Consider the following 72,089-nt stretch of genomic DNA (forward strand, 5'->3'; position numbering starts at 1 on the left):
GGGCCAATTTGTTATTGTAAACTGCGGTGTCTGTTCACATGGCATGCATTTTGATAGCGCTGGGCAGCCCGCCTGAGCTAATAGAAGAGTGTCACTACTAGGCTGGCCTGGATGCTGTGCATGGCCATAGTGTGAACAGCACCGCATACAAGTTTTTTATTGTGCATTAACATACCAGGCAACCGCCCCCTCTATGTATTGGTAGGTTGTGAGCGGTTGTTTTATCAGTATTCTTGCACCTGTGTTGCCATCATAATTATATGGGTCCACTGCATCCTGATAGTGCATTTGTCTGGAGGCCTGGACGGGTAAACCTTTTTGCTCTTTTGCTGTTTTCTATTATTGGAGGATTTTTTAGTCCTCTTTCTGTGCTATTTCACTCTCAGAAGAGATGCAAAAATAATTATTTTTTCTATAAAATAGTTTTTATTGGGTAAAAGCGCTAAAACATAAAAAATATAAATGAGGTATCGCTGTAATCATACTGACCCGAAGAATAAAGCTGTATTACAAATTTTATCACATGCGGAACAGTATAAAAAAAAGCAATTCCTGAATTGCTGGTTTTTGTTCATTTTGTCTCCCAAAAATAGGAATAGATAGCGATCAAAAAATGACATGTGCCCAAAAATGGTACCAATAAAAATGGCAGCTCGTCCTGCAAAAAACAAGCCTTCACATGACTCTGTCGGCAGGAATATGAAAAAATTATTGCTTTCAAAATGTGGTGACACAAAAACTAGTTTTCACAATGAAAAGTGTCTTTTAGTGTGTGACAGCAGTCAAACATGAAAACCCGACATAAATCTGGTATCACTGTAATTCCACCGACCCGAAGAGCAAAGTCGCCTAATCACTTATACTGCAAAAGGAATGGCATAAAAAATAAACCAATTCTGCACATGCTGTTGATTTTTTCATTCTGCCTCCCAAAAATCGCAGTAAGGCTCGGCGTACATGTATCCTGTGCTGAGCGTGTACACCGGATTTTTTATGTAAATATCTGAAATACTCGATTCAGACAGAATCTCTGGCTGAAGATAATGAGGCAGATGGAGGCACTGTGGACGCCATCTGACCTGTGATCCGTCTTTTTAGGATACATAACAGTGCCATCGGCCACAGTTTTGTGCTCTTCTGAAAAGAAGGACACCACTGAACAGAGGCCAGATGGAGTCCAGAGTAACTGTTGCCTCACTATTGTGAGTGGATCCATTGGGGTTTCATCTGAATCACCTCACTCAGAGATTTTGGTGGAAGCCCCAAAGTAAGTGCTCAGCGTAGAGCGCCAGATAACTATGATCCCAAACGTTATGTAAAATGTTCCCAATAAAAGCTTCCACTCGATCCACAAAAAATGCAAGTCTCCACTCGGATCTGTCATCTGTTAATGGAAATACAGGGGCTTCCATGTTACTGGTAGCACAAAGGCTCTGGAAAATTGAAATGGCTCCTCACCCACCAAAAGAAATTCAGCAAATACTCAGCTCCCAAATCCAAATGACTCCCTCCCTTCTGAGTCCCAGTGTGCCGAAACCAGATATAGTGACCACGTTTGGCATTTCTGTAGTGATGAGAGCCCGCCTACATTACAGGTGCGTGTCTCTAGAAGCATGAGCTGGGCATAATGTATTGGTCACTACAACGGCAGTTTGCAATTTTCATTCAGCAACATCCACTGTTGCCTGTTTCTGGAAAACACCCATCGAGTCAAAATCATCACCTCATCTGTAGATAAATTGCCAAAGGGTTTGAACTTCCAAAATGGGGTCACTTGAGGGGGGATTCTGCTTTTCTAGTACTTAGGGGCTCTTTATATGGAAACCTCAAACTAGTCTAGGAAAATCTGCGCTCCAGGGGGAAAATAGCGCTCTGTCCCTCCTGAGTCACTCCATATGGAAAAGTAGTACTGTATATCCACATATGGGGTATTTCTACATTCAGCAGAAATTGTGGGACAAATTCTGGTGCCATTTTTACCCATTTTCCAGTGTGAAAATATAAATCTTGGGGCTAACACACAATCTTGGTGGTAAAAATGTAAATTATTTTTTCTTCAATGCCCAATGGTATAAAAGTTTGTCACACTTGTGGTGTCAATATAATCACTGCACTCATAGACGAATTCATTGAGAAGTTTAATTGGCAAAATAGGGTCACTGCTGTTCTGGCACCTCAAGGGCTCTCTCTATGTAACACGGCTCCCTGAAACAAGTGCAGCAAAATCTGCACTGTAATATGGCGCTACTTCCCTTCTGAGCTTTGCACTGTGCCTCAAAAGTAGTTTTCGACCACATATGGGAGGTCAGTGAACTCAGGAGAAATTGCACAACAAACTTTGGGGTCCATTTTCTCCTTTTTTCCTTGTCAAATACAAAATTTGTAGATAAAAAGATTTTTGTGGGAATAATGTAATTTTTTTTTTTTCACAGCTTAACATTATAAACTTCTGTGAAACACCTGTCGGTTCAAGGTGCTCAATACACATCTAGATAAGGCCCCAAAGGGGTCTAATTTCCAAAATTTGTCACTTGTGGGGGGTTTCCACTGTTTAGGCACATCAGTGGCTCTCCAAACGTGACATGGTGTCTGCTAATTATTCCATCAAATTTTGCATTCAAAAAGTCAAATGGCGCTCCTTCCCTTCCAAACCCTGCCGTGCGCCTAAACAGTAGTATTTCCCCACATATGGGATATCAGCGTACTCATGAGAAATTGCACAACAAATTGCATGGAGCAATTTCTCCTGTTACCCTTATAAAAATGCAAAATATGGAGCTAAAAAAAGATTTATTTGGGAAAAATTTGTTTTTTTAGAATTCCATGGCTCTATGCTATAAACATTTGTGAAACACCTGTGGGTTCAAGGTGCTCAATACACATCTAGATAAGGCCCCAAAGGGGTCTAATTTCCAAAATTTGTCACTTGTGGGGGGTTTCCACTGTTTAGGCACATCAGTGGCTCTCCAAACGTGACATGGTGTCTGCTAATTATTCCATCAAATTTTGCATTCAAAAAGTCAAATGGCGCTCCTTCCCTTCCAAACCCTGCCGTGCGCCTAAACAGTAGTATTTCCCCACATATGGGATATCAGCGTACTCACGAGAAATTGCACAACAAATTGCATGGAGCAATTTCTCCTGTTACCCTTATAAAAAATGCAAAATATGGAGCTAAAAAAAGATTTATTTGGGAAAAATTTGTTTTTTTAAAATTCCACGGCTCTACGCTATAAACATTTGTGAAACACCTGTGGGTTCAAGGTGCTCAATACACATCTAGACAAGTTCCATAAGGGATCTAATTTCCAAAATGGTGTCACTTGTTGGGGGTTTCCACTGTTTAGGCACATCAGGGGCTCTCCAAACGCGACATGGCAACCGCTAATTATTCAAGCATAGTTTACATTCAAAAAGTCAAATGGCACTCATTCCCTTCCGAACCCTGCCGTGTGCCCAAACAGTAGATTTCCTCCACATATAGGGTATCAGCACGCTCAGCAGAAATTGCACAACAAAATGTATGGTCCATTTTCTCCTGTTATCCTTGTGAAAGTAAAAATAACTAGGTCTAAAGGAATATTTTTGTGAAAGAAAAGAAAATGTTTATTTTTTCCTTCTACATTCCAAAAATTCCTGTGAAGCACCTGAAGGGTTAATAAACTTCTTAAATGTAGTTTTGAGTACCTTGAGGGGTGCAGTTTTTAGAATGGTGTCATTTTTGGATATTTTCTGTCACATAGGCCCCTCAAAGTCACTTCAAGTATGAGGTGGACCCTAAAAAAAATGGTTTTGCAAATTTTGTTGTAAAAATGAGAAATCACTGGTCATCTTTTAACCCTTACAACTTCCTAACAAAAAATATTATGTTTCCAAAATTGTGCTGATGTAAAGTAGACATGTGGGAAATGTTATTTATTAACTATTTTGTACGATACGACTCTCTGATTTAAGAGCATAAAAGTTAAATGCATGAAAATTGCAAAATTTTCACAATTTCTCAAGTCATATCAAATAAATTTTCCCACTATCATAAAGTACATTATGTCATGAGAAAAACTCAGAATCACCAGGATCGGTTGAAGCATTCCAGAGTTTTTACCTCATAAAGTGACAGTGGTCAGAATTTTAAAAATTGGCCTGGTCATTAAGGTGAAAACAGGCTTCGGGGTGAAGGGGTTAATAAAGAAGTGAAGACTGATATTTTGGCCAAACTATAGTTAAAAATAACAAAATCTGCTATACAACCCATCTTTGCTGTGATAACTCTTCACTGATGTCATCAGTCCTTTTTGACCAGCAATAGAGTTCACATCCAAACTACACAGCACATGGCAGTTGTACTAAGGGTTCATGCTCGCATGTGAGAAATTTAGATGAGTCTCGCCTGTCAATTTCCGGCACTGCCACCAGCACTCGGATCGGAGCGTTCAGCTGCATAGAAATACATGCAGCTGAACTCTCCGATCTGAGTGCCGGCGGCAGTGCCGGGTATTGACGTGCGAGACTTGTCCGAGTTTCTCACATGCGAGTATGAGCCCTAATCCATAGACTCAGCGATGGGCCGCACTAGTCCCCTGCAATGTACTCATCACATCCCAGCTGCAACCATTCAACACAGTGGCCACATCAGTGAAGAGGCATCTCCGGTGCAGCAATAATGGCTGAGTTTGACAATTTTTTTATTGTCCCCAAGCGCATAGAATAGAAAATGTTACCATGTAAAACGCCTCTAATATCTTTTGCTGCAGTATTTTTTTGTAACTTGCTCTGAAAAACAATGAACTAAACCATGTTTCATTTACCATATTGCCTTTGTGATCATTAGCGCTTTAATGTTACAAGTCACAATAGATAGTGGAAAGACACGCAGAGAAGTAGAATGTGGCGGAGAATAGGTATTAGGCAAAGATTAATATGAAACGAGTCAATTTAATTATTCATAAAGCATCAGCTGAATGCTTTTCAAGGTAAATGTTTGGAATCTAATCCCTCTTTCAAAAGGAAGATAGAACATAGGAGGGAGTTATATGAATCATTACTAATTGCATTTTTATTCATGAGGCCCCTGAAGAACAGGTGACCTGTTGGAGATGCTGGAAAGAAGCAAGCTGACACAGATATACGATAGTGCCAATAAATAATACATTTACGATCCTGTGGACAATATCAAATCATACAATAAAATAGTATGTATATATGTAATGTTTGCATGTTAGTATCCCATGTATTTGCTTATGTGTAAACATTATCCATTTTTTGTAGATATCTGCCTTGTTTGATTTTTTTATATTGAAGCAGTTTGATAATCACCAGTTTTCCCAGTGCTTAGAACCACATGACGAGGTCAGTGATATCTAGAGATCCTGTTCCTGGGGGTTCTCTATGAAACCGAGACCCTGTGCAACAGATCAATTTCTCCTCATCCAAAACTACTATCTTTTTTTGTTTTGGTGTAGTTTTTTTTGTACTTTATACAAACAGGAATGGCTCCCCTTTCTTTGTTCATTTTGTTTATATAGCTTTCAACGGGAGGGTGTCTGAACAGTTGGGACCCAGGTCCTGCTCTGCCCTTATGTATTTTTACGTCCGCTGACACATAAAGAGAGGTGAACTACAAGAGTTAGGTCCCGTCGTGATTGGGGTACACCTTAGAGAAACTGGGTCTGAGCAGAAAAAGTAAATTAATGTGCATGCAAAATGTAATTGCATATGAACACATGACCTTTACACAGAGAAAACCAAAAGCAAAACACAAAACAAATATCCTGGAATAAAAAAGTAAAAAAATATATTGCAAAAATTGCATGAAGGTAGTAATAATAGTAATAATAAGGGTATTTAGTTAACATAATTTTGATCAAAATGATGTAGAAGCCATCCCGCCACGTCACGGCAACCCTTGTGGGACAGTCCTAACTCTTGTATTTAAAACCTTTCCACTTGTCAAGTGACGTAAATGTGAACAAGGACAGAGGGACTGAACCACCAGTAATAGTATAGGCCAGACAGGATGGATTTTCCAACTCAGAAACAGGGCGGTCACACCCTTATATGCACAGAATGCACAATGAAACAAATGAGAAACTGGGTCTGAGCAGAAAAAGTAAATTAATGTGCATGCAAAATGTAATTGCATATGAACACATGACCTTTACACAGAGAAAACCAAAAGCAAAACACAAAACAAATATCCTGGAATAAAAAAGTAAAAAAATATATTGCAAAAATTGCATGAAGGTAGTAATAATAGTAATAATAAGGGTATTTAGTTAACATAATTTTGATCAAAATGATGTAGAAGCCATCCCGCCACTGTCCCACAAGGGTTGCCGTGACGTGGCGGGATGGCTTCTACATCATTTTGATCAAAATTATGTTAACTAAATACCCTTACTATTACCATTATTACTACCTTCATGCAATTTTTGCAATATATTTTTTTACTTTTTTATTCCAGGATATTTGTTTTGTGTTTTGCTTTTGGTTTTCTCTTGGGGTACACCTTGCAGTGGTGGGTTGGCTTTTTTTTTATCAAAACAATGTTAGCCAAGTACCCGATGTTATTTTCATGTACTATTACTATTTACTTACTTACTACAGGGTATTTGCTTGTTTTGCTTTTATCTTAGGTTCCGCTTGATAAATGGCCACAGTGTGAATGCATACCTACAGTGAGGAAGATAAGTATTTGATACACTACCGATTTTGCAAGTTTTACCATCTACAAAGAATGGAGAGGTCTGTAATTTTTATCGTATGGACACTTCAACTGTCAGAGACAGAATCTAAAAAATATCCAGAAAAATCACATTATATAATTTTTACATAATTAATTTGCATTTCCTTCAAAACGCGGCAAATGGAGTTAATACCAAAAAATTCTCTTTTGATCTTATCTGACCATATGATCTTCTCCCATGCCTCCTCTGGATAAAATGCAAATTATGTAAAAATCCTACAATGTGATTTTCTGGTTTTTCTTTTTACATTCTGTCTCTCACAGTTGAAGTGTACATAAGATAAAAATTACAAATCTTTCCATTATTTGTAGGTGGGAAAACTTGCAAAATCGGCAGTGTATCAAATAATTAGTTTCCCCACTATATGCATTGTACTTATATTAACATATGCTCTGGCTCAATTTTGGGGATTGTGTTCAAAACTACAAGTTGTTGTTACTCAGCAAGCTAAAGGAGGACCAGTGGTGCTTGGAATGTTATGATAGTAGTTTTAGGCTATGTTTACATGCAGCAGTCACAATGTTTTTTTCTTACATTGCAGCAAAACAGCAGTTTTACTGTGATGGTGGCAAAAAAAAAACACATTGTGATTGCAATGTGTCTACTCAGTGATTTCAAATACTTATTTAGCCATCATATAATATATGAGATGACCAAGATTCTCCAAATCTATTCTGCAGAAGGAAAATGAAGCCCCAAATACAGCAAATGCCATTAACCTGTTTCCGACATCAGGCATAATAGTACGCCGATGTCGGACACCCTCCCTTTCATGTGGGCTCTTGCGGTGAGCCCACATCTTTCCTGGCACATGTCAGCTGTTTTGAACAGCCGCTGGTGGAATCGCGATCCACCCGTGGCTATTAACCTGTTAAATGTCAGAGTTTGACAGCGGCATTTAACATGCAATTCCGGCAATCGCGACGGAAATCCGCCTATCGGTGATCCTCGTCACGTCATCGCGGGTCACCGATGGGTCGGCATGACAACCAGGTGTCTCCTGGAGACCTCTATGGTTGTCACTGCCAGATTGCTATGAGAGCCGCCCGGTGGTCAGCGCTCATAGCAAGTGAGGTATTCTGCTACATACAGGTGATCTGATCATCGCCTGTATGTAGCAGAGTCGATCGGGTTATGTCAGCTTCTAGTCTCACATGGGGACTATTTATTGAAGCACGCCAAAAGTAAAAAAAAGTTTTAAAAAAATAAAATATATAAAAAGTTCAAATCACCCCCCTTTCGCCCCATTCAAAATAAAACAATAAAACAAATCAAACATACACATATTTGGTATCGCTGTGTTCAAAATGGCCCGATCTGTCAAAAAAAAGGATTAATCTGATTGCTAAACGGCATAGCAAGAAAAAGATCAAAACTTTTTTTGGTCGCCGCGATATTGGATTAAAATGGGCGACCAAAAGATCATATCTGCACCAAAATGGTATCATTAAAAATATCAGCTCGGCACGCAAGAGATAAGACCTCACCCAACCTGAGATCACGAAAAATGGAGATGCTACAGGTATCGGAAAATGGTGCAATTTTTTTTTTTTTTAACAAAGTTTGGAATTTTTTTTCACCACTTAGATAAAAAAAGAACCTATACATGTTTGGTGGTGTCTATGAACTTGTAATGATCTAGAACTTAGTGAACTTAGTAAAAAAAAGCCAAACAAAAAACAACTGTGGGATTGCACTTTTTTTGCAATTTCACTGCACTTGGAATTGTTTTCCCATTTTCCAGTACACAATATGTTAAAACCAATGGTGTAGTGCAAAAGTACAACTTTTCCCGCCAAAAACAAGCCCTCAGATGGCCATATTCATGGAAAAATAAAAAAAAAATGATGGCTCTGGAAAGAAGGGGAGCAAAAAATGAAAACACAAAACTAAAAATACCTCTGGGTGGCCCTCACAGCAATCTGGCACTGACAACCATAGAGGTCTCCAGGAGACCTTCGGTTGTCATGCCGACACATCGGTGACCCGCGATCATGTGACGTAGGACACCGGTGTGCGTATTTCCTGCGTAATTGCCGGAAGCGCTTACCAAATACTGCTGCTAGAGTTTGACAGTGTCATTTAACTAATTAACAGCCGCGGGTGGATCGCGATTCCACCCGCGGCTATTGCGGGCCCATGTCAGCTGTTCAAAGCAGCTGACATGTACCAGGAAAGATGTGGGCTCACTGCCAGAGCCCACATCAAAGGGAGGGAGTCCGACATTGGCATACTATTACACCCGATGTCAGAAAGGGGTTAAGAAACAGCCACAAAACAGATTTCATCAACCAAGGTATCATTTTATTCAGTATAACGGCACCGACCTGATACTCTGCGTAGGTTACTGTGCACAATCCTGCTGGCAGGTTCCCTTTAAGTCTAATTGGGATTACATGAGGGCACAAAAGCATTTTCACAAGCTGACATCTAAAGATCTGTGATAAGCTCTGGAGGTGCTAAGGGGAGTTGCACGGAAATTACAACCTTTACTATAAAAAGATGTCCGATTACAATCCATATTTCCAGACCCCCCACTGCTGTGTTTTAGGCAGCCCCATAATCTAAGAAGCATCATTGTCAGACGCTCCTTGTCTTCTCCAACAGCTGCATGAATTCCTTGAAACCAGATGAAATGTAAAACCTGTCCATCTACTGTATATAATGACCACGGACAAGATAAAGATCCCCAATTCACATCAGGACTACAAGATCCCAGGTACTTTCAGCCGCATCACATCTAATGTGTTGCACCTAGTTATTTGCACTAAATGTCCAACTGGGGGTCTGTATGTAGGGGAGATAGGGCAAAAACTGAGAACAAGGATGAATTCTCATCGCCACCCAATGAAATTAAGGAAAGGGAGCACACATAGGGCGATAAAAGTGATGTTTTGGGTGACAATACACGGTTGGTGCACTCACCTTTACAGGATGTGAACAGTCACAACTAGTGTTGAGCGATACCATCCGATACCGTGAAGTATCGGATCGGATTGGATCGGACCGATACCCAAAAAGTATCGGTATTGCCGATTCCGATACCGAAAGTCCCATTCAAGTCAATGGGACAGAAATATCGGAATTAAAAAAAACCCTTTCTGCACATCCTGTTCGGGAGGGGGGAAGAGTGTGGGCGGTGCGTGGGCGGACACTGTGCGTATCTGTGTATGTGGGCGGGGTCTGTGCGGGCCTGCCCGGGGGTCTGTGTGTCTGTGCGGGCGGGGTCTGTGCGGGCCTGCCGGGGGCCTGTACGGGCCTGCCGGGGGTCTGTGCGGGCCTGCCGGGGGTCTGTGCGGAATGCCGGGGGTCTGTGCCGGCTGCCGGGGGTCTGTGGATTTCTGCGGATCAGGGAGTATATTGCTTGTTTGTTTTTTTCATATTTTTTATAGATGACACTGGCTTCAGGGAGCAAAGTGACAAGTGATGGTGAGTATGTACTCTATGTTATATGTACTGTATGTCTATATGTATGTATTGTATGAATGTATGAATGTATTGTATGTACTATGTATTTTGTATGTCTGTAGCATATTGTATGTATGTTGTATGTATGTAGTATGTACTATGTATGTATGTATGTTGTATGAATGTAGTATATATGAAGTATGTATGTAGTATGTAGCATGTATGTATATTGCATGAATGTAGTATATATGAAGTATGTATGTAGTATGTAGTATGTATGTATGTTGTATGAATGTAGTATATATGTAATATGTACTATGTATGTATGCATGTTGTATGAATGTAGTATATTTGTAGTATGTATGTAGTATGTAGTATGCATGTATGTATGTTGTATAAATGTAGTATATATGTAGTATGTATGTAGTATGTATGTATGCTGTATGAATGTAGTATATATGTAGTATGTATGTTGTATGAATGTAGTATATATGAAGTATGTATGTAGTATGTATGTATGTTGTATATATGTAGTATGTTATGTATGTAGTATGTATATATATATATTTTTTTTTTTTACATTCAACACATTAGCCGGATGATGGGACTACTACTGTCCCATCATTGGCTAATGTGTCAATCACTGTCATTGTAGCAGGCATAGCCCGATGGGACTTGTACATCCTGTACACCTGCACAGACCCCCGGCAGCCGGCACAGACCCCCGGCAGGCCCATACAGACCCCCGGCAGTCCGCACAGACCCCCGGCAGGCCCATACAGACCCCCGGCAGGCCCGCACAGACCCCCGGCAGTCTGCACAGACCCCCGGCAGCTGGCACAGACCCCCGGCAGGCCCGTACAGACACCCGGCAGCCCCCCACAGACCCCCGGCGAGCCCGCACAGACCGCGCATCATCATGCGCACAGACTGCGCATCATGATGACATCATTTCAGCAGCCAATCACAGCCACAACAGTGGCTCATTGCATTATGGGAACTTCCGATTCCAGTATCCGATATTGTAAAAATATCGGTACTCGGTATCGGAATTCCGATACAGCGAATATCGGCCGATACCCGATATTTGCAGTTTCGGAATGCTCAACACTAGTCACATCCCCTTGCAGAATGTAAAAGGAACCAGTGGTCGCTGCAGACTCCCGTAGATACCAATGGCACAAAGGAGGAAGAAAAAGACCGGGTTTTTCAATATATCCGCGCTGACCACACAAAGACAGGATTATTCTTCAAAGCTTTATTGTGCCCAATTTGATTTAAAGTTATTGTGACTGGTGTATGACATTTTGACATTGGAGGGGGCGTTTCCACAGGAAGTAATGTCTGTTGTTTGCAATTGTGATGTCATGAAGGTTTTATATAAAACCACTGCTGTAAACAGATACTGTAATTCTTTGGCCCTGAGGAAGTGGCAGATTTGCCATGAAACGCGTCGGCGTAATAAAGCTTTGAAGAAAATAAATAAATAAATAATCCTGTCCTTGTGTGGTCAGCGTGGATACATTGAAAAACCCGGTCTTTTTCTTCCTCCTTTGTGACATCGCCACACAATAAGAGAAAAAAGAATAGATCTACCTGTGGCCAAACATTTTTGTAGCCATCATCACAGTACCAAGACAAGAAATTACTTGTATTAAAAGGTAACTTCAAATTTCAGAGATACAGAAGAGTCCTGGAGTATACAGTAAACTTATGACAACTTTTGACACACTCAGTGCAGGAATGAATGTGTCGCATGTATTTATGTCTTTTTAAATCAATTAAGGAATTTGCTCCTCAGACCTTGAGTGGGCATCACAAAACAAAACCAGACCCCAATCAGAGGATGATAAAACATTCACACTCCTTATCTATGAACTGTTCCAATATTTATGACCAAAACTGTCTATCACTCTCCCATAATGGTAGTACTGCTTCACGTCACTTGTCTTATCTATTGCATTATTTCTGTGCTATGTTGTGCATAAATATGTGATTCTTCAGATTTTGTATTAGTCAATGCCTGATGAAAAGACCTGAGTAGTCTTGAAAGCTTGCAATGTGTTACCATCTTTTCAGTTAGCCATTAAAAAGGTATCAACCACTGAGGACTCTCAATTCCAAATATTTTTCTATCTACTGGCTAACACGGTACAATGATGTATATCTTTCCTGTATCAAGCTCTCCATGAAAATTCTCATATAAATTGATTATCATTATTATACGCCTGACCATAAACCTACAAAATTCCTGACTCTGTGCTAGTCTTACCTAGAAGAAATAATGCTGTTTTGAATATTAAGATTCGTTACACCAAATATTGATTTGATTTAAAATTTTCTATTGTTCATTCATTTTACATTTGGTTAATTGATAATAATGTATTAACACTTCTGATTTTTAACGTATTCTTACTTTGCAGTGTTTTTTCCACACCTGCCTAAGGCTTTTGCACACAACTATACATTATGTAATGTTTTATTTTCCTTGTAGTGATGCTGCAGATGAAATATTAGACATAATAACCATCGAACAATAAAAAGCCTGGACTGTGTATTTGTATATTATAATTAATAAGAAATAGATCACATAAATACATAATAACATAAACCAATTTTGTCCAGTTATTTACAGAATATAAATGAGAAATTTTAAGGCCAGATTGTATTTCTGAATATAAGGGATGAGTTTAGTCTTTTTGCCCAGATTCTTGCCAGTCAGCTAAGCATAAAGTAAAAACTATAACTACTACCCTATTTCCAAAGTGGTAAGTTGTAACTTCTAAATCTGAAGAATTCCTGAGAAAGAGAAAGTTTTTCCACGTATACCCTGATAGTAAAATGATAAAAATCACTGGTCTACAAGAAGGACAGGCCAGATATGTGGAATCCTTACAGGCTGCTCTGTAATTCTTTTCTCACATATATAGCACCATTAATTCCACAGCACATTACATACATTATCATCACTGTCCCCATTGGGGCTCCCAATGTCCATTACCTATCAGTACGTATTTGTAGTGTGAGAGAAAACCAGAGAACCCAGACAAACAATGGAGGAAGATAAAAAAACAATTTGCAGCTGTTGTCCTTGGAACCCAGAATCCAAGTGTGTTAAGGCTGCAGTGCTAACCACTGAGCCACCGTGCTACCCACAGGTCTGTCTGTCAAAGCATAAGCACTTGGATATGGAGGGGGCTCATTGCATTCTTTGTGCCTGATTACTTATATTTAAGGGAACACTAAACACAAATATGAATGTTTAAATTAAGCTAAAAATATAATTGTTTATTAGTCTGCAGCATTTTCTGCACAACACTGAAACAATAAGTCTTATAGAAAGGTTAACCTCCTTTTGATCAATTCCATCTCCTTCTGGTTGTTGTCTCAAGGCACACTGGTTAGTCAAGTGGGTGGGGCTTGGTTACATTATGGTCACAGCAGAAAAACCTGCTGCTGGCAGTTGTCTAATGGCCAGTACACAGCACCACATGGGTGTGGGGATAGGCCATGGCTAAGCTACTTATACACACATATGATTACCCTTATTTTTCAGATTATAAGACACACACCAAATATGAGGAGAAAAATAGAAAAACTTTTTTTTAATAAAATGGTGGTGCTTCTTATAATCCATGCATCTTATTGATTACCAGGGGTGGTGGCTGCGGTGAAGCGGGGTCCCTGGGTTGCTGGTGGAGGAGGCAAGAGTGGAACGTTACTGCAGGCCACAGGCTGGGATGAGGGGGCATTCCAAAGTGCGGCACCCCGCTGCGGGTGTCCGGTGCTGCCACTGCACTGTGTCCCCGGTGCTGCTGCTGCGCTCTGTCCTCGGTATTGCCGCCACGCTCTGTCCCCAGTGCTGCGGGGGCTCTGCTGACATTTTGTGATACACCAGAGCCCCCGGTAGTTCTTCCATGGTTTCCTATGCAGTGAACTCTGGGAAGATGGCTGCCGGGAGGTGCACATGCGCAGATGGAGATCTCGGCACCAAGATCTGAGATCTAATCTCCCAAGATCTTGGTGCTGAGATCTCCATCTGCACATGCGACGCTTCCCGCCGGCCATTTTCCCGGAGTCCATCGCACAGGAAACCATGGAAGAACTACCGGGGGCTCTGGTCTTTCACAACCTGCTCCACATTCGCACAGTTTGAGTTGTTGGCAGGTTTTATTCTATGCTAATGTAACAGTGTGAGATGTGGAGCTATAAAATTCTAATTTTGCGAGCTAGCTGTCAAACATGGTATTCATGACATAAAATGTAACTATGGACTCAACATAGTAATGTGTATTGACTTCATTGTGAATTTTCATTATTATTGTTCTTTTATACCAATTTTCAAACCTAAATCTGTATGGTTCTATTTCATATAGAAGAAGCATGTTTGTCGCGTCACCTTCCCCTTTACTAAACATGAGCTGTCGGCTGACATGTAAGCCTTTTTTTCATCAATTACCTCTAACAGCCCATTGACTAATTAAATACATTGATAGTGACATAGTTATGGGCTTAGAGTCAATATATTTGAAAGGTTGGTTAATATTAGTACATCATGGACATTAATGTTATTGCTGAAGACCTTGGCTAGCTTATCATTAAAGGTAAAACATGACTCTAATTATTGCCTCTGGGGAATAATGACCTTGTAGCTGAAAAAACCCAGCTTATTCAGATTGTACTTTCATACAGTTTCTTACATCAGCACAGCTAAATGATAATCTACATTGAAAATTAGTTGCATCTGTTGTGTAGTCCAGGATGTGCCAATAGACTTAAAAATTAGATTACCGCATATACAGTACTCATGTATAAGTCGACCCGAGTATAAGCCAAGGCACCTAATTTTGCCACGAAAAACTGGGAAAACGTATTGACGCGAATATAAGCCGGGTATGCATTGTCCCTGCATCCCCATCCTGGTATGCACAGCCTCTTCATCCCTTTCCTTGTGTGCATGGCTCCTCATTCCTATCCTGGTATGCATGGCTCCTCATCCCTGTCCTGGTATGCATGACTCCTCATCCCTATCATTTTATGCATGTTCCCCCATGAGAAAAACATAAAATAACTCCTACTTACCTTCCCTGCGCACCCTCACAGCATCTTGTTTCTGTGCCAGCAACTCAAGCGGCCGGACGATCATGTGTTCCCACTCATTAAGGTAATGAATGTTCACCACTTTCCAATCAGTGGGATACGTGATCGCCCATCCGCAAGAGCTGCTGGAAGCCAGAACAGATGCTATGAGGGCGTGCAGGGAAGGTAAGTAGGAGGGGTTCTTTTTACAGCTGCTGGAAGACGGCGGCTGTGGCTGTAACTGAGTGAGCTATAAGAGAAATGAATATTCATTGCCAGTGCAGTAAATATTCATTTCTCTTTAGCAGCGGGCACAGTTACAGCTGCAGGTTCCTGCCTCCTCTGACCCGCTGCTCTGCCACTCCCCCTCCCCCGCTGGCTTCTGGGACAATGACTCACGTATAAGCAGAGGGGGAGCACTATCCGCACAAAAAAAGTGCAGAAAAACTCTGCTTATATACGAGTATACACGGCAGCAGGATTTTTCTGAGCTGTACATGTAGCACTTTTTTTTAAATTGTTTTAGAAAGAACATATACAGTTGTGTGAAAAAGTATTTGCCCCATTCCTGAATTAATGTTTCTCACATTTAAATGTTTCATATCCCCAAACAAATCTGAATATTAGACAAAAATAACACAAAACGCAGTTTTTAAATTAAGGTCTTTATTATTAAGGGAAAAAGAAACCCAAACCTACACGGCCCTGTTTTAAAAAGTGGTTTTACTCTAGCCCCAAATGTTTTCTTTTCATAGACATTTATAACATAGAACTGTGAAAAAAAATATCACATTTTTCCCACAAAAATTTTCTTTTAGCCCAAATTTTTTCATTTTCACAAGGGTGACAGGAGAAAATAGACCACAACACTTTCTGTGGGGGGGAATTATTGTTTGGGTGCATGGCAGGACTCGGAAGGGAAAGGGCACAGTTTGACTTTTTAAATGCAATAACATCTGGAATCGAGAGTGAACGCCATGGAAAACCCCCATAACTGATCCCATTTTGTAAACTAGACCCCTCAAGAAATGTATATAAATGTGTGGCAAGCATGTCGAAAACCCAGGTTCTTCACAGAAGTTCGTAACGTAAAGTTGTGAAAAAAAATCACATTTTTCCCACAAAAATATTTTCTTAGCCTCAATTTTTTTTATTTTCACAAGGGATGCAGGAGAAAATGTAACCCAAAACTTGTTGTGCAATTTTTCCTGAGTACGCCAATTCCCAATATGTGGCCAAAAACTGCGTTTGAGGCACAGTACAAAGCTCAAAAGGGAAAAAGTGCTCCAGATACTGTGTTTTAACGACTGACCTGAGTTGAAGTAGTAATATTACAACCACTAGGGGCATCACCGACATGTAGCATCGTCAGGATATAGCCAGAGGTTGGTACACGGAGCAGCAGTGTAGTTGAAAGGGTAAGTAGGAATTGTAAGCAGGAAATAGCCAGTAGGATTTTGAGCATAAGCGGGAATTGTAGTCAGGATATAGCCAGAGGTCAGTACACGGAGCAGTAGTAGGATCTTGAGGATAAGCAGCAGATGGGAAGAAGCTAGACTAAAGGCTGGGAGTTCAATAATCTCACAATGGAGGAAGTGCAGTGCTAGGTTTAAGTAGGGTGCTCATTCAGGAGATCACAGTTTGAGCCAATCAGGAACTTAGGGTGGAGACAACAGAAACTCAGGTTGGAGACATCAGGAACAACACAGGTACTAATATCTGTTTTATCAAGGAACTGTCCATTGAGCTAAATAGCTCAGAGGGAAGAGCTCCTGGGTTTAAATTCTGACATATTGTTGAAATAGTTTGAAGGTGCCATATCACTTTGGCAGAGCCCCTGAGGTGCCAGAACAGCAACCCGCACATACGGTAAATGACCTCATTTTACAAACTACACCCCCCATTTAATTCATTTAGGGGTGCAGTGAGAATGTTGACACCACGTGTGCCACACAAAATTTTATACCATTGAGAGGGGAAGAACGAATAATAGCATTTTTAATCACAAAAAATATTTTATTTTTTTAATTTTTTAAACAGCTAATAGGAAAAAATGGAACTCTCAATTAGTTGTGCAATTTCTCCTGAGTGCACCAATACCCTACATGTAATCAGGAAATACTTTTCAGGCACAGTGCAAAGCTCAGAAGAGAAGGAGTGCCATATTATAGTGAAGATTTTACTGTTATGGTTTGCAGGTGCCATGACCCACTGGGAGAGCGCCTGAGGTGTCAGAACAGCAGAACCCCCATAAGTGACTCCATTTTAGAAACTACACATCTCAATATAGTCATCTAGGGGTGCAGTGATCATGTTGACACGACAGGTGTGTCACAGAATTTTGGCTAGTGAAGAAAAAAATAATTACATTTGTTTTAGCCCCAGATTTCACAATTTCATAAGGGGAAATAGGTACAAATGGCACCAAAGTTTGTCACACAATTTCCGCTAAACCTGGAAATACCCCATATGTGGCTGTACAGTCCTACTTAGCCACATGGCGAGACTTGGCAGGAACAGAGCGCCATTTGCCTCCTGTTGCGCAGATTTTCCTAGAATAGTTTGCAGACTCCATATACAGAGCCCCTAAGTGCTAGATGAGCATATTGCCCCCTCAAGTCACCCAGCTTTGGAAATTATACCCGTTTGGGAATTTATCTACATGTGTAGTGTTGATTTGATTCCATGGGTGTTTTCCACAAACAGTAGTGAATGTTGCGGAGTGAAAACTGCGAATCTGATATTGTAGTGCCAGAACGTTGTGGTGCCCAGTACGTTGTAATGCCCAGCTCGAGCTTCTGGAGACATGCACTGGTAAATTAGGTGGGGTTTCAACACTACAGAAATGCCAAATATGTGGACGCTAATTGGTGTTTAGGCACACTGTGGGGTTCAGAAAGGGAGAAGGCATTTGGATTTGAGAGTGCAAAATTTGCTTAATTTTTTTTTGGAGGGCGAGGAGTCATAGTACTTTACAAGACAGCACTCTGTAGCACTGTAGCATGCAAACATGAAATATGAAAAATGAATTGCATTACTGCACTAGAAATATGAAAAATTGAGAATGCTTAGCGCATAAATTGGCCAATTCATGTGTACCTGGCAGCCACGGTAAGGCGATTCTTGATGCCAGGGACATAATGCCAATCCTCTCTTAGACAGTTTACATCTCTCTGTGAACCTAATGTGAATCCACTCTTAGACTAAAGTCTATATCTCTATGGAGGGGTAGTATCCTGTTGCAATTAAAAACGTTTGAGGCTAAGGGGCGGAGTACTCAGTCAGAAGGCTAATACAAATAACAAAAATCTGACCATCACATCCAAACACAAATCAGGTCTGAACAGGTGCTTACCTAGAGTAGCTAACTCAAATACAATCAAACAAATAAGGCAGCACTCTGCAGCCATATCGCATGCAAACATGAAATATGAAAATTGAATTGCATTACCGCACTAGAAATATAAAAATTGAGAATGCTTAGCGCATAAGTTGGCCAATTCATGTGTACCTGGCAGCCACGATAAAGCAATTCTCGATGCCAGGGACCTAATGACAATCCTCTCTTAGACAGTCTACATCTCTCTGGGAACCTAATATGAATCCACTCTTAGGCCGGGGTTACACTTGCGAGAAACTCGTACAAGTCTCGCATCTCAATACCTGGCACTGCCGCCGACACTCGGGACCGGAGCGCTCAGCTGCATAGAAATACATGCAGCCACACGCTTCGGTCCTGAGTGCTGGCACTAGTGCCGAGTATTGAGATGCGAGACTCGTGCAAGTTTTTCTCAAGTGTGACCTCGGCCTTAGAGTATAGTATATATCTCTGTAAAGGGGTAGTATCCTGTTGCAATGAAAAATGTCTGAGGTCAAGGGGCGGAGTGCTCAATCAGAAGGCTAATACAAAAAACTGACCGTCACATCCAAACACAAATCAGGTCTGAACAGGTGCTTACCTAAAGTAGCCAACTCAAATACAATCAAACAAATAAGGCAGCACTCTGTAGCGCTATAGCATGCAAATATGAAATATGAAAATTGAATTGCATTACTGCACTAGAAATATGAAAAATTGAGAATGCTTAGTGCATATATTAGCCAATTCATGTGTACCTGGCAGCCACGATAAGGAAATTCTCGATGCCAGGGACCTAATGACAATCCTCTCTTAGACAGTCTACATCTCTCTGGGAACCTAATGTGAATCCAATCCTGACTAAAGTCTATATCTCTCTATGGAGGGGTAAGATCCTGTTGCAATTAAAAACGCCTGAGGCTAAGGAGCGGAGTGCTCGGTCACAAGGCTAATACCAATAACAAAAAAACTGACCGTCACACCAAACATAAATTAGGTCTGAACAGATGCTTACATAGAGTAGTTAACTCCAATATGTTTTTAATTGTAACATGATCCGACCCCTCCAGGGGTGTTTCTACTCAATACTGAGAAAGGGCCTGAATACTTAAGACCATATGATATTTCAGTTTCTCTTTTTTAATAAATTTGCAAAAATTTCTACATTTCTGTTTTTTTCAGTCAAGATGAGGTGCAGAGTTTACATTAATGAGAAAAAATTAACTTTTTTGAATTTACCAAATGGCTGCAATAAAACAAAGAGTGAAAAATTTAAAAGGGTCTGAATACTTCCATACCCACTGTATTAAGAGCAGTGGGTTGAGACTCTAGTCGGCACATAACTGCAAGTATGCAAATTGCTTACTTGTGGTTCCCTGATAACAACTAGCATCAGCAAGCAAAGAAGAATACTAACAGTGGGTGCATTAAACACTGCTATGATTTGGCAAGCTGTAGCACTTGCCAAAACTTGTCTCAAGGGTGGACAACCCCTTTTATAACATGAAAGTACCACTAAGGCTTTCATCATATGTCTAGCATAGTGGAACTGAATATTCCTCTATTTTACAGCTGATAAATTTTGGATATGTCCTCTTTAGAACTTTAGAAAAAATAAGGTTTTCAATGAGGTCTCAGATTTCTTTATGAAATGCAACCCGAAAGGTTGCAAGAGATGGAGGACATGTTATATTTGCCAAGAAAGAAGCCCAGTGGATATTTCATTGTCAATTTGGAAAGGTTATAGCTTCTGCAATAAAATTGGATACATCTATTATTTGTATTGTCCAATTACGAGGACTGGCTTGAAGGTGAGATATGCTTAAAGCAGATGAATGCATTTCCTATGTTTAAACCATGCCTTGCATAATAAACATGCTTATAGCTGCAAAAATCAAGAAAAAAGGTCTGTTCTGATAACCATCAAGGGGGCTGAAAATAAAAGGGTGATAAAGTGGTACCTAGTGAATGAGATATGTGCTCTGTGATTTGAATTATACATTGGCATCCACCAGTAATCTGCCTAATGATGATTTTATAAGTGTGAACATTCTTCTAAATAGGGTCATCAAACAGGAACTTGCGCTAAGAGGACATTATATATTGTAGCAGAGCTCCTTTCACAACAGGGCCACTTTGTACAGAAAACGCTACAATCTTCTAAAGGAACAATTCTTTAAGCCCCTAGCTTCTGCTGAGACTAAGTGTTATTTAATAAAAATGGAACAAAAAATATTGGAGAGTATAAATGATGCAGGCAATTGTGCCATAATAATGTAACCCATAACAGATTCATTTGAGAATTGAAACTTTAAACTCAACATTTCTTTAAAAACACACAAAATATTATTCAAGACCAAGGATGAGTGAAACCGATCTGTAAAGTTCGAGGTCTGTAATGGACACCTAACACAGACCGAACATAGACTTTTCCCCAGAAGTCCATTTTACTGTTCGGGCTCGGAGGCAAACAAAGTTTGTTGAAAGGTTGCAGTGCAGTATTGGCATGGCTGTGATTGGCTGGCGCAATACGTGACCAGGTACGTATAAATGCTGGATCATGGTTGATGCCACCATTGTGCTCTGACTAGCATAGGGTAAGCGTAAAATAAACAATTTAAAAATATGCTGTGGGGTCCCCCTATTTTTAATAACCAGCCAAGGTAAAGCAGACAGCTGTGAGATGATCTAAATATGCTGAGAAAGGGCAAATATTTGTGAACCTTCCCAGCCTATTTATATAAGGCCCCAGCTGTCTGCTTTGCCTTTGCTGTTTATTAAATATGGGAGAACCCCCCCAAAAAATAACATGGGTCTCCCTTTTTAGTAACCAGCTAAGGCAAAGCAGACAGCTGTGGTCTGATATTAATATGCTGAGAAGGTCCATGGATATTGAGCCCTTCCCAGGTTAATAAGACCAGCCCTCAGGCACCTCAGAAATAGTGCATCCATTTGATGTGCTTAGCCTTGGATCTTTCCAATTGCCCTGTTGCGGTGGCAGATGGGGTAATACTTTTTGGGGTTTATGTCAGCTGGCATCAAGCCCAGGGTTTATAAATGGAGAGGCATCAATCAGACACCACCATTACTAACCCCATAGTTAAAAATAAACATACACACACATACAGGAAAAATAGTTCATTTGAATAAAGACTTGCCCACACATTCCCTAGTTAACCCATTTATTATTATTTACTATTATTATTTGAAAATGAAAATGGTGGAGGCCCACAATGCATGAGAAGGCTATAAGAAGATAGCAAAGCATTTTCAAGTTGCAATTTCTTCAGTTTGAAATGTAATTAAGAAATGGCAGTTAACAGTAACAATGGCGGTCAAGATAAGGTCTGGAAGAGCAACCTGAATTTCAGTGAGAGCTGCTCATAGGATTGCTAGAGAGGCAAATTAGAATCCTCTCTTCACTGCAAAAGACCTTAAGAAAGATCTAGCAGACTCTGGGGTTGTGGTACATTGTTCTACTGTTCAGACACACATGAACGAATATGGCAATCAAGGAAGAGTCATCAGAAGAAAATCTCTCCTGCATTTTCATCATAAAATTCAGTATGCAAAGAACATTTAATCAAGCCTGATGCATTTTGGAAACAGGTCTTGTGGACTGATGAGGTTAAAATAGAACTCTTTGGCCACAATGATCAAAGGTGAAGCTGAAGATGAAAAGAGGATGGCTTGTACAAATGAATAATAATAATAAACACAAGTCAAAATCCACAATACACTACCTCAAAAGGCACAAGCTGAAGATTTTACAATGGCCGTCATTGTCCCGTGATCTGAACCTCATTAAAAATCTGTGGCTAGACCTCAAAATAACAATGCATGCAAGACGACTCAGGAATCTCAGAACTGGAAGAATTTTCCAAGGAAGAATAAATGAAAAACAATAATTGAAAAAATGTTGTCTGGCTCTAAAAAGCGATTTCAAGCTGTGATACTCTCAAAAGAGGGTGCCTACTGGGTAATAACCATGCATTTTTTTTGCCTGCAATGCAAAGGAAATGTGTCATCCTAAACTTTAGGCCTTTTAGAGATCATTTCATCTTCAACTTGATTAACTGTTCACAATAACAGTTATTTTGACCAGAGGTGCCAAAACTTTTACATGCCACTGTACAAACACAAGGCACTCCTCCACTCCTATACTTGGACCTCCGCCTTCTGGTTCAAGATTATGATTTTGTTTTCTTTTTTATTCTATGTTTTTTTAAGTAATTTCCCTATCCACATTTGTTTGCAGGGCAATTGTCCTGCTCTTACCCCATTTTGCTTCCTTTGTCAGCCCCCTAACCCTTACTACAATCATTTTACAGCACCATAGGTCGGGTCCCCATTGACTTATATGAGGTTCGGGATCAAATTCGGGTCAAGTTCTGGTACCTGAACAAAACTTTGGATTAAAGATTGCCCCAAACCCGACGAAGCCTAACTTTCTCAGATCCGCTCATCCTTATTCAAGATGTCACAAAAGTATAATTTGACTAGAGCAGCTCACACTGCATGTTGCTGGTCACCGTAATTTAGACCCTTTGTGTCTTCTCGGACATGTCTTTTTTTCTGTCTCTTCATTGTAGTGCAAGTTCTCTGATGAACCATAATTAGGGAAATGTGTCAGGAAAATCTACTGCATCAGAATGTTAGGTCGCTAGGGTAGGGTCCTCTCTCCTCTGTACCTGTCTATCACTATTAGTTTGTTCATTGTAATTTCTATTTGTGTTTTGGTGTAACCCCTTCTCATGTACAGCCCATTGGAATCAATGTGCTATAAAAATAAACAATTTTAAATAAAGTATTGCAGCTCATACAAACTAAAATCTCTATAGAAAAAGATTTGGGTGAAGAGCAACCCTTTAATGTGCAATCTCAACTTTAACCCCTTAGTGACCAAGCAATTTTTTTTTTTCAGTTCTGACCAGTGTCACTTTATGACGTTACAATTCAGGAACACTTCGACGGATCCCACTGACTCTGAGAATGTTTTTTCATGACATATTGTACATATTGACAGTGGTAAAATTTCTCCGATATGACATGCATTTATTTGTGAAAAACAATGTAAATTTGGGGAAATTTACAAATTTCACAATTTTCAAACTTTCAATTCTTAGGCTAGCTTCAGTCTAGCGTTTTGGCCCGCAGCGCATTGCTGCCGCTAAGCCCCGCCCCCTGCTGCGCCCCCTCCGGTCATCTCCTAGTGTCGCACATCGCTGCATACCTAATCTTTAGCATAGGGTGCGCAGTCCGTGTGCTGGCCGTGCACTAGTAGGATTTTGGCTAGTAGGATTTTGAGTGCGCTGCGCCCTTTTGACGGTGCTCCAAACGCACCAAAATGCAACATGGTGCATTCAGCGCACGTCGGCGCACCGTCAAAAGGGAGCAGCACATGCAAAATCCTACTAGCGCACGGTCTGCGCACCCTATGCTAAAGATCGGGTGTGTAGATCGCATGCAGCGATGTGCGACACTAGGAGGAGATGACTGGAGGGGGCGTGGCAGGGGGCGGGGTTTAGCGGCGGCCATGCGCTGCGGGCCAAAACGCTAGTCTGAAGCTAGCCTTATATCCTTGAATCAGAGTCATGTCACAAAAAATGGTTAAAAATAAACATTTCCCATATGTCTACTTTACATAAGTAAGGCTGGTTTCACATTTGCGTTTTTTAGCGCTGGAAAAAAACGCTAACCTGCGCATGCGTTTTTTCCCCTATAGTTAACATGGGTGCGCATACCTGCGCGCTTGTAAGCGCATGTATGCGATTTTCATGCGCTGCGTTTTTTTGGGGTGTGCGATTGGATTTTCCAGACGCATCATGTTGCATTTTTTGGCCCTGCAAAAAAGCGCATGCGCACATATGCGCACGTTTTGCGCTAAAAATGGCCATTATAGCCTATGGATGCGCATATGTGCGCACTGGCATGCTCATGTAAGCTTTTTTTTGCATATGCGTTTTTTTTTTTTAACCATGGAATTTATGGGTTTGGATTAGAGTTAGGGTTAGTTAAGGGGGTTTAGGGTTAGGGTTAGGGTCAGGGTCAGGGTTAGGGTTGGGTTTTGGGTCAGGGTTAGGGTTAAGTATGGTTTGGTTAAGGGTTAGGGTCAGGGTTAGGGTCAGGATTAGGGTTAAGTATGGTTTTGTTAAGGGTTAGGGTCAGGGTTAGGGTTAGGGTTAGGGTTAGGGTCAGGGTTAGGGTTAGGGTTAGGGTCAGGGTTATGGTTAGGGTCAGGGTTAGGGTTAAGTATGGTTTTGTTAAGGATTAGGGTCAGGGTTAGGGTCAGGATTAGGGTTAAGTATGGTTTGGTTAAGGGTTAGGGTCAGGGTTAGGGTTAGGGTTAGGGTTAGGGTCAGGATTAGGGTTAGGGTTAGGGTCAGGGTTAGGGTTAGGGTCAGGGTTAGGGTTAAGTATGGTTTTGTTAAGGGTTAGGGTCAGGGTTAGGGTCAGGATTAGGGTTAAGTATGGTTTTGTTAAGGGTTAGGGTCAGGGTTAGGGTTAGGGTTAGGGTTAGGGTCAGGGTTAGGGTCAGGATTAGGGTTAAGTATGGTTTGGTTAAGGGTTAGGGTCAGGGTTAGGGTTAGGGTCAGGGTTAGGGTTAAGTATGGTTTTGTTAAGGGTTAGGGTCAGGGTTAGGGTTAGGGTTAGGGTCAGGGTTAGGGTTAGGGTTAGGGTTAGGGTCAGGGTTAGGGTTAGGGTTAGGGTCAGGGTTAGGGTTAGGGTTAGGGTTAGTTAGGGTTTAGGGTTTGGGTTAGGGTTAAGTATGATTTGGTTAAGGGTTAGGGTCAGGGTTAGGGTTAGGGTTAGGGTCAGGGTTAGGGTTAGGGTTAGGGTCAGGGTTAGGGTTAGTAAAGTCATGGTTTGGGTAGTGTGAGGGGCCACCTAAAAATGTTGGAAAAAAACGCAAACGCGGTAAAAACGCACTAAAAACGCATACAAACGCTTAAAAACGCTGCGTTTTTTTCATGCATGCTCATAAAAATGCTTGAAAAAATCGCAGCAGTTGTATGCTTTTGTATGCGTTTTTTCAATGCGTTTTTTTGTGGGAAAAACGCGCTGCAAAAAAAAGCAAGTGTGAAACTAGCCTAAAATTTTGGAAACATATTTTATTTTTTTGTTAAGAAGTTAGAAGGGTTAAAAGTGCACCAGCGATTTCTCATTTTTCCTACAAAATGTACAAACCATTTTTTTTAGGGACCACATCATATTTGAAGTGAGTTTGAGGGGTATATAGTACTCAAAAGTTACACCATTCTAAAAAATGTACCCCTCAAGGTGCTCAAAACCACATTCAAGAAGTTTATTAACACTTCAGGTGCTTCAGAGGAACTGAAGCAATATGGGAGGAAAAAATGAACATTTCATTTTTTTCCACAAAAAATTTAATTTAGACCCAAACTTTTTTATTTTCACAAGGGTAACAGGAGAAAATGGACCCCAAAATCTTTTGTGCAATTTCTCCTGAACACAACGATACATTATTTGTGGGGGAAATGAACTGTTTGGGCACACGGCAGGGCTCAGAAGGAAAGCAGCGCCAAATGACTTTTTTCAATGTAAAATTTGCTGGAATAATTAGCAGTTGCCATGTCGCATTTGGAGATCCCCTGATATTTCTAAACAGTGGAAACCCCTCACAAGTGACCCCATTTTGGAAACTACACCTCTCGAGGATTTTATCCAGGAGCATAGTGAGCATTTTTAACGCACACCTTTGACACAGAGTTTGATAACATTATGACGTTATATTGAATATGTCGACATTAGTGTTGAGCGCAAGTGTTCGCTACTATAGTTTTCATCAGGTGCTCGGATATGCACAAGATATCGTGGGTGCTCGAATGACATACTCGAATCCCTGCCTCTCATGTTTTGCGACTGTTAGACACCCAAAGAAAAACATGTGGGGATCTGTGATATTGCATTCCCGACCACCTGATGCAAACTCGAGTAACAAGCATGTGCGCTAAACACTAGCCGTCATATTGTAATTTTTTTTCACTTTTGAAAAAAAAAATTCTAACCCCAACCCTAACATGCCAGTCACCCTAACATAACCCTAACCCCAACACTAACATACACCTAACCATAACACAGCTCGAACCCCAACCCTAACCCTAAGCCCAACTGCAAAGAATGGAAAAAATAAATTAAAATTTATTTTATCATTTTTATCTATGGGAGTGACAAAGTGGGGTTTAATTTACTATTTTTTCTATTTTGATCACTGTTTTCCTATTGTTGCCGGGTATTGGCTGGCAGATCTCGGCGGGGAGCATTGCGCATGCGCCTGACATTTTTTTCCAGGAAGATGACACCAGGCTGGGGTATGGATCAGGATGGACCGAACCATGGTGGAGATACCAGGGGATCTTGGGGGAGCACCATTTCTCTCTCCTGTGACATGTATATCATATCAGAAGAGAGAGAAATAATTTAAACAGCTGGCACACTTTTTTTGGGGAATGGCATTATTTACTGAAAAAATCCCGCAATGATCATATTCTCCGGGGTCTCAGCTACCCCCGATTCTGGGGGGCACTACAGCCTTATTCTCGATCGTCATTTTAAAACTGTAATGTAACTGTAACGTTTTAAAAAATATCATTACTCCTGCTGCGCTGTTCATGATGAATACAGGTGTCTTGTCTCCATTCAAAGTTCATATACTTAATTTTTAATACATTTATTAATGGAAAACGTAGAAGTGATATTCTTAAAATGATAGAAGGTCTTTAGGAGACAACTCGTAATATTCTCTTGTGTTTTCCAAACAAATGCAAAATTTGTCCTTGAAAGGATGTCAATTTATTAGATTACCAGAAACTATTCATCAAGTGATTCATATCCTGAGAATGTATGACTATATTTTACATGGGTGTCAGTGCATGTATTGTAAGCAGAATCATTAAGGTAATTGCAATCTGTTTTATCAACTCCTGACCCTGAGATGTCCTTGTCTAGGATATAGTCTGGCACACCAACATTTGATCACATAGGATCAAAGAATGTCATACCCTGGAACATTTTGTACTTTTGTTGGGTTCCACATTTACTTGACATTTTGCAGCTGTAAGATTGTACATGTGCATTTCTTTTATTATATATTCCCTGGTACATATCTAACATTACACTTAAAAAAGGGTAGCGATCCTAAAAAAAAGACCTTCATCCTCCATCGCTCCCTGTATTCCGGTATTAAGGCCCTAAATAGATAATAAAATATAGACAAGAAGCTAAACTAATGCCAACCATGCAGCAGTACAGTAATGGAGGCAAAAGCTGGACAGAACAGTGTACAATGTTTAAGCTCCTTGAGGCTATGTGCCCACGGTGTGTGTTAAAACGCACACCAAAAACCGGACTCCTTCCCAGAAATCGAGCTGTTTTTTCAGCGCGATTTCACCGCGATTTTACCGCGATTATGATCGCGATTTTGCCGCGATTTTCGTGTGCGATATTCAAGCACTTTCCAAGCGATTTGAAGCATCGCTTGGAAAGTGGTTGACAGGTTGGTCACACTCGTCAAACATAGTGTTTGACAAGTGTGACCAGGTTTTTACTATTGAGGCCGCCTATGCGGCGTCAATAGTAAAAGATAGAATGTTAAAAATGCTAAAAAAAATAAAAAAATCGGGGTATATTTACCTTCCGGCGTCCTGCACTGCATTCCCGGGCCACAGCGTTCCCAGTAATGCCTTGCGAGACCTGTGATGACGTAGTCTCGCATTGCTATAGCGATCTCGCGAGACCACTAGAGTCACGCGAGACTACGTCATCACTGGACCGTGCCGCAAGGCATTACTGGGAACGCTTAGGCCGGGAATGCAGCGCGGGACGCCGGAAGGTAAATATAACCTGATTTTTTATTTTTTATTCTTTTTTTTACAGGGGTATGGTACCCAGGGCCTGGAGGACAGTCTCCTCTCCTCCACACCGTGTGTACCAACTGCACATGAGACGCTTAACTTCCCGCATGGTGGGCATAGCCACATGCGGGAAGTAAGCGATTCTCATGCATTCCTATGGGTGCGGAATCGCGTCAATTCTTTGCGATTCCGCACAAAAGAATAAGCATGCTGCAGTTTTTTCCGCGATGCGATTCCGCCGCGGAAAAAAGTGCAGCATTAGCACAGCATGTGTGGAATGCCATAGGAATGCAGGTTGCAGCTTTCAGTAATTGAAGTGTTCCATCAGCTTCATTCATCACTAGAGATGAGCAAATATTTCAACGTTCAATTTATGATCGCTGAATTAGCAATATTTGTCGAACATAGCCAAACGCCATTCAAACGCCCCAAACGCTGTCAAAACACATCAAACTAGGGGGAAACACAAGGAAAGTGGCCTCATTTCACCCACAGTACAAATTGTAGCATGGCACAGCAGCAATTAGTCATACATGAGGTATAGTGGTCTGGGCCAGCATTTACAGCTTTCATTAGAACGACAAAGTAAGACGAGGTGGGTGACAGATCAGTGTAGGCCTGCTGTGCTGGGACCCGATACCACATACAACAGTTCAACCTGTTTTCATGCTCAGCCACACTGAGGTGGCAAAAATATCAGATTGGGTATGTCCCTTTAAGTAACCCTGGACCGTGAGTAGCTTTTGTGCACTTCAACTCACCCCTAAGTTATCCCTTTTACTGTTATATGGTTTAAATGAATCCATTACTCACTAATCTCATATAGTCATGATTTATATTATTCACACAATGTGAAGTCTGACACAAGAATTGAGTGTTATCCTATTGGTCGGTGACCCTGTCACCAAGGTTCAATGGGAGGAGTTATCTCCAGTCTCTGTGGAGACAAGACAGGGTTCTGGAAAGTTCCCTGAGGAGTCTGGTTCAAGATGTGACCCAGAGCAGACCTCATGTGAGGGGTCTCTCAACCCCCTCCAGACTCCAAGCCTGGAGATTCATCCTTCTCTTCATCTCAAGACTTACACAGCCAGGCCTAATGCCTTTGATCTTCCCCTGACTTCTACAGCCAAGATGGCTGAAGACTTTTAACCTTTTTTTTTTAACCCTGAATCCCTGCTGTCTGGTTTAAGGCGTGCTTCTCCAGCATTAGGTCGCACTAAATGTGTACAGAAGAACCTATTGCTCGGCGTGTTGAGGAAATTGAGGGTCCCCCACCTCACAGCAAATTATCTGTTATTTACTTCAAGTATATACTGCACGTACCGTGACCAGCTGAGAAAATGAATACAGGACTTCAGGTCTGTAAATATTGCCATATATTCCCTCATCTGCCTTTATGCCACCAAGAGACTTTGAACTCTCTTATAATTAACTGCAAGTACTGCTCCTAACTAGAGTTGAGCGACTTTGGTTGGATCGGGTTTCATGAAACAAAATTTGTTTCAGATGAAACTGGTCTGACTAGGGCAAAAAAAGTCGGAGTTTCGTCCGAAACCCGACCCCAATGCAAGTCAATGGGGAATAAAAGTCGGCATTGAGCGGATGACATTCATCCACTCAATGCCGACTTTTATTCCCCATTGACTTGCATTGGGGTCGGGTTTCAGACGAAACTCCGACTTTTTTTGCCCTAGTCGGACCAGTTTCATCTGAAACAAATTTTGTTTCTTGAAACCCGATCCGACCAAAGTCGCTCAACTCTACTCCTAACTAATATAGGTTCTTAAAGCTCCAGAACCTTAATTCTGTGTCAGAATCCAATCCTGAACTGTATTGGCCGTGGATTCCTCATGTGAACTGTTACCATTACTCCATGTTATATCTCCCTGTTCTGTTGAAGTAAAGCAGCTGTTATCCCCGAGACCTGTTGTCTGTGGTTATTCAATCGTCTGTGGACATGGCGTGGGGGTGGATAACAGTGAACGCAATAGCCCCGTACCAGGGCTATTGCACTATTGTCAGAAAAATCTTAGGATAGTAGTAACATGGGTAGTTGACTCAAAGGAAGTGGAGGCCTAACGGTCTCTAAAGCCTACAGCTACAAGCATCACACATGAAGGAGACCCATCCAGGAGACTACACATTTACGAAAATTATTGGCAGACACCACTGAAGTGGCATCAATTTCACCAAAGTACAAATAGTATAATGGAGAACAAATATCTCTTTCACTACAGTCAACCCAACAGATGCAGAGGCACAATTATTGACAGACACCAAAGTGGCATCAATTTCACCACAGTAGAAATAGTATAATAGGGACGACAGGTCTTTCACTACAGCCAACCAAAGCAGATGGACACACAACCAAGAGTGTTCACATTTCCAAAACTTAGGACCCGACATCACAAAAGTGGCATCAATTTTCCACAGTAGAAGTAGTATAAAAAGGACTTCCACTACACCCAACCCAGTAGGTGGACACACAACCAGGAATGTTCACATTTCCAAAAATTAGTGGCACACACCACCAGAGTAGTATCAATTTTACCACAGTAGAAATAGTATAATAGGGACTGACACGTCTTCCACTACAGCCTACCCAGCAGATGTAGACCAACTATGACTGTTCATATTTCCACAAATTTGTGTTAGCATCTGCAGCAGCAGCAGCAACAGCAGGTACAGAAGCCACACTAAAGATATCACAAAGTGATGCAGCACACTAAAAAATGCAACATCGCCTAGTCTGTGATTGGGGTACAAAAGTCCTTGAAGATCTATGACTTATTCATCTTGATGAAAGTTAAGCGGTCTACATTTTCAGGGGACAGCCGGCTGCTCCTATGCGTTAGAATACCACCAGCAGTGCTGAATACATGTCCTGAGAGAACGCTGGCTTCCAGGCATGATAAAACTTCCAAGGCCTGTGAGGCGAGCTCAGGCCACTCATTCATTTAGGAAGACGAAAATGTGAAAGGTTCCAAAACAACCCTGATGATATTGATATTTAGTTCTAGATACTCCTGAACTATTCTCTCCATTCGTTCACTACATGTAAGACTTGTACTCTGTTGTGCTAGTGCACAAGTTGGTCTAAAAAATGTGTCATAGGACTCACAGAAATTGCTTCTTCCACTTCCACCACTGCTGCTGCCAATGTTTTGGTGTTGACTAATTGATGTGCCAGAGGTTGGAAGTCTAGAGCTGCGATGCGCACTGCCTACCTCACTGCTGTCTTGGGGAAAACCTCTCTTAAGGTTGTGTAAAAGCGCTTTTCGATACTTCAGCATTCGCGGGTCCCTTTCCAGGGCGGGAAGCATCTAGCAAAATCTGGTCTTATAAAATGGATCTAACAGAGTGGCAACCCAGTAGTCAGCACTATTTCGAATCATAACTATAAGGGGACCATGTTGCAGATAGTGCAGCAAGAAGGCACTCATATGTCGGGATCTTCCATGAGGTCTAAGCCCATGCTGCGTTGGTCACTGGGTAACATTGATGCTTGTTTCCTCCGTCCCCTCCCACCAACCACAAACAGAGAGGGGAAGAATATCCTCTTCATCTCATGACAGTTGCCCGCCCATCACCTCTCCCTCCTCCATTTGTTCCTCGGCTCTTGCACCTTCACCAACAGTATGTCTTTTATCACCAGCCCACCTCGATCACAGTAATCCACCCTGCCTTGGCACCAGCCTGTGTGACGACAGTCTGGAACTTTGTGACAATGTCATCCCTTCTGAATCCTCCACCTTCTCCTGTAGGCTCTTCAAAGTCTGCTCCAGCATATAGATGATAGGAATAGTAATGCTGATGACAGCATAGTTAGCGCTAACCATCTTAGTATCCATTTCAAAACTGTGCAGAAGGGTACAAAGGTCCTTAATCTGTGCCAACTCCATAAAAGTGATATGCGCCACGTCCATACTGTGTTGGCCCCAGGCTATACGACATGACATACTGCATCAGGGCTCATTGTTGCTACCAAAATCGCTGCAATATGTGCAGAGTGGAATTCCACTGTGTCGGCACATCGCATATAAACCTGTTAACTGGCATGGACAAAGACCCCTGTATCGATGCAAGTCGATGACCTGAGAGGTGCCAATGGGGGAAGTGAGCACACAGCTTCCGTGCTTTCTGCAGCAGCCCATGGCATAGAATGTGTGAACAGCTCTTCAGACTCACCCATCTGTGGCTTCCTACAATCGGTTGTACAGTTGGCGAGTTGTGACGTGTGGGGGAAGCAAGGGTAATTTGGGTGCCATCTCTGTGGACTGTAGTGCAGGAGAAAGGTCTGGGACGTGATCCAAAAAATTAAACCAAATGAGGCTGAGTCCAATTAGGAAGCCAGGTGGGTGCTCGCCCGGCTGGGGAGCGCAGCCGTAGCACCAGAAGGAAGGGAATTTAATCCGGCACTCCAACCCGTGTAGTAAAATGTCAAAATTTTATTTCGGCATGTCAAGCCATAGTTAAAAACATAGGAAATACCTGGCGCGTTTCTGGAGCATTAAAAGTACCCTTTTATTCATAGGATATATCTGACAGAACTTTAAATAGAAAATAAAAGACCAATCGAAAGCACATGAACAATTGCATTATGCATGCACAAGGTGTTACAAAGTGAAAACCCTAAAAAACACAAGAAATGTCAGTAAATATAAAACAAAATAGTTTTTTGAATTCATTCCTTTGGGATACTTTGTGTCAAGTTTTAAAATCCAAAAGGCTTCTCGTATGGTTAACAGTTGATGCCTCTTTCCTCCTAGAATAGGATTATATATTTTTTCAAATCTGTAAAAGGCAAAATGAGAGACATCTCCTTTATGAACATTAACAAAGTGTTTGGAAACACCAGAGTAGGCTGCATTTTTATTATAAATGTTCCTCTATTCGTTTTTTTAATTTGCAAATGGTGCAACCAATGTATTGAACTTTACATGACAGGCAGCAGATGCAGTATACAACATATTGGGTGTCACAATTGAGGAATGAAGTAATATCATGTGAAGTGCCTTGAAAGGACTGAACCGCATTGGTTTTATCCAAGGCGTGTGTACAGGCATTGCATCTGCTACCTGCACATTTGTAAAAACCAGTAATCAACAGCCATGATCTGGAAGTAGAGGGTTGTTTAAGGAGACTAGGAGAAAGAAAATTTGCCAAACTGAAACCCTTCCTAGCGAGATACCTGCAGCCTGCACCAGTGATTTGTCGCAACTCGCAACCTGTCATCTTGATTAACCACAAGTGAATATTTTTTGATGCTGGATTTAATCTGATATAATGCGGACTGTATGGAGTTGAAAAGTTGATGGTAGATTTTTGGTCAATAGAAGAAAGGGCCTTAATTGAAAGCAAAGACCTTGGTTTATTAGAGACTTCATTGAACACGTATTTAATGCTGTGGTTACTGTAACCCCTGTCACGTAAACGTCTGTGAACAATTTTACTCTCCTGAAAAAATGGATCTTTGTCAGAACATAATCATCTGGCTCTATTGAACTCCCCATAAGGGATCGTTTTTATAGTGTGATGAGGATGGGAAGAGGATGATAGGAGTAAGGAGTTACCTGAATTTTCTTTTCTATATATAGTGGTATGAACTCGATGCATGATAGGGTCACCTGTCAGAAAAATATCTAAAAAGGGTTTTTTTCTTAAATCATTAGAATTTAAATATGCATGGAATTTAGTCAAATCAGGTGAACTACCACGCCATACAAACAATAAGTCGTCCACGTATCTACCAAACCAACAAATATCATTACCAAAAGGGTTGAAATCGTTAAAAAGATATAGTTCTTCCCACCAAACCATATAAAGAATTAGGTTTTAAACTTTGTACCAGATCTGCAAACAGCTGAATTTCAGCTACAGTAAATGACAAGGTGAAATATGTGCTGAATCTCGTTAGTCACAGAAGAAAGAATTGTTTGAGTGTGGATGAGACCTGTACGACAAAGAAGATATGCTCAAAGCAATTTTTAAATTAGATCTCCCCAGTGTATAACATTAGTAACAGAAGATTTTTTGGGGCCTGTGAATGAGGCACCTACAAAATAGACTAGATGCTACAAACAGTTTAAGAGTGAGATGTCCCCTGCTGTATGATGTTAGTAACAGAATAATTTATTTTGGGCCTGTGGATGAGCCCTCTATAACATAATCTAGATGCTACAAACAATTTGAAAGTGAGATGTCCCCTACTGTACAACATTAGTAACTTAACATTTTTTTTGTTAATGTGGGTGACACCACAATAATGCTCCAAACAATTTCAAAATCGTATTTACCCTGCTCTATTATGTTGGTAAAACCCCCAAAATGTTTTTTATATGTGCAACAGTTCTGCACACACAATTTCACTGTCACAAAAATACAATGTGGGATATGGCGGGCTGTATCACGTTTAGCAACAGAAAAAAATGTTTTCTTTTATGTGCGTGAGGTCTGCAAACAGCTTAATTTCAACAGCAAAAAATTACAACGTGGGATACGGCGGGCTGTATCGCATTTACAAGCAAAAAAATATATTTTTTTTAATGTGCGTGAGGTCTGCAGACACCTTCATATTATCACAAATTTTGTGCAGCAAAAAAGGAAATAGGCAAATGAATAATTCAATAAAATCAATCATTTATTCACATAAATTCGTAAAATATATAACAAGGAAATCTCTCCAAAAAATGCCAGGTACAGAGAATTTTTTTGTGCATAAAAAAAACTTTTCACATCAAAAAATGATACTGCAGCTTTGTATACATGGCAGAATGATCGCAAATATATTAAGTTTAAAGGCAAAAAAAAATTATGTATAACATATGCCAAATGATCAAAACATCCGCATTCCTAAAATATTTTTGCAAGTATCATGAAAAAAAGAAGAATGCCGCAATTCCTCAAAAGGAGGGAATAGCTCCTCATTAAACTGATTCAATCTACTCCGTGTATAATTTACATGCCATAGCGGCTAACAGAAGAAGCATACTACTCCTCAATTGAGCAGCTTAAAGTGCATAGTGCTAGAAAAGAATTGCGACTTACATTGATGCAGCTTTTGTGACCCATGTACCCGGCTACCCCGACAGCACCGTTTCCCCGTGCTGGCTTCCTCAACAGGGGGCTTATATATGTGTGTCATGCAAGCGCCCATCTATAAATAGCACTGATCACAGCTGCATCCAGTGTCGGCATACCCGGCTTGTAATTGCGCATGCGCCACTACCACGGTCTTCCCCTGATACAAACAAGGCTTCCTAATTACTGCTCGTGGATCGCAAGTGTGATTCGCTATACGTCACCTATTGAGCATACCAGGAAGCAATGGGTCGTCCAGAGCTGCGCATGCGCTAACCGGGCACCGGGATCATACTGCAATGGGCGAAAAATAAGTGCGATATAGACTATTATGGGCAGAATATATTAGTAAATATTTATAAATACCAAATAGTACTACATTCATATTATAAAAAGCATTGAACAATTATATAGAGCACTAATTATTCTAAATTACAACAAATACACATCATTTCTAATTCATAGATAAGCATAGTAATAGAAAAATATTATTATATTAAATAATAATAATAAAAATAATAATAAAAAATCACTAATTAATAATAGTGAAAAAATGTGAATAAACACCCAAAAACACAAACACATAAATATGTGCTGACCAATATAATCAATAGGGCTGTAAAAACATTCTCTCTAAGTAAATGTGAATTTACATATATCTTTATGACCATTGACATATAAATACATATAAGAAAAACGTGATAATAAAAATCTTCATCTTTGTCCATACGATGAAAATCCGCCTCACAAGATGCTCACAAAGATGATCCAACACCACACCATAATAGATTTTCTTTATTACACAAAATTCCTTGCTGTATAATAAACAAACAAGAAACAATTAAAAACAATTAAAAACACACAGACATATACATAAAGCAGGAATAAAATTATAATTATATAGGGACCCAAAAATTACAAAAACACATTGAAAAGTAGGGTTTCATTGAGACCCTACGGTGTCTTTGTTCCCAACAAGTAGATCCATCTACTTTCTAATTGCGCCAAGACTTTTCCTAAATTACCTCCTCTACAACCTAAATTAACCTGATCAATGGCCTGAATTTTAAGACCACTTGTGTTGCAATCAGTTAGGGTAAAAAAAACTGTTTACAAGCACGCCGCGCCACTGAGCTCTGCAAACCCCCTCCCCTCATCAAACACATGCCCCACACTCATGATATACCATCATTATCATAGCAAAAACGCTGAAAATACTTTTGTGGCAACGCACATATTCTCCCACACTTTTTACTGATTGTTTCAGACTTTTCCCGATATTATAACTCTTATATATTTTGCTCGTATTTCTGATCACGAATCCGAGTGTGCCATATTTGTGCCAAAAATGGCGTATAATATTTTCCTGCTCAGAACAATCTGCAGTATTAACCCCTTTCTGACATCCGAAATAATAATCCACCCATGTTTCCTGGGTCTATTTAACCAGGGATGGAGTATAACGTCTGTGTGATCGCCTGAGCACGTGGGGGTGTGCGCGGGCCATCGCCACCGGATGCCAGCTGATTCTGACAGTTGACACCCGGCACTAAGTACCAGGAGCAGGGACCCAATAATTGCCATGATGACGGATTTCGTCATGGTGACGTGTGGGTCACCTGACCTAGGAAACTTGCTGATTATGCCCAGTGCATGATGAGCAAGTTTGTCTGTCAGTGCAGAACCGACAGTTTCAACAGCACCTTGATAAAGTGCAGCGAAATGCACGTCGGTGGTGGCGGGCAGAGGTCCAGTGGGGCATATTATGGGTAAGCATTATGCTTGTATGATTTAATATATTCCAGCTTACTTTGGTGCACAGGCAAATGATGTTGCTGGTATAGGTTACTTAACATTAACCCCGCAATTTTCCTTCTATTTCTGGCACTTAAGCATTTTATATATATTTCTGATTGGTGACCTTTGCCATCATTACCTGATCCTTGTATACATTGTCCATGTTGTTATTTATGTAGTATATGTTTAATAAATGTATAATTTTATATTGAAATGGATTCTATACTCCTATGTGGTTCTTTTGAGATTAAGGTTATATTCAGAAGTGTCCTTTAGGGAGCACGTGTACTAACCTATCATGGCTATTGGTCATTTTGGCATCCTTCCAACTATTCTGCATTTTTTGGTCTGTATTTATTATGCTGTAGAAGAGATCAGCCTGCAAAAAATGATAGTCCCATAGTGGGACAAGATAAAAACGTTAGAAAATAGTAAAAAAAAATGGTAAAATAATTGTAAAAATATTTCAAAAATAGTAATAAAAAATCAAAAGACATTGTATCTCTACATAAATATTTGAATGAAAAAAATAAACAATGAAAGTACACATATTTGACATCACCGCGTCCGTAATGACCCTATTAATAAAACTTTCCCACTAGTTAACCCATTTAGTGAACACCATAAAAAACAAGGCAAAAAGAGCAATGTTTTATCATCATCATACTGCTGAACAAAAAGTGGAATAAAATGCGATAAAAAAAATGGATATAAATAAACATGGTACTGCTGAAAACGTCATCTTGTCTCGCAAAAAACTCTATATGTGACTAATGCACATTTTTACATACAGTGACTGTTTGGTGGTACTGTGCGACTTTATCTAAGCTGACATGAGCCTCCTCCATGTAGAGACGTGGGGACCACAGGTTCGCCCTATCAAAATCACTCGGCATATACACAAACTCCATGGGAGAAGCCATTGCTTTATAGCATCCAGTCCCATGACTATGGAATGGGCATTCATTAGCCCAGATGATGTAATTGAGGCACATGTCTGCGGTTGTAAGGGAGTGGGATAGAATTACCTCCTTGCTCCCGTTCCTCTAATTGTTCTCAGTGTGTTGATGTTTACATGTGCTAATGTTGGTAATGTCTATATTAATATTTGTGGTAATGCTACATAATATGTATTACCGCTCACATTTATGGTACTGCCACATTCACACATGTGTTACCATTCTCTGTGGAACTATGTTTATTATGTTGTGTTCCTTTAATGTAATATAATGTAATAATGTTTACTATGGCGCATGTACAGTTTAAGGAAAGTGAAGTGCACCCTTCGGACATTAGTATTATAGTTCTCATAGCTAAGGGTAAGTGTAGTTTCTTTGTGGGCCATTAGATGCATGGTTAGAATAGGTTATAATTAGTGTATAGCGGGTTAAGTATAGGAGGGGCTGCCAGTAGTTAAGGATAGGGAAGAAGGGAAGTTTAGTCAGACGGGGACAGGGTGCCTGAAGTGTCCACATGGGCTATAGGCCCAGACGGCTCGGCAGCCACGCAACGTTAAATAGCTGCAGCCCACGTTATCCACAGCCACTGAGCATCACTGCAGTGGGCCAATACAGGAGAAGAAAGATGTGGCGACTCATCGTCTTGCAGGATGCCTTTAGGGCAGGAGTCGGTTGGAGTGAGGAGTTGAAAGGAAGTTGGAGCTTCGACGGGAACGATACAGATGGGCTGGATGCTTTACCAGAGGCATCCAAACCGAGTGGCTTATGATTTTGAGTCTGGGGCGGAACAGGCAGAAGAAATTGTCATCATGGTGACGTTAGGCCAGGAAGGATCTGGGGAGCAGTTAAAGACGGTTCGGTTCGGACATATGCTGCACAGAAGCATCAGCGAAGTAGGCAAAGATGAGGAAACAAGTGAATTTCTTGATGTGCCAACTGTGGATGTAGCATGCGAAGTAGTAAGTAAAGAGAATGTCCAAGTTGTTCTGGACTGTGTCTCCATTACTGGGGGTCACCTGGAAGAGGGGCCATCGCCGCCTGGGAAGTTCCCAGGGGGACCTGAAACTGAAGACTCAGGTACGCTGAGAAGTTTTCTGTGAGGGAAGGCCGGGACACAGATGCTTCAGTGACTCTGGCCATGACTACAGTCCTGGCCTCCCCTTACACTGTCACATGACCTCTTGCCACATGACTATGGAATGGGTGGTCATTAGCCCAGATGATGTAATTGAGGCACATGACCTCAATGTAGTGACACGTGATCACATGATATTCGCCTTAGACCATCGGAGCTGGCGTAAGAAGAGCTATTAACCCCGAATTGGAGACACCCATATACTATGCACCAATGCCTGATACACTGACATAGACAGTTACATCTAGGTTTGAGAGATATTCCCTGATTGGTGCTCCCATAATAGGGCTGTTACCCCTTCCTTTTTGAATTATGGGACCAATATATTACAGCAACATGAACATAAATACAGTATCCAAATAACAAGGCGCTACACATCACTGATAATTTCCTTACTTTGCTATGTGATTTTATGTAAATGTTGTTTTTAATTGTATTGTGTTTTAATGCTATGTCTTTCAATTGTATACAGTCTCCATGGTAACATGGAAGGGAACTGTGGGAGGAGTCATAAGGAGTGGCCCAAAGGGTGGCAGATATAAAATGGCTCTGTGTACTGCATGTATGTTAGCTTCATCTGCAATTTTGTTTATGCTTGAAAAAGACCACCTGCTGGCCAATACATTGCTTTTATGATGCTTTTTATATGAATAAAAGAAATAGAATAATTTCTCTGTTGCCTTGGAAACAATTTGTCTCTGAATTTGCTGGTAACTTGGAGGTAAGTTGTCTCAAGGAAGCACAGCGCCTGTGGAGTGGTGCAAAGGGAACTACCATTACTGACACAGGTTTAGGCACATCAGGGGTTCTCCAAACGCGACATGGCAACTGCTAATTATTCCAGCATATTTGCATTCAAAAGTCAAATGGCACTCCTTCCCTTCAGAGCCCTGACGTGCGCCCAAACAAAAAAACAAAAACCTGACCAGCACCTCTATACAGTTTCAAATTACCCAGACAAAAGTGCATGTTTAAATAGAAATATTCATAGTGTAATAGTTATGGATCACATCACTGCACAAATGGAAAATGTAAAAGGGCTATCGGAAATGAAATATAAAACAACGAAACAAAGAACCCGAAAAAATGTCCAAAAATAAATAAGTTTATTTGAGAAATCAAAAAATAGAAGGAGGGGTGGGAACAAAATACCAAAAGGAAGGCTACACCGGGAATGAATTTCACTTACATATTGCACAATGATAAATGTGAAAGTGGCTACATTCTATCCATAAAAATGTATATATGTGTAACTAGCCACAAATCTATCAAAATTCGCACAAAATTGCATGTGCAAAAATTAAAAATAAATAAAAATAAAAATGAGAAAAAGGTAAAGTGCAAATGCAGAACAATATTCAAATCAGTTCAAATACATGGAACACGGGAGTAAAGTTCAAATGCATGAATATGTGTAAGTAACACCAAGCTATAAGCTGCAGCTATTCCAAAATGGCAGAAAGTCAGTTTCAAAGTATACGTCACAGAAGGTATAGAATGGCAGTGGGTTTTTTACATATACCCATTAGTCATAATATAAAGTAAAGATATCCATGCTAATAACAGATATGAGTGCCATATATGCCCATACTATGAGGTAACAGTATGTGCGCAGCTAGCAAAAACAATTGTAAGCTGTCCACAAATATTACCTTATGTCCGTGTGCGCAATCCCCAGGATGAGCCTCGCCCCAACGCGCATTTCGGCGTCTGCTTTCGTCAGGGGGTGGCGTCATCCAGAATAAGGTAGGTATTTATGAAGCGGGAGCCAATAAGAGAGGGAGCGGGTGTAAGTGACGCGCCCCAGTATCCAACGTCACAGGAGGCCCCACCTAGCCGTTCCACATGATCTCAGATGCCGCGAATGGTTATCGCGACGTTGAGGGACGCAGACACAGCAGGCAGAGGTCCATGGAATGCAGACATCGGCGTGCGTTCCACCCGGCCATCTGTCATTGGTGCAAATGGATCAGGTGACCAAAAGGTCCTTGAGTAAAGCAGAGTAAAAAGAGGAAGGTCCTGTTAATAGAATAAATAATGCGGTGCTATAGTATAAAAGATATAAACACAAATAAATATAATGAAAAAGTGGAAAAAATAATAAATAAATAGACAAACAAAATGGAATAAAATAATGAGGAGAGAAAAAGAAGGGGGAGGAAAATTCCAAATCAATAGTAAAAAAAAAAAGGGGATAAAGGACAGACATTCCAAAATAGAAAAGCCATAGTTATACATATTACCAATACATTACGTGGTATATAAAGTACATACAAAAATAGTGATAATAGTATGTAATATGCATTATATAATGTGTCAAATATAATACAAAAGTAGAGGAATTTGCATAAAATACCCCATATATAATAAGTGAAAAATCACATGACAGTGATAATTTAACATACACTCACTGGCCACTTTATTAGGTACACCATGCTAGTAAGGGGTTGGACCCCCTTTTGCCTTCAGAACTGCCTCAATTCTTCGTGGCAGAGATTCAACAAGGTGCTGGAAGCATTCCTCAGAGATTTTGGACCATATTGACATGATGGCATCACACAGTTGGCGCAGATTTGTCGGCTGCACATCCCTGATGCGAATCTCCCGTTCCACCACATCCCAAAGATGCTCTATTGGATTGAGATCTGGTGACTGAGGAGGCCATTTGAGTACAGTAAACTCATTGTCATGTTCAAGAAACCAATCTGAGATGATTCGAGCTTTATGACATGGCGCATTATCCTGCTGAAAGTAGCCATCAGATGTTGGGTACATTGTGGTCATAAAGGGATGGACATGGTCAGCAACAATACTCAGGTAGGCTGTGGCATTGCAACGATGCTCAATTGGTACCAAGGGGCCCAAAGAGTGCCCAGAAAAAATTCCCCACACCATGACACCACCACCACCAGCCTGAACCGTTGATACAAGGCAGGATGGATCCATGCTTTCATGTTGTTTACGCCAAATTCTGACCCTACCATCCGAATGTCGCAGCAGAAATCGAGACTCATCAGACCAGGCAACGTTTTTCCAATCTTCTACTGTCCAATTTCGATGAGCTTGTGCAAATTGTAGCCTCAGTTTCCTGTTCTTAGCTGAGAGGAGTGGTACCCAGTGTGGTCTTCTGCTGCTGTAGCCCATCTGCCTCAAAGTTCGACGCACTGTGCGTTCAGAGATGCTCTTCTGCCTACCTTGGTTGTAACGGGTGGCAATTTGAGTCACTGTTGCCTTTCTATCAGCTCGAACCAGTCTGCCCATTCTCCTCTGACCTCTGGCATCAACATGGCATTTCCGGCCACAGAACTGCCGCTCACTGGATTTTTTTTCTTTTTCGGACCATTCTCTGTAAACCCTAGAGATGGTTGTGCGTGAAAATCCCAGTAGATCAGCAGTTTCTGAAATTCTCAGACCAGCCCTTCTGGCACCAACAATCATGCCACGTTCAAAGGCACTCAAATCACCTTTCTTCCCCATACTGATGCTCGGTTTGAACTGCAGGAGATTGTCTTGACCATGTCTACATGCCTAAATGCACTGAGTTGCCGCCATGTGATTGGCTGATTAGAAATTAAGTCTTAACACACAGTTGGACAGGTGTACCTAATAAAGTGGCCAGTGAGTGTATATACATACATTAGAGTGCAAAAAATACAAAAAATATATATATAATGAATAGATCACATAAAGTGCCAAGTTCAAACAAGAAAAATTATAGCCAGCTCACCCAGTTAGACGTCCTTAGTGGTTCTGCTCACTGCCAGGAAGCCACACGGAGTTGTAATGGGAGAGGCACACCCATGTTGCAATAGAAAAAAAAACCAGCAAATAATTCCAGCGGATGCTTCCTACTTGGCCATAAAATCCATTTTATTTTTATCTTTTAAAATAGTTCCATGTGGCAGAAACCCAAATATATACAGGGGGTCAGAAGAAAAAAGGGCACACTGCTGCTTTATGCGTGCAGACTACGCGTTTCTACCTTACTAGGTCTTCTTCTAGGTCTTAAGTGTGAGCAGTGTTCAAGATAGTAATATACCCTGCTTCCAGGAACTTGATCCAATTACAAAATTTGACTTAATTAAAATAGGGTGTATACCCTTACACAGGGATAAAACTTTGTTAAATACAAAATGTACTACATATTTAAAGCATATCGCTGCAAAGTGCCCTTATTTTTATCTAATACATTATTATTCACATCTTATATTTGTTCTTAGATATCACAAAATTTACCATATGAACAAAAAAAAAAATTAAAAAAAAAAATATATAATAAAAAAAAAATAAAAAAAAAAGGAGGAGGAAGGAAGGAAAATTCAAGTGTTTTTATATATATATATGTATATTTTACCACTGGAAAACCTGCCATTTAGAATTGACTGATTAAATCTAACCTACAGTATTATTCAGTCCATTAGGTATACGGCTTTCCAGTGTAAAAATCCAATAACTTTCACGATTTAATAAAGTCCTTCTATTATTACCTCCCCGTAAGGATTTCTTTACTTTCTCTAAACCATAAAAGGACAAATCATTCAAATTTCCTTTATGTTCATACCAGAAATGTCTTGAAACTGCAGAGCCTCCTATCATATTCTCTTTTACTGCATCAGATAAATGTCTACGGATTCTTTTTTTCAAAGAGCCCGTAGTACATCCAATATATTGTAATTTACAACTATTACATACAACAGAATAAACTACATTAGTAGTATTGCAATTGATAAAACTATTAATATTATAATCTTTACCATTTTTTACTGAAACTATTTTTTCTGTTTTATTTACAAATCTGCAACATTTACTATAAATTTTTTGGCTCCACATTTATAAAAGCCCTTTAAATCAAGCCAAGTATGAGATTTTTGTTGTTCAACAATGTTATATTCACCAGGTGACAACACACTTAAGACCTAGAAGAAGACCTAGTAAGGTCGAAACGCGTAGTCTGCACGCATAAAGCAGCAGTGTGCCCTTTTTTCTTCTGACCCCCTGTATATACAGTGGGGAAAAAAAGTATTTAGTCAGTCAGCAATAGTGCAAGTTCCACCACTTAAAAAGATGAGAGGCGTCTGTAATTTACATCATAGGTAGACCTCAACTATGGGAGACAAACTGAGAAAAAAAAATCCAGAAAATCACATTGTCTGTATTTTTTTCATTTTATTTGCATAATATGGTGGAAAATAAGTATTTGGTCAGAAACAAGCAATCAAGATTTCTGGCTCTCACAGACCTGTAACTTCTTCTTTAAGAGTCTCCTCTTTCCTCCACTCATTACCTGTAGTAATGGCACCTGTTTAAACTTGTTATCAGTATAAAAAGACACCTGTGCACACCCTCAAACAGTCTGACTCCAAACTCCACTATGGTGAAGACCAAAGAGCTGTCAAAGGACACCAGAAACAAAATTGTAGCCCTGCACCAGGCTGGGAAGACTGAATCTGCAATAGCCAACCAGCTTGGAGTGAAGAAATCAACTGTGGGAGCAATAATTAGAAAATGGAAGACATACAAGACCACTGATAATCTCCCTCGATCTGGTGCTCCACGCAAAATCCCACCCCGTGGGGTCAGAATGATCACAAGAACGGTGAGCAAAAATCCCAGAACCACGTGGGGGGACCTAGTGAATGAACTGCAGAGAGCTGGGACCAATGTAACAAGGCCTACCATAAGTAACACACTACGCCACCATGGACTCAGATCCTGCAGTGCCAGACGTGTCCCACTGCTTAAGCCTGTAAATGTCCGGGCCCGTCTGAAGTTTGCTAGGGAGCATTTGGATGATCCAGAGGAGTTTTGGGAGAATGTCCTATGGTCTGATGAAACCAAACTGGAACTGTTTGGTAGAAACACAACTTGTCGTGTTTGGAGGAAAAAGAATACTGAGTTGCATCCATCAAACACCATACCTACTGTAAAGCATGGTGGTGGAAACATCATGCTTTGGGGCTGTTTCTCTGCAAAGGGGCCAGGACGACTGATCCGGGTACATGAAAGAATGAATGGGGCCATGTATCGTGAGATTTTGAGTGCAAACCTCCTTCCATCAGCAAGGGCATTGAAGATGAAACGTGGCTGGGTCCTTCAACATGACAATGATCCAAAGCACACTGCCAGGGCAACGAAGGAGTGGCTTCGTAAGAAGCATTTCAAGGTCCTGGAGTGGCCTAGCCAGTTTCCAGATCTCAACCCTATAGAAAACCTTTGGAGGGAGTTGAAAGTCCGTGTTGCCAAGCGAAAAGCCAAAAACATCACTGCTCTAGAGGAGATCTGCATGGAGGAATGGGCCAACATACCAACAACAGTGTGTGGCAACCTTGTGAAGACTTACAGAAAACGTTTGACCTCTGTCATTGCCAACAAAGGATATATCACAAAGTATTGAGATGAAATTTTGATTCTGACCAAATACTTATTTTCCACCATAATATGCAAATAAAATGAAAAAAAAACAGACAATGTGATTTTCTGGATTTTTTTTTCTCAGTTTGTCTCCCATAGTTGAGGTCTACCTATGATGTAAATTACAGATGCCTCTCATCTTTTTAAGTGGTGGAACTTGCACTATTGCTGACTGACTAAATACTTTTTTTCCCCACTGTATTTGGGTTTCTGCCACATGGAACTATTTTAAAAGATAAAGTGCCAAGTGGCTTAAATGAAAATATTAGCTTTGTTCCATTTCTGTGACCACCTTGTCATCCAGTTTTTTGTTTTTATCTTATAGTAATTATTGTTTTATTATCTATTTTATCTTATAATCCATTAAATATTTGGTAGGCTTTTGGACGTATATTGGTATAGTACATTCATGTATTTTTATTAATAATTTTCATTTTCCTTGATAATAGTTATACATTATGGATACCTTTCGAATATGTGGTTCTTCTCTGAGTCCTTGTGGGAGCCTTTCCGGTTCGTTGCTTCTTGTTCTTCATCCGACAGAGGAGATCATTCTTTATGGATTGAAGAAAGAAATAAGAGAAGGAGTTAATTGTATTTTGTATTTTTTATTTTTACTTTTTGCACTTGGCACTTTAACTAATAATTATTTATGTATAATTTTATTTTATTCACTTTTAATATATCTATATTTAATGAGTGTCACTAGCTACAATAACTCAGTGATATGACTATTCACAAAAAATTCTTTACATATGGAGTATTTCATGTGCATAAATCTCTTTATTTAACTTTTTTGATGCCACTTTTCACTTGGCACTTTATGTGATCTATATATATATATTTTTTTTTTTTTTTTTTTGCACTCTAATTTATGTATATATGTTACATTATCACTGTCATGTGATTTTTCACTTATTATATATGGGGTATTTTATGCAAATTCCTCTACTTTTGTATTATATAATGCATATTACATATAATCATTATTATTATCACTATTTTTGTATGTATTTTATATACCACGTAATGTATTGGTAATATGTATAACTATGGGCTCTTCTATTTTGGAATGTCTGTCCTTTATCTCCCTTTTTTCTTTTTTTTCTTTTTTACTATTGATTTGGAATTTTCCCTATTTTCCTCCCCCTTCTTTTTCTCTCCTCATTATTTTATTCCATTTTGTTCATCTATTTATTTATTATTTTTTCCACTTTTTCATTATATTTATTTGAGTTTCTAGACTTTGGGACTGGTTTTCTTTACATAAGTAAAGTAACATGTATGATGGCCATTTATGGGCTGTGTCCACATTTTTTTTTAAAAATTTTTTTCTTTCTCCCTCCCCCTCTTTTTATTTCTCCTCAGAAATCTGAATTTCCAAATTATAGTCACACAGGTAGATATTGAATAATTTTTTATTGTCCTCCACACCACATTACTGTGATACCAGAAACTGCCTTAGGTTGTAGCTATTTGGGATATGTAAAAAGTTGTTTTCCTTTATGCTACCCGTTTCCAATGATGTATACCATTTTTTGTCTATAATCTCGTCATCCTTATGGAATGTCAGAATATTATTATTTGATTCTTAGGAGTAAATTCTTGGACTTTAGGTGTGCTGCCAGACAAATTCCATAGCCACACAAGGTTAAAAAATTAACCCTTTATTCCCTACGCGTTTCGAAGCATAACACTTCTTCTTCAGGGGATGACATATGAGTACAGAGAGCTGTCTCCACATTTATACATTCACGATTCAAACTTGGCGCCATGAAGGACATGTGATGCGCCACAAAGGTCAAAGATCAGAACAGTTCAAGTGTCATAGAAAGGTCATAAAAATTAACTCCTCTATGATTAATAAAATCAATTGTACATTTGTTTTATTTCGCAGATAAAAATTAAAATCAAAAGAAAAAAGAAAAAAGGAAAAAAGGGAAAAAAAGAAAAAGAAAACGAAAAATGAACCCACATCGTGAGGAAAAACGAAAGGACCGCAGTCTAACAAACACACCACTACGCCAGGCAGAGTGTCCGGATCAAGGAGGAGAAACCTAAATATATCTCCAAATAATCACCAGAATGACCGTAAAAAAAAGGATATCTATGGAATAAAATATGTTATTAAAGTATCTAAATATATAAAAAGAAGTGAATATAAATATATATAAGATCATGAGAATAAAAAGACAATGGAAAATAAAAATGGTTAAGGTGTCCTAGTCTTTAAATTACCTTCAATTACAAAGAAAATCAGTGGCACAACTCGATGGGTGGAAAATGCATAAAAAAGCAGCCCCACAGAAAATCGGATCGCTCACCATTCAAAACAGAAAAAAATTTGAAAAGATTGGGGCAAAAAGAGGAACATTCATAAAGATCCATAAGATTGATATTATTATAAAAACGATATAAAAATCGCATCCATTATTTGATTCACAGCAGAAACAATGGGGACATAACAGAAATTGGTGAAAGAACTTTATGCCGAAAATCAAGTTAACCCATTGACGACTACATATCGAGGAAAAAACGCAAAAGGGGTTTGATTAAGGAACCAATGTTATAGGGGGAAAGTGAAAAAAATATATATATATATTAAATTGAAAAATACACATATAATTGTGGGAGTTTTGTGATTATTAGTATGAATAAGATGTAAAAATAAAAAAACGCATTAGTTATTTAATTCAGGAGATTTTGTGCATGTCCAAAATTATAGGAACATGAGACAGGGTGATAAAAATAAATTATTAGAAACGAAAAATCATTATACCAAAATTAAAATTAACCCGTTGTGTTACATATCAAAGAGAATAAGAAAAAACTGAGAAAAAACTAGGAGGATTTATAAGGAACCCCGTGTAATGGAAAGGTGGAAAAGGGGGAGAAAATACATATATATCTATATATATCCATATATATTAAAAAATATATATAAAAAATATATTAAAAAATATATAAAAAATACATATAAAATTATGATATTGATAAAACACAAATCAATGGATTAACACATTAGTGGGGGTTAGAAATACCAAAAATAACAGCAATACCAGAGAAACACTTTGGAAATTTCATTTAACCCATTGGGTTTCAGGGTATTCAGCCTATAAATCCAGAATATTTATTTTCTATTTAATTGCCCCATCCTATCCGGATGGTTAATAGGAATTTGTTCGATGGGGCTTATCCTCAATCCTTGAGGATTTTTATCATGTTTCAAGGTGAAATGTCTGGAAAGTCCATGTTGTAAAAAGCCCCTTTTTATATTATATCTATGGGAGTTAATTCTGAGATGTAGCGGCTGTGTGGTTCTACCAACGTATTGTCTCCCACAGCCGCACTCAATTAGATAGATCACAAATTCAGAAGTACAATTAAGATAGTCTCGGATGGGAAAAGATTCATCAGTGGTGGTTGATCTAAAATATTTCTCTCTTTGTGTTATAATGCTACAGCAAGAACAATTTTTCTTCCCACATCGGAAAATCCCTCTTAGTGGACTACTGGCCATTACAAAAGTTTTTTTCTCATTTCTCAAACGACTGGGGGCTACAAGATTTTTGATATTGGGAGCCCTCCTAAAGGTGACCCTCGGATTGTTGGGGAGAACTTTTTGCAGGAGTGGATCATTCAGTAAAATGTGCCAATTATTACACAGAATCTTCCTAATTTCTTTGTTCTCCACACAAAATTGCGTTATAAAGTTAGTGGTGAATTTATTATCGTTGGCTTTAGCTTTTTTTAATTCCATTAACGAGAGAATTTTGTGACATATTTAAACATTTATTATAAGCATTTTTTATTAGTTTTTCCAGAGTGCGGCTGTGGGAGACAATACATTGGTAGAACCACAGAGCCGCTACATCTCAGAATCAACTCTCATAGATTTAATATAAAAAGGGGCTTTTTACAACATGGACTTTCCAGACATTTCACCTTGAAACATGATAAAAATCCTCAAGGATTGAGGATAAGCCCCATCGAACAAATTCCTATTAACCATCCGGATAGGATGTGGCAATTAAATAGAAAAGAAATATTCTGGATTTATAGGCTGAATACCCTGAAACCCAATGGGTTAAATGAAATTTCCGAAGTGTTTCTCTGGTATTGCTGTTATTTTTGGTATTTCTAACCCCCACTAATGTGTTAATCCATTGATTTGTGTTTTATCAATATCATAATTTTATATGTATTTTTTATATATATTTTTATATATATGGATATATATAGATATATATGTATTTTCTCCCCCTTTTCCACCTTTCCATTACACGGGGTTCCTTATAAATCCTCCTAGTTTTTTCTCAGTTTTTTCTTATTCTCTTTGATGTGTAACACAACGGGTTAATTTTAATTTTGGTATAATGATTTTTCGTTTCTAATAATTTATTTTTATCACCCTGTCTCATGTTCCTATAATTTTGGACATGCACAAAATCTCCTGAATTAAATAACTAATTTTTTCGTTTTTTTATTTTTACATCTTATTCATACTAATAATCACAAAACTCCCACAATTATATGTGTATTTTTCAATTTAATATTTTTTTTTTTTTCACTTTCCCCCTATAACATTGGTTCCTTAATCAAACCCCTTTTGCGTTTTTTCCTCGATATGTAGTCAATGGGTTAACTTGATTTTCGGCATAAAGTTCTTTCACCAATTTCTGTTATGTCCCCATTGTTTCTGCTGTGAATCAAATAATGGATGCGTTTTTTATATCGTTTTTATAATAATATCAATCTTATGGATCTTTATGAATGTTCCTCTTTTTGCCCCAATCTTTTCTATTTTGAATGGTGAGCGATCCGATTTTCTGTGGGGCTGCTTTTTTATGCATTTTCCGCCCATCGAGTTGTGCCACTGATTTTCTTTGTAATTGAAGGTAATTTAAAGACTAGGACACCTTAACCATTTTTATTTTCCATTGTCTTTTTATTCTCATGATCTTATATATATTTATATTCACTTCTTTTTATATATTTAGATACTTTAATAACATATTTTAGTCCATAGATATTCCTTTTTTTTTCGGTCATTCTGGTGATTATTTGGAGATATATTTAGGTTTCTCCTCCTCGATCCAGACACTCTGCCTGGCGTAGTGGTGTGTTTGTTGGACTGCGGTCCTTTCGTTTTTCCTCACGATGTGGGTTCATTTTTCGTTTTCTTTTTCTTTTTTTCCTTTTTTCTTTTGATTTTAATTTTTATCTGCGAAATAAAACAAATGTACAATTGATTTTATTAATCATAGAGGAGTTAATTTTTATGACCTTTCTATGACACTTGAACTGTTCTGATCTTTGACCTTTGTGGCGCATCACATGTCCTTCATGGCGCCAAGTTTGAATCGTGAATGTATAAATGTGGAGACAGCTCTCTGTACTCATATGTCATCCCCTGAAGAAGTGTTATACTTCGAAACGCGTAGGGAATAAAGGGTTAATTTCTTAACCTTGTGTGGCTATGGAATTTGTCTGGCAGCGCACCTAAAGTCCAAGAATTTACTCCTAAGAATCTTTGTTGTGGTCAACGATGTGGACCGTTGGACGTGCAGCAGGCTGACATACTGATTATACAGGCTTTACTCTCTCTTGGAAAGGGTGAGTATAAATACCTTTTAATTCATACGATTTACCCAGATAAGACCCTATTGCGCTCTTGTCTCAACCCTTTAGTGTATACAACAATTGAATTTCTCTGGCGGTTCCTGGAAAGTACAGCCGGTGTCCAGGTTGATTGAGCAGCAGAGGGTTTGCTTCAGTGGATTAGGATGGAATACTTCCAAAATAGGCTTTCATCAAGGGAACGGTTAATTCTACAGACCATCAGGAACATTGGATATATAGCTCATAATGATGAAGCTTCGGATGTCTTCAAAGATGAAGAGACTAAGACTTTTCGGAAGATCTTCACAAATTTTAAAGAGGCTATGAAAGAGGAACTACATTATAGCCTGGATGCCGGTTTTTATCCATTTATTTGGAGGAGAATATCTGCCCACGTGGACTAAGGTTAGTCTTCGATTCTCCCTTTCCCATGGACTCAGACTTTACACAAGAATGGGATAGGAATTTGGACAATTGTATGCATAAGATGATATTGTTATTATATAAAAAAGGTCCAAACTTGCAGAACTAGCAGCAGTTAAAGTGATGAATTTATCTAAAGAATTGGTTCCATTTCTTAAACACCCTGAATATAAGAAAATTAATTCAAATGTAATAACGCATGTTATGCAAACTGAACATGAGACTATTCTGAAAAAATCCAAGAAATTACAAAGAGACAGGGAGGGCTACAGGTATTTTAATGATAATAAAAATAAAAATAAAATTGGTAGAGGAATCACAAATCAAACTGACATTGTAACAACTAACAGTAACGAAATAAATGTTTGCGGTAATATTAATGAATTAAATGTTTCTGGAAAAAATGCTAATACCAATTTAGATCAGAGTATTAAAATACCGGTTTTGAAAAATAATGGATTAACCCTGGCACAAGAGCAAATTATTGGGGGAACTAATAATAATATTTTTTCAAAACCTCCTCAGTTAAAAATTACCAAGATTACAGCACCTCTGATTGAGGCTATGAAGCAATTAGATAGCATCAAGGAACAAATGAAGGGCTTTAATGAGAATAAAAACCTAATTGATTCTGTAAATCCTATTACTGATACTAGTAAGATTATTACGCCTATCCCTGTAGTTATCCCGTCACCTTCCTTAACTGAATTCCCAGAGTGCACACAAAAATCTCTTTTTGATTTTTCTGTCTATGACAATGACATTTCTAGTACTCCAACCAGTGAAACAATTTTTATTGACAATACTAATGTAGATAATAATGCCACGGTTCCTTTTTTACCGCGAATATTGAAAAACACAGAAATAAAAAAAATTTTCTCACCAAAAAACAGAAAAAGAAAAAATCCTATAGAGGAACCAGAGGGGGGAGAAAAAAAGAAAGGGAAAACAAAAGTTTAAGAATAGATAAAAGTGGCTTCACTCCAGATGATGGTATTAGTAACATTTTTAATTTATCCTCTCATGTTCTAACGAAAGATGAAACCAATGTCCTCTCCAAAGGACTAACTTTTTGTCTAACGCACAAAACCAATGATTTTGACGTTTTTCTTGATTTGCAAGTTTTTATTAGGAAACTGACGCTGAAAAGACATTTTTTAATGAAAGAATTGAATCCTAATATTGATCCATCCAATGATGGAAATATGCATCAGGATGAATTCCACTTAGATGTACCCATCAAAACTAAATTTTACCCGATTGAAAGTAGAGGTCATCACCTCAATGTATTCACTGATATCGTGCAGAAGGAATTTAAGGAATTAAACCCCATCAAATCCAAGCATAATTTAACAAAAAGTGAAAAATCAGCGTTAAAATCCTTAAAGTCTAATACTGATATAGTGATCCGCTCAGCGGATAAAGGTGGTGGAATTGTGATACAGAATAGGTCAGACTATTGCAATGAGGCTTATAGAATTTTATCGGATATTAAATATTATAAAAAAACCACTTTTGATGTCATTCCCAACATCAGAATTAATTATGATAAATTAATCCTAGAGGGAAAAGAGAAAAATATTTTCAACAAAAATGAATATAGATTTTTAAAAGGTGCTCATTCCCGCACACAATTTTTTTTATCATTTACCCAAGATTCACAAGAATCTAGTAAATCCTCCAGGGAGACCCATTATATCAGGCATAGACTCGGTTACTAGTAATCTGTTTCATTTCATTGATAGGATCATGGTTATACATGTCCCAGCATTGAAGAGTTTCATTAGAGACTCAACTAATTTAATTCAGTATCTTCATGACATCGAATGGAAATCAAATTTCATATTTTTAAGTATGGATGTATCATCACTATATTCCAATATATCTCACACCTTGGGTCTGGCTTGTTTTAATAAAATTTTAATAGGGGACAAGAGATTAACAAAAGACCAAAAAAACTTCATTTTAAAAGGTATGGAATTCATTTTAAAAAAATAATTATTTTACTTTTGAAGGATGTCTATATCATCAACAGCTCGGGACCGCGATGGGCTCTAAAGTCGCACCAACCAATGCAAATATTTTTATGGGTATTTTTGAGGAGTTTTATATTTTTAAATCTAAATGGTATAGTAATATAATGAGAAAATAGGGGGGGAAGCCAGCACTGCTTAAGGTTAGAACGCATAAATTGGAGTGCATATGCACATAATGTCTAGCTGTATTCAAAAATGAGATATTTAGCAAAAAAATTGATCAATTCAATTGAGCCACCCCGCCGCGCCAAGGCAATCTCATATGGGGGGTCCTACTCTATATATTTTTAATAAATGCTGTGCCATTACGGCCTCCTAAATACACTTAGAGCATGACCATATCAAGTGCAAACTGTACCTGAACATTACTGGATCGCTCCCATGAAGCCAGATGAAGCAAGTGCAGATGAAGGCCAACCAGGTCTGAACACAGACATATCAGGAATGGCCTCCACACATTGCCTGACCAGCAAACATAGATGAAGGGCGATGTTGGTCCAGACACAGGTGCACAATTAAATAAAGCTTGGGGCAGGGTGGGGCTGCCGTGTGTGTGCACAGCAGCCTAATCCATCACAATGAACACAGAAAAATTATGGCGGACATAACCAAGCGTGCACGGCAACAGTGGTGGTGAGCCACAAACCAACAACAAGAAAATAGGGGGGGAAGCCAGCACTGCTTAAGGTTAGAACGCATAAATTGGAGTGCATATGCACATAATGTCTAGCTGTATTCAAAAATGAGATATTTAGCAAAAAAATTGATCAATTCAATTGAGCCACCCCGCCGCGCCAAGGCAATCTCATATGGGGGGTCCTACTCTATATATTTTTAATAAATGCTGTGCCATTACGGCCTCCTAAATACACTTAGAGCATGACCATATCAAGTGCAAACTGTACCTGAACATTACTGGATCGCTCCCATGAAGCCAGATGAAGCAAGTGCAGATGAAGGCCAACCAGGTCTGAACACAGACATATCAGGAATGGCCTCCACACATTGCCTGACCAGCAAACATAGATGAAGGGCGATGTTGGTCCAGACACAGGTGCACAATTAAGTAAAGCTTGGGGCAGGGTGGGGCTGCCGTGTGTGTGCACAGCAGCCTAATCCATCACAATGAACACAGAAAAATTATGGCGGACATAACCAAGCGTGCACGGCAACAGTGGTGGTGAGCCACAAACCAACAACAAGAAAATAGGGGGGGAATCCAGCACTGCTTAAGGTTAGAACGCATAAATTGGAGTGCATATGCACATAATGTCTAGCTGTATTCAAAAATGAGATATTTAGCAAAAAAATTGATCAATTCAATTGAGCCACCCCGCCGCGCCAAGGCAATCTCTTATGGGGGGTCCTACTCTATATATTTTTAATAAATGCTGTGCCATTACGGCCTCCTAAATACACTTAGAGCATGACCATATCAAGTGCAAACTGTACCTGAACATTACTGGATCGCTCCCATGAAGCCAGATGAAGCAAGTGCAGATGAAGGCCAACCAGGTCTGAACACAGACATATCAGGAATGGCCTCCACACATTGCCTGACCAGCAAACATAGATGAAGGGCGATGTTGGTCCAGACACAGGTGCACAATTAAATAAAGCTTGGGGCAGGGTGGGGCTGCCGTGTGGGTGCACAGCAGCCTAATCCATCACAATGAACACAGAAAAATTATGGCGGACATAACCAAGCGTGCACGGCAACAGTGGTGGTGAGCCACAAACCAACAACAAGAAAATAGGGGGGGAAGCCAGCACTGCTTAAGGTTAGAATGCATAAATTGGAGTGCATATGCACATAATGTCTAGCTGTATTCAAAAATGAGATATTTAGCAAAAAAATTGATCAATTCAATTGAGCCACCCCGCCGCGCCAAGGCAATCTCATATGGGGGGTCCTACTCTATATATTTTTAATAAATGCTGTGCCATTACAGCCTCCTAAATACACTTAGAGCATGACCATATCAAGTGCAAACTGTACCTGAACATTACTGGATCGCTCCCATGAAGCAAGTGCAGATGAAGGCCAACCAGGTCTGAACACAGACATATCAGGAATGGCCTCCACACATTGCCTGACCAGCAAACATAGATGAAGGGCGATGTTGGTCCAGACACAGGTGCACAATTAAGTAAAGCTTGGGGCAGGGTGGGGCTGCCGTGTGTGTGCACAGCAGCCTAATCCATCACAATGAACACAGAAAAATTATGGCGGACATAACCAAGCGTGCACGGCAACAGTGGTGGTGAGCCACAAACCAACAACAAGAAAATAGGGGGGGAAGCCAGCACTGCTTAAGGTTAGAAAGCATAAATTGGAGTGCATATGCACATAATGTCTAGCTGTATTCAAAAATGAGATATTTAGCAAAAAAATTGATCAATTCAATTGAGCCACCCCGCCGCGCCAAGGCAATCTCTTATGGGGGGTCCTACTCTATATATTTTTAATAAATGCTGTGCCATTACGGCCTCCTAAATACACTTAGAGCATGACCATATCAAGTGCAAACTGTACCTGAACATTACTGGATCGCTCCCATGAAGCCAGATGAAGCAAGTGCAGATGAAGGCCAACCAGGTCTGAACACAGACATATCAGGAATGGCCTCCACACATTGCCTGACCAGCAAACATAGATGAAGGGCGATGTTGGTCCAGACACAGGTGCACAATTAAATAAAGCTTGGGACAGGGTGGGGCTGCCGTGTGTGTGCACAGCAGCCTAATCCATCACAATGAACACAGAAAAATTATAGCGGACATAACCAATCTCTACAAGAGATTCATTGATGACTTATTCTTCATATGGGACAAATCTAACAATGATATTGACAATTTCATTCATGACATAAATAAGAATAATTGGGGTCTGTCTTTTTCCTCAATATATGATAAAAACAAAATCAACTTTTTAGATCTTACAATTTTTATTAAGGACAATGGAATTGTAACAAAAACCTTTTTTAAGAATGTTGATATTAACAGTTATATACCTTTTAATAGTGGTCATTATGGAAAATGGCTTAGAAATATCCCTGATAACCAGTATAGAAGAATAAGGAAAAATTGTTCAGATGTAGAGGACTATAAAAACCAAGCGAAAATCCTGATGAATAGATTTAATAAAAAGAACTATCCGGAAAAACTAATAAAAAATGCTTAGAATAAATGTTTAAATATGTCACAAAATTCTCTCGTTAATGGAATAAAAAAAGCTAAAGCCGACGATAATAAATTCACCACTAACTTTATAATGCAATTTTGTGTAGAGAACAAAGAAATTAGGAAGATTCTGTGTAATAATTGGCACATTTTACTGAATGATCCACTCCTGCAAAAAGTTCTCCCCAACAATCCGAGGGTCACCTTTAGGAGGGCTCCCAATATCAAAAATCTTGTAGCCCCCAGTCGTTTGAGAAATGAGAAAAAAACTTTTGCAATGGCCAGTAGTCCACTAAGAGGGATTTTCCGATGTGGGAAGAAAAATTGTTCTTGCTGTAGCATTATAACACATAGAGAGAATTATTTTAGATCAACCACCACTGATGAATCTTTTCCCATCCGAGACTATCTTAATTGTACTTCTGAATTTGTGATCTATCTAATTGAGTGCGGCTGTGGGAGACAATACGTTGGTAGAACCACACAGCCGCTACATCTCAGAATTAACTCCCATAGATATAATATAAAAAGGGGCTTTTTACAACATGGACTATCCAGACATTTCACCTTGAAACATGATAAAAATCCTCAAGGATTGAGGATAAGCCCCATCGAACAAATTCCTATTAACCATCCGGATAGGATGGGGCAATTAAATAGAAAATAAATATTCTGGATTTATAGGCTGAATACCCTGAAACCCAATGGGTTAAATGAAATTTCCGAAGTGTTTCTCTAGTATTGCTGTTATTTTTGGTATTTCTAACCCCCACTAATGTGTTAATCCATTGATTTGTGTTTTATCAATATCATAATTTTATATGTATTTTTTATATATTTTTTAATATATTTTTTATATATATTTTTTAATATATATGGATATATATAGATATATATGTATTTTCTCCCCCTTTTCCACCTTTCCATTACACGGGGTTCCTTAAAAATCCTCCTAGTTTTTTCTCAGTTTTTTCTTATTCTCTTTGATATGTAACACAACGGGTTAATTTTAATTTTGGTATAATGATTTTTCGTTTCTAATAATTTATTTTTATCACCCTGTCTCATGTTCCTATAATTTTGGACATGCACAAAATCTCCTGAATTAAATAACTAATGCGTTTTTTTATTTTTACATCTTATTCATACTAATAATCACAAAACTCCCACAATTATATGTGTATTTTTCAATTTAATATATTTTTTTTTTTTTTCACTTTCCCCCTATAACATTGGTTCCTTAATCAAACCCCTTTTGCGTTTTTTCCTCGATATGTAGTCAATGGGTTAACTTGATTTTCGGCATAAAGTTCTTTCACCAATTTCTGTTATGTCCCCATTGTTTCTGCTGTGAATCAAATAATGGATGCGTTTTTTATATCGTTTTTATAATAATATCAATCTTATGGATCTTTATGAATGTTCCTCTTTTTGCCCCAATCTTTTCTATTTTTTTCTGTTTTGAATGGTGAGCGATCCGATTTTCTGTGGGGCTGCTTTTTTATGCATTTTCCGCCCATCGAGTTGTGCCATCCTCTGGAATGCTCTACCCCAAGAAATCAGGACTATCCACAATTTGCATAGTTTTAGGCGCTCCCTCAAAACACACCTGTTCAGAGCGGCCTATCACATTCACTAATCAAAGTCATTCTCTGTGTAAGTGTGCGTGTGTAGCCCATTCACTATCTCCATCCATCCTTCACTCCCGCAAGACGGCTGGACCTTCATTGTAAATACACCATTGTAAATACACACCTGTACTCTGTATCTCCCTCACCTCATTGTAGATTGTAAGCTCTCACGAGCAGGGTCGTCTTATTTCGTCTTATTTTGCTTTAATTATTGTATTGTTAGCGTTGTTACTTATGACTTGTGTTTTGAAACTGTTAAACTGTAAAGCGCTGCGGAATATGTTGGCGCTATATAAATAAAGATTATTATTATTATTATTATTATTATTATTGTGCCACTGATTTTCTTTGTAATTGAAGGTAATTTAAAGACTAGGACACCTTAACCATTTTTATTTTCCATGGTCTTTTTATTCTCATGATCTTATATATATTTATATTCACTTCTTTTTATATATTTAGATACTTTAATAACATATTTTATTCCATAGATATTCCTTTTTTTTTCGGTCATTCTGGTGATTATTTGGAGATATATTTAGGTTTCTCCTCCTTGATCCGGACACTCTGCCTGACGTAGTGGTGTGTTTGTTGGACTGCGGTCCTTTCGTTTTTCCTCACGATGTGGGTTCATTTTTCGTTTTCTTTTTCTTTTTTTCCCTTTTTTCCTTTTCTCTTTTTTCTTTTGATTTTAATTTTTATCTGCGAAATAAAACAAATGTACAATTGATTTTATTAATCATAGAGGAGTTAATTTTTATGACCTTTCTATGACACTTGAACTGTTCTGATCTTTGACCTTTGTGGCGCATCACGTGTCCTTCATGGCGCCAAGTTTGAATCGTGAATGTATAAATGTGGAGACAGCTCTCTGCACTCATATGTCATCCCCTGAAGAAGAAGTGTTATGCTTCGAAACGCGTAGGGAATAAAGGGTTAATTTTTTAACCTTGTGTGGCTATGGAATTTGTCAGGCAGCGCACCTAAAGTCCAAGAATTTACTCCTAAGAATCTTTGTTGCGGTCAACGATGTGGACCGTTGGATGTGCAGCAGGCTGACATACTGATTATACAGGCTTTACTCTCTCTTGGAAAGGGTGAGTATAAATACCTTTTAATTCATACGATTTACCCAGATAAGACCCTATTGCGCTCTTGTCTCAACCCTTTAGTGTATACAACAATAGAATATTATTATTTGGACATTTGTATATATTAAATATCAGTCAGCAATTTATTATTTTTGTTTAACCCCTTAAGCCCCAAGGGTGGTTTGCACGTTCATGACAGGGCCATTTTTTACAATTCTGACCACTGTCCCTTTATGAGGTAATAACTCTGAAACGCTTCCATGGATCCCAGTGATTCTGACACTGTTTTCTCATGACATATTGTACTTCATGGTAGTGGTAAAATTTCATTCAAATAACTTGCGTTTATTTGTGAAAAAAGCGGAAATTTGGCAAAAATTTTGCAATTTTCCAACTTTGAATTTTTATGCCCATAAATCACAGAGATATGGCACACAAAAAACTTGATGAGTAACATTTCCCACATGTTTACTTTACATCAGCACAATTTTGGAACCAAAATTTTGTTTTGTTAGGAAGTTATAAGGGTTAAAAATTTACCAGTGATTTCTCATTTTTGCTACACCATTTTATTTTTACGGACCACATCACATTTAAAGCCACTTTGAGGGGTCTATATGATAGAAAATACCCAAAAGTGACACCATTCTAAAAACTGCACCCCTTAAGGTGCTCAAAACCACATTCAAAAAGTTTATTATCCCTTTAGGTGCATCACAGGAATTTTTTGAATATTTAAAAAAATGAACATTTAACTTTTTTTCACAAAAAAATACTTCAGGTTCAATTTTTTTTATTTTACCAAGGGTAACAGGAGAAATTGGACTGCAAAATTTATTGTGCAATTTGTCCTGAGTACGCTGATACCTGATATGTGGGGGGAACCACTGTTTCGGCGCATGGCTGAGCTCAGAAGGGAAGGAGCGCCGTTTGACTTTTTCAATGCAAAATTGGCTGGAATTCTGATCGGACGCCATGTCACGTTTGGAGAGCCCCTGATGTACCTAAACAATGGATACCCCCCACAAGAGACCCCATTTTGGAAACTAGACCCCCCAAGGAACTTATCTAGATATGTGGTGAGAACTTTGAACCCACAAGGGCTTCACAGAAGTTTTTTCCACAAAAATGATCTTTTCACCCCCAATTTTTATTTTCCCAAGGGTAACAGGACCCTAAAAGTTATTGTGCAATTTGTCCTGAGAACACTGATACCCCACATGTGGGGGTAAACCACTATTTGGGCGCATGGCAGAGCTCGGAAGGGAAGCAGCGCCATTTGACATTTTTGGCTGGAATTGAGATCGGACACCATGTCGCGATTGGAAAACCCCTGATGTACCAAAACAGTGGAAACCCCCCCACAAATGACACCATTTTGGAAACTAGACCCCCCAAGGAACTTATCTAGATGAGTGGTGAGAACTTTGAACCCCCAAGGGCTTCACAGAAGTTTATAACATACAGCCGTACAATTAAAAAATCATATTTTTTCCACAAAAATGATCTTTTCACCCTCAATCCTTATTTTTCCAAGGGTAACAGGACCCTAAAAGTTATTGTGCAATTTGTCCTGAGTACGCTGATACCCCATATGTGGGGGTAAACCACTATTTGGGTGCATGGCAGTGCTCGGAAGGGAAGCAGCGCCATTTGACGTTTTTGGCTGGAATTGAGATCGGACACCATGTCGCGTCTGGAGAGCCCCTGATGTACCAAAACAGTGGAAACCCCCCACAAATGACACCATTTTGGAAACTAGACCCCCTAAGGAACTTATCTAGATGTGTGGTGAGCACTTTGAACCCCCAAGGGCTTCACAGAAGTTTATAATACCCGGGCATGAAAATAAAAAAATCGTATTTTTTCCACAAACATGATCAATTAGTCCCCAATTTTTTATTTTGCTAAGGGTAACAGGAGAAATTGGACCGCAAAAGTTGTTGTCCAATTTGTCCTGAGTATGCTGACACCCCATATGTGGGAGGAAACTACTGTATGGGCACATGTCGGGGCTCGGAAGGGAAGTAGTGACGTTTTGGAATGCAGACTTTGATGGAATAGTCTGCGGGTGTCATGTTGCCTTTGGAGAGCCCCTAATGTACCTAAACAGTGGAAACCCCCCACAAATGACCCCATTTTGGAAATTAGACCCCCTAAGGAACTTATCTAGTTGTGTGGTGAGCACTTTGAACCCCCCAGTGCTTCACAGAAGTTTATAACGACCGGGCATGAAAATAAAAAATTGTATTTTTTCCACAAACATGATCTTTTAGTCCCCATTTTTTATTTTCCCAAGGGTAACAGGAGAAATTGGACCCCAAAAGCTGTTGTCCAATTTGTCTTGAGTACGCTGACACTCCATATGTGGGAGGAAACTACTGTATGGGCACACGTCGGGGCTCGGAAGGGAAGTAGTGACGTTTTGGAATGCAGACTTTGAAAGGAATGTTCTGCCGGTGTCATGATGCCTTTGGAGAGCCCCTAATGTACCTAAACAGTGGAAATCCCCGACAAATGACCCCATTTTGGAAACTAGACCCCCTAAGAACCTTATCTAGATGTGTGGTGAGCACTTTGAACCCCTAAGGGCTTCACAGAAGTTTATTATGCCGAGGCATGAAAATAAAAAAATCATATTTTTTCCACAAACATGATCAATTAGTCCCCAAATTTTTTATTTTCCCAAGGGTAACAGGAGAAATTGGACCCCAAAAGTTGTTGTCCAATTTGTCCTGAGTATGCTGATGCCCCATATGTGGGAGAAAACTACTGTATGGGCACACGTTGGGGCTCGAAAGGGAAGTAGTGACGTCTTCGAATGCAGACTTTGATGGAATGGTCTGCGGGTGTCATGTTGCCTTTGGAGAGCCCCTAATGTACCTAAACAGTGGAAACCCCCCACAAATGACCCCATTTTGGAAACTAGACCCCCTAAGGAACTTATCTAGATGTGTGGTGAGCACTTTGAACCCCCAAGGGCTTCACAGAAGTTTATTATGCCCTGGCATGAAAATAAAAAAATCGTATTTTTTCCACAAACATGATCAATTAGTCCCCAATTTTTTTATTTTCCCAAGGGTAACAGGAGAAATTGGACCCCAAAAGTTGTTGTCCAATTTGTCCTGAGTACGCTGATACCCCATATGTGGGAGAAAACTACTGTATGGGCACACGTCGGGTCTCGGAAGGGAAGTAGTGACGATTTGGAATGCAGACTTTGATGGAATGGTCTGCGGGTGTCATGTGCGTTTAGAGAGCCCCTGATGTACCTAAACTATTGAAACTCCCCACAAGTGACCCCATTTTGGACACTAGACCCCCCCACAGAACTTATCTAGATGTGTGGTGAGCACTTTGAACCCCCAAGTGCTTCACAGAAGTTTATAACGCCCGGGCGTGAATATAAAAAGATCATTTTTTTCCACAAAAATTATATTTTTGCCCCCAATTTTTTATTTTCCTAAGAGTAACAGGAGAAATTGGACCCCAACAGTTGTTTTGTCCTGAGTAGGCTGATACCCCATATGTGGGGGTAAAACACTGTTTGGGGGCATGGCAGGGCTTGGAAGGGAAGGAGCACCATTTGACTTTTTCAACTCAGAATTGGCTGGAAATGAGATCAGACGCCATGTTGCATTTGGAGAGCACCTGATGTGCCCAAACAGTGGAAACCCCCAATTCTAACTCCAACCCTAACCCCAACACACCCCTAACCCTAATCTCAGCCCTAACCCTAACCCTAACCCTAGCTCTAGCCCTAACCCTAGCCCTGGCCCTAACCCTAGCCCTAGCCCTAACCTTAATGGGAAAATGGAAATAAATACATTTTCTTTTAATTTTATTATTTTTCTCTAACTAAGGAGGTGATAACGGGGGGTTTGATTTACTATTTATGGCGGGTTTTTATATTTGGCAGCTGTCACACGCTAAAAGACGCTTTTTATTGTAAAAATAGTTTTTGCATCCTCACACATAGAGAGCTATAATTTTTCCATATTTTGACCCACTGAGTCATGTGGGTCTTATTTTTTGCGGGACGAGTTGATGTTTTTATTGGTACCATTTTCGGGCACGTGACATTTTTTGATCGCTTTTTATTCCAATTTTTGGGACGCAGAATGAACAAAAACCAGCGTTTAATTAATTTCTTTTGGGGGGTGTGTTTACACCGTTCCGTGTGCGATAAAATTGATAAAGCAGCTTTATTCTTCGGGTCAGTACGGTTACAGCGATACCTCATTTAGGTCGTTTTTTTATGTTTTGTCGGTTTTATGCAATGAAAACTCTTTTATATAAAAAAAACATTATTAATTATTTTTGCAACGCTTTATTCTGCGAGCTATAACTTTTTTATTTTTTTGCTGATGATGCTGTATTGTGGCTTGTTTTTTGCGGGACAAGATGACGTTTTCAGTGGTACCATGGATATTTATATGCGTCTTTTTGATCGCGCGTTATTGCACTTTATGTTCGGCAGTATGATAATAAATCATTATTTTTTTGCTTCATTTTTTATTTTTATTTTTTAAGGGGTTCGCTAAAGGGGTTAACTAATGGGACAGTTTTATAGGGCAGGTCGTTATGGATGCGGCAATACCAAATATGTGTACTTTTATTGTTTTGGTTTTTTTTTTATTTCCAAAAAAATGAATTTATTTGGGGGAATATTTTTTTTTTTTAATTTATTTGGCGATTTTTTAAAAATTATTTTAACACTTTTTTTTTAAGTTTATTACATTGTCCCAGGTGGGACATCACTGTCCTGTGACAGATCGCTGATCTGTCACATCACAGATCACTGTGACAGATCAGCGATCTGTCACAGGCAGTGCTGCAGACTTCCTCATGCCTGCGCTTTGCAGGCACTGAGGAAGCCGGCTCCCTGCAGGCCCCCGAAGGCCCCGTCACCATCTTGGATTCGGGGGCCTGCAGGGAAGGAGCCCCCCGCAGCAGCGCTGCACATTGCGCTGCCGTGGGGTCTCAGGAAAGCACGGAGGGAGCCCCCTCCCTGCCGATGCTTCCCTTTAACCCCCGGTACACCACGATCGTGTTTGATCGCCGTGTACAAGGGGTTACCGTGTTGGGGCGGTCCGTGACCGCCCCTGACACATTGTGCTGGGTGTCAGCTGTGATAATCAGCTGACACCCGGCCGCGATCAGCGGCGCTCACCACGTGGGTGTCGCTGATCGCTATGACGTACTATCCCGTCCCTGGGAATTAAGTCCCAGGGCACATGGACGGGATAGTACGTCTCATGGCAGAAAGGGGTTAACAATCCAGAATTTGTGACGTGATGTTAATTTTTTTGTTTTATTTAGATAAGATACCCTTGAAAAAGGCCAGTACGGACAAAATGTTGGGGCATTGTGTGACTGCTATATATAATAAAAAAACAAAGCATATTGAAAACTTTTCTGCAGCCTCAGGTTCATTATTATTATAATTGCTGAGTAAACTGTAATAAAAAGTTAATTTAAAAAAAAAAAAATTACTTACAGAAATGAAGGTTCTTAGTGCATATATTGGCCAATTTATGTGAGCCCATCAACCACGACAAGGTGACACTTCTCTGATGGGTCCTATCATCTAAAACATGCTTCTTTTGGGCTATAAGTCTACAGTGTGAATGGGCAAGCATTCCTTTCCTGGGTTACAAACCTGCACATTAAAGTAAGCTGGTGGGAACCAGAGTTGATTATAAACACCATTGGGCTGATGGGTGCGGTGCAATTCAGAAAGGAGGCAGTATCAACCTCCAATGGATAACTGCAAAAAACAAAAAACCTGACCAGACCAGGGGATTTTCACTGTTTAGGCACATCAGAGGCTAACCAAATGCGACATGGTGTCGGCCAATTGTTCCCGTAAATTTTACATTCAAAAATTTCAAATGGCGCTCTTTCCCTTCTGAGCCTTGCCGTGTGCCCAAACAGTAGATTTCCCCCACATATGGGGTATCGGCATACTCAGGAGACATTGCACAACAAATTGTATGGCCTATGTTCTCTTGTTACCCTTGCAAAAGTAAAAAAAAAAAAAAAAAAATAGGTCTAAAGGAAAATTTCTGTGAAAGAAAAGTAAATGTTTATGTTTTCCTTCCACATTCCAAAAATTCCTGTGAAGCACCTGAAGGGTTAATAAACTTCTTGAATGTGGTTTTGAGTACCTTGAGAGGTGCAGTTTTTAGAATGGTGTCACTTTTGGGTATTTACTTTCATATAGATCCCTCAAAGTGACTTTAAATGGGACGTGGTCCCTTAAAAAAATGGTTTTGTAAAAATTTGTTGAAAAAAATGAAAAATCGTTGGTCAACTTTTAACCTTTATAACTGCCTAACAAAAAAAATGTTGGTTCCAAAATTGTGCTGATGTAAAGTAGACATGTGAGAAATGTTATTTATTAACTATTTTGTGTGATATGTCTCTCTGATTTAAGGGCATAAAAGGGTTTAAAAATTAAAATTTGAAAATTGCAAAATTTTCAAAATTTTCACCAAATTTCTGTTTTTTTCACAAATAAATGCAAGTCATACTGAAGAAATTTTACAGCTGTCATAAAGTGCAAAATGTCATGAGAACACAGTCTCAGAATCTCCAGGAGCGTTCCAGAGTTATGACCTCAAATTTCATAAAGGTCAGAATTGTAAAAATTGGCCTGGTCATTAAAGTGAAAACAGGCTTCATCTCAAAGAGGTGAACTGATATTGTGAAAGGAAGGCAGTTGTCTTTCTTACATACTGGGTTATTTAATGGCGCGGATCCCATTAACAGACGGTAACAGAATTAAATATATTTGAAATGGTGATCTGATCTGTATCCCTGAATTAATATAAGTTGCGCCAGACCATCTCCATAAATACTCTGGACATGGTTTTATTGAAGAGCAATTAAAAGGTGCTCTCGTCATTTTGTTATACCAATTCTTTATTTCTACATTTTTGTGAGTTCATTTATGCACATTGCACTTTGTGCCTATTTGTTCTATATTTTGCTATCTTAATTAAAAGTTAATTCTTTACCCCTTGCTACTTTATATTGACTTTTGGGTTACCACTAGAGTTGAGCGAAACGGGTCAAAAAATTTCAAAAGTCGCCGACTTTTGGCAAAGTCGGGTTTCATGAAACGAAACCCGACCCTAGGATGAGGTCGGCCACGAGGTCGGCGACTTACGCGCCAAAGTCGCGTTTCAAAAGTTTGTTTTGCGCTCTTTTTCAGCCAATCAGGATCCACGGACACTGTGGCCAACGTGATGACATAGGCACGGGTCACCACCATCTTTCAGAAGGGCATGCAAGTGATTGGCTTGCTTTGGTGGGCGTCACAGGGGGTATAAAAGGGCGTGCACGCCGACCGCCATCTTACTTCTGCCGATCTTAGCATAGGGAGAGGTTGCTGCTGATTCTGTATGGAGAGTGTTAGGCAGGGAAGAAGAAAAAAAAATCTGCTTCTGCTGCTAGCGATTGTGCCTGTACAACACACCAGTCACTGTGTGTGCAGTGCAAGGGGATGCTATATTGTGGTGTATCAGTGGTGTTGGTTGTTGGGCTGCCTTCTAAGGCTTCCTGACAGCTGCATTGCTGTTTACCCACTGCTCTGCAAACTGCTTTTTTAAAAGCAATCCCAATTTTTTTTTTTGTCCTGCTGAGGTACTGAGCTGCAAACTGCTTTTTTAAAAGCAATCCCAATTTTTTTTTTTTGTCCTGCTGAGGTACTGAGCGTGCATTTTTTCACACCATACAGCAGTGTACGCTCCTCACACAGTACCGTGTAACGGCTGTTATCACAGCCACAGTGAAGCTATCTGTGTCACTCTGTGAGAATAAGTCGAGGACATGTTCCGTTCTTACAGACCTGCACTCTAGGGAGATTCCTACTCTGCCCAATTCTACATACACCTTGTAGTTTGTGATACACTAGCCAATTTCTGCCTGTGACATAGCGCTGTGATATTCAGTGGGCCTCACACAATCCAAAAGTGTCCAGTGTCCACAAGTGTCTGCAGAAATTCAAAATCTCACTTATCCTCTAGTCACTTTGGTCACAGCTGTGCCATCGAGCCTGTGACATAGCGCTCAGATATTCAGTGGGCCTCACACAATCCAAAAGTGTCCAGTGTCCACTAGTGTGAGCAGAAATTCAAAATCTCACTTATCCTCTAGTCACTTTGGTCACAGCTGTGCCATCAAGCCTGTGACATAGCGCTCAGATATTCAGTGGGCCTCACACAATCCAAAAGTGTCCAGTGTCCACAAGTGTCTGCAGAAATTCAAAATCTCACTTATCCTCTAGTCACTTTGGTCACAGCTGTGCCATCGAGCCTGTGACATAGCGCTCAGATATTCAGTGGGCCTCACACAATCCAAAAGTGTCCAGTGTCCACAAGTGTCTGCAGATATTCAAAATCTCACTTTTCCTCTAGTCATTTTGGTCACAGCTGTGCCATCGAGCCTGTGACATAGGGCTCAGATATTCAGTGGGCCTCACACAATCCAAAAGTGTCCAGTGTCCACTAGTGTGAGCAGAAATTCAAAATCTCACTTATCCTCTAGTCACTTTGGTCACAGCTGTGCCATCGAGCCTGTGACATAGCGCTCAGATATTCAGTGGGCCTCACACAATCCAAAAGTGTCCAGTGTCCACAAGTGTCTGCAGAAATTCAAAATCTCACTTATCCTCTAGTCACTTTGGTCACAGTTGTGCCATCGAGCCTGTGACATAGCGTTCAGATATTCAGTGGGCCTCACACAATCCAAAAGTGTCCAGTGTCCACAAGTGTCTGCAGAAATTCAAAATCTCACTTATCCTCTAGTCACTTTGGTCACAGCTGTGCCATCGAGCCTGTGACATAGCGCTCAGATATTCAGTGGGCCTCACACAATCCAAAAGTGTCCAGTGTCCACTAGTGTGAGCAGAAATTCAAAATCTCACTTATCCTCTAGTCACTTTGGTCACAGCTGTGCCATCGAGCCTGTGACATAGCGCTCAGATATTCAGTGGGCCTCACACAATAAAAAAGTGTCCAGTGTCCACTAGTGTGTGCAGAAATTCAAAATCTCACTTATCCTCCAGTCACTTTGGTCACAGCTGTGCCATCGAGCCTGTGACATAGCGCTCAGATATTCAGTGGGCCTCACACAATCCAAAAGTGTCCAGTGTCCACTAGTGTGAGCAGAAACTCAAAATCTCCCCTGTCCTATAGACACCTTGTACCTTGTTTTACATTACTATATAGTTTGTTGGATTTTGTCTACATTTCTACCAAAAATGAGGAAGGCTGGTGGAAGAGGCCGTGGAATTGGGCGGGGGTTGGCAGCTGGTAATGATGGTGTTGGTGGTGGATCTGATGGTAGTGGCAAGAGCAAAATAGGACCGAATGCAGGAGGTGTTGAGCCTGCGTCATCGTCTGGCTCCATAAGGCTTCGAAGGCTTAGTTTTCTAGGAGTTGGCAAACCGCTTTTAAAGCCAGAGCATCAGGAAAAAGTTTTGTCTTACATTGCTGACTCAGCCTCCAGCTCTATCGCCTCCTCTTCTTCAGTTGTAAAAAGTAAAAGCACTGAGTCGTCATTGGAGGCTCATGTTCATGAACCACACCTTTCCTTGTGTCCTTCACCCCAACCAAGATTGAAGGATGACGCAGGCCATACTACTGATTACTCCATGGAGCTGTTTTCACATACCATGCCTGGATTATCAAGTCAAATGGTGAATTACCCAGGCCAAGATGAATCTGACATGGAGTGCACTGATGCACAGCCGCTGATGGATGATTCTGCTGGTACATTCACTCAGAGCACTACATTGTCCTCGCAGTGTACAGAGCCAGATTCTGACCCTGATGAGACTCAGGTGCCCCTTCCCGCACACTATACCACCATACACGGTGACACAGAGGAAGGTGCACATGACATTGAAGAGGAGGTGATGGATGACCCAGTTGTTGACCCAGATTGGCATCCATTGGGGGAAGAGGGTGCTGCTTCCAATAGCTCAGATGAGGAGCATCCACAGCAGACATCGACATCGCAACAGCTGTTATCTGGCAGGCCCGGAGCACTCCAAAGACAGGTTCCAAAAATCAAAAGAGTTTCTGGACAGCTTGTCCAGAGGGTCAAAAGATCACAGCGTGCTAGGCCGCAAAATGTCTGCCAAAGTAGGAAGAGTGCAGTGTGGCACTTTTTTGAACAAAATCCTCATGATCAGGCCAAGGTTATCTGTAAGAAGTGCGCAAAGACCTTTAGCCGAGGGAAAAATCTGAAAAATTTGAATACCAGTTGCATGCTTAGACATTTAACCAGCATGCACTTGCAAGCGTGGACACAACACCAAACCTCAAGTGCCACATGTGCAACTGATCACAATGAAGGTAGTCAGCAACGCTACATTGTTTCCCCCACTGTAAGCCCACCGGTTAGCACAGCAGCAAATGTTGAGGTGTCGTTGCAAGGCCACAGCAGTCAGGGAATCCCACTGTTATATCAACGAAAGACTGATTCTAGGCCATCAGAAAGAACACCAACTCCATCACCATCATCAACCCTCTCTCAGTCCGCCCTGTCCACCGCTACTTCCACCATATGCAGCTCTCAAGTCCAGCTCACCCTCCCAGACACTATGAGTAGGTCAAGAAAGTACTCAGTCTCTCATCCGCGTACACTGGGTTTGAACGCCCACATTGCCAAACTAATCTCGCTTGAGATGATGCCCTTTCGGTTGGTGGAAAGCGCAGCTTTCCGCGAACTCATGGCCTATGCAGTACCACGCTATGACCTACCCAGTCGCCACTTCTTCTCTCGCATAGCCATCCCAGCCCTCCACCATCATGTGAAAGATCGCATTGTCCATGCACTCAAGCAGTCAGTGAGCGGAAAGGTGCACCTCACAACTGATGCATGGTCCAGTCGGCATGGCCAGGGCCGTTACGTGTCCATCACTGCGCACTGGGTTAATGTGGTGGATGCAGGGTCCACAGGGGACAGCGGTGGTGGGACAGTGCTGCCTAGCCCACGGTATAGGAAACAGTTGGCTGTAGGCGTTCGACCCTCCTCCTCCTCCAGAAGCGAAAGCTCGTCCACAGAGCGCAGTCGTACGAGCACTCCATCTGCAGCTGCCACTGTTGCACACGAGGTGTCCCCCTATCGAGCAGCTAGTGGAAAGCGTCAGCAGGCTGTGTTGCAGATGATGTGTTTGGGCGACAGACACACCGCCGAGGTGCTGGCCGAGTACTTGAAGCGACAAACTGAGTCATGGCTGGGCAGTGTACATCTTGAGGCAGGCAAGGTAGTTAGTGATAACGGCCGTAATTTTGTGGCAGCCATAGCCCTTTCAAAACTCAGCCACATACCTTGCTTGGCTCACACCTTGAATCTGGTGGTGCAGTGCTTCCTCAAAAATTATCCGGAGTTAACAGCCCTGCTCCAGAAGGTGCGAAGACTGTGCGCGCACAGCCGCCGGTCGCCTGTACACTCCGTTCGTATGCAGAAGCTGCAGCGATTGCTCCACCTTCCCAACCACCGCCTCATTATCAACATTGCAACAAGGTGGAACTCCACCCTGCACATGGTGGAGCGGCTGTGCGAGCAGAGGCAGGCCATAATGCATTTGTGGGAGGATACACGGCCAGGCACTTTGAGAGCAGACATGGAGTTGACAGGTGTGCAGTGGTCGAAGCTGAAAGACCTCTGTAAAGTCCTTCAGTGTTTTGAAGAATGCACATGGCTGGTAAGCGCAGACGACGCCATCCTAAGCATGAGCATCCCACTTATGCGTCTGCTCATGCAAACTTTGACGCACCTTAAGGAGCAGGCTTCTGCAGCCAATGTTGATGAAGAGGAAGAGGAGGAGGGAATCCTTGATGACATTCAGCCATTGTCTGCTCAGGGACCTCTCCTGGACGAGGTGGAGGAAGAAGAGGAGGAGGAGGATGATGGGGATGATTACTTAGGGGAGGAGGATGCATCTCGTGGGGCAAGTGAAAATGTTGGCATGGCAAGGTCTGGTACAGGGTTTATGCGTGACTGGAGGGATGTGGATTTGCCAGAAAGTGCTCCTCCAACCAGCACTCGCAGTGCATCATTGACACCGGGAACATTGGCCCACATGTCAGATTATGCCTTGCAGATCCTAAAAAGGGACCCCCGCATTGCCAAAATGATGAACGATGACGACTACTGGTTGGCCAGCATCCTGGATCCACGCTATAAAGGCAAATTACAAAACATCATGCCACAGGAGAACCTTGACCTAATATTGGCTAA

Source organism: Dendrobates tinctorius, unplaced genomic scaffold (genome assembly GCF_039654945.1).
Source record: "Dendrobates tinctorius isolate UK_male_01 unplaced genomic scaffold, ASM3965494v1 ptg000022l, whole genome shotgun sequence".
NCBI lineage: Eukaryota > Metazoa > Chordata > Amphibia > Anura > Dendrobatidae > Dendrobates > Dendrobates tinctorius.